Raw genomic sequence first — 70,517 nt, 5'->3', positions numbered from 1 at the left:
CCATCTCAGCAGTGCTCCTCACCCAGCGGCAGCCTCGCCGCCGGCCAAATCTTTGGGTTCTCCCCGCCTCCTCGATCGAGGCAAGACCACCTCCCGTAGATCAAGCGCTGCGCTTCTCGTTTCCGGGGGCGGGTGGCTGGAGGAGGGCGGAGTTCGCGTTGCGTCGTCAGGGAGCGGGAGGCGGCTGCTCCAGATGCAGGCGGTGGAGAACATGGGGGATTCCATTTTCGACCCACTGGAAGTACCCCCCTCACTCGTCGACGTCTAACCCATCCTGCGTGTGGCCAATGAGGTCGAGCACGACAACTTGCGCGTCGCCTTCCTCTGTAAGCCGAGTCCCCTTTCCTTTTCCGATCTTCCGATCCCCCATGGATTTGCTCTTGGCAATCACAGCTTATTTTGCATTTTTTTTATGTATTCTTCCAGGTCGCTTCTACGCGTTCGAGAAGGCGCATCGGTTCGACCCGACCTCCAGCGGCCGTGGAGTTCGTCAGTTCAAGATCTCGCTTCTGGAAAGGCTAGATAGGGTAGGTTCTAATTTTTGTTTCAGATGTATTTTTGAGGATACGAGCTTTCGGTTGACTTGTACCCCCCCTCCCCACCACCATGTAGGACAACACGGTTACATTGGAAGGGAGGAAGGAGAAGGGTGACGCGCTAGAGATGGAGCAGTTCTACCTTTATTACTGTGAGAATTTCATGAAGACGCTCCAGGATGCAGTCGGCAAGGCTGGCCGGTGAGAAGCAATTCTTGAGCCTATTTATGTTAAGTTAGCAACTGTTTATCATGTTGATGAGCAATCAAGTAGGCATGACGAGTACTTGATTGCTTTGGTCCTCCTTTCTGATGGCAATGTCTCTGCTGATCTGTTTGCTCAGTGATCTGCTCACCAAATTGCACCGGACCGAGGCTGTCTTGTTTGAGGTCCTGAAAGCCGTTAATGTGACCCAAACTGTTGGAGTTGATCAGGCGGTACACAATTGTGGATTACTGTTATTTTGGAGATGATGTTCTTTGTTTTCTTTCTTCATCGTGAAATAACATATACTTTTTAATTTTGTACACGTCACACAGGTTTTGGAAATGCACTGTAAAATTGAGGAAAATAGAGAACTGGTGCTGCTGCCTCCGCCTCTGTCTCCGTCTGAACAGGCTACATTGGATCGGTGGCGATGGTACGAATAATTTTTAGGCGTGGCGAAATTTATGAAGGAGAAAACCATGTACATATAATGCAAAAAAAATTAGGGTCGAACATATAACGCAACTACCCATTTCACTAGAATACTAAATATATCGTGCTTAACAAGTACAATTGAGATTCAAAACTAATCAATAAATAGGCAATAACTAAAATATCGGAGCTTATTCTGGTCGACGGGAAAAAAGATTCCTTCAAAATTCAATCGTACTTCTGAATTAACTTCCACTATTTTACTTCTCTTTTTGTTCGGTGTCATTTTGTGCCTACTTGCCCTTGCGTCCTCGCCTGGCCCAATTAAGTGACCGATGCCGCCGCTCTTTGCTCTTGCTCTGCTGCGATGCCTCTGTGCGCATGATCACGAGTTCACGAGAGTTTCTACATTTCAGTGTTTTGGAACCAGTGTGGATGAGTGGGCCAGCACAAGAGGAGATATCTGGCGGTGAAGGGTCGAATGATTCTTCAACATCAGACTACAACGGGATATCTGATGGTCAAGGGTTGAATGATGGTGAAGGGACGCATTGTAAAATTGAGGAAAAGAGAGAACTGTATGCTCCTGACATTATGCCGCCGCCTCCGTTTCCGCCTCCGCCTATTTCTTCATCTAAAATGGATTCATAGGACTATTTTTTTGGTCCAACTCCGACCCCTCGACCTCGAGAGAAGATATCTGACGGTGAAGGGGTCAATGATTCTAAAACATCTGACTACGAGTGCTTTATTGATGGTTTCATAGACAGGTATCCCGCACTCACATCCGTTTTATATTGCATATATATGATTTGTGAAAAGATGTAGTAACTCTACAAATGCATCCTAATGCCGGGTCAATTGCCAGTCACATTGTGCTTGATTAGCAGTTTCAGTTATGATCCATGTGTAAAATGTGTTAGAGCTCCCTTGCTAGTTTGACTTTCTTCTTCTTTTAGCTCTGAGCCTTGACTCTTTCCCTTTTTTATGGTCTGCTGTAATTATTTTTACATTAATACCATTAGACCTTCTCCCACAGTTTTTCCGTCAAAAAAGAACAGTTATGGTCAAAAGACTTCTCTCCCTAGCAGTTAAGTTATGTTCTGGCTTTCGCTTGAATCACATTTCTTACAAAATTATGCAATACTTTACCTTCTTTTTGGTCGAGCCATGTATTCTTGATAATAGACTCTCTAGAGTTCCTATATTCATCTGATTGGACAATTGCCTTAGTTCAAATACTTGGATTCAAATGGATCTTTGCTCTAGTTTGCAAACAAGCTACTCAAATTGTCTGATTCAGAAAGTGCTTGTACATTTTGATTAGGATGGACATAAAATGTGTGATACCTAATGTACTGGATCAAATATTACAAGACGGAAGTGCGGAGCCAATAAGTATACCATTAGCACTGTTACAGAACATCACCGAGAATTTTGCTGATGAGCGAAAAATTGGTCAAGGTGGATTTGGAGTCGTTTACAAGGTATACTTAACTATAAAAACCTTCAATTCTAATTTTTTTCTCATATTAGAGCTAATCTTGATCTAAGAGCTAATGGTTGTGCTAACAAGACAAGTTAACCAGGGAGTTCTTCAAAACGGGTATGTTGCTGTGAAGAAACTCTTAAACAGCCGGACAATTGATGATGGACTATTTTATCGTGAGACTAATTTTCTAATGAGTGTCAAGCACCAAAATATAGTACGGTTTCTCGGTTACTGTGCTAATACAGAGAATATAGCCATTAAAGTGGATGCATCAGGAAAATGCGGGAAGTATTTGTATCCAGAGATTAGAGAAAGATTGTTCTGTTTTGAATATATCAGTAAAGGAAGCCTTCACAATCATCTTACTGGTACAACAATGTGGCATATGATTCAGTTTTTTTCTTTATTTGGCCATCTTTCTGTTTTGCTTCTGCAAGTGTCGATTAATCATAAGAAATAGACTGGACAAAAAGAGCTGATCTATCAATTTTAGCGTGCATAAATCAAAGGTCGATGATTTCATCTTCCCTAATACTTATTTTAAACCTACAGATGAATTAAGAGGACTTGAATGGCATACACGTTATCAAATTATAAAGGGAATTTGTGATGGTCTACAATATCTTCACAAGGAAAAGGATATTGTTCATATGGATCTTAAACCAGAAAATATACTGATGGATGATCTCATGATACCAAAAGTTACAGACTTTGGTATATCAAAGCATCTTGATGGAATATCACAAGCTGTTACTAGAGGATGTACTATGTCACTGTAAGTTCAACATCTAGAGACCAATTGTTTCTGCAAAATATTTAGAGCCCATTGTCTTGTTTTTGTCCCTAACACATCCAACTGCACGATTTCATGCAGAGGATATTGTGCTCCGGAATACCTACACCGTGGCCAGTTGTCTTTCAAGACAGACATATTTAGTCTGGGTGTTATAATTATAGATCTTGTGACTGGACGTAAGGAGGATCCTGACATTAAAAATGTAAGAATCATTCAGATTTTCCATGTTTCCACCAACCCTGGATTTAGTTATTTTTAAATACTGAATTTTGCACAAGACCAACTGGCCCCTTCGGTTTTCTTTAGTAGGTCCTTCAGTTTGAAAATACAGTTTGTGATTACAAGTGGAGCAAATGGGCCCCTTCAGTTTTTTTTTAAGATAGGGCCCTTGAGTTTGCAACAGCCCTTTTGTCTTTGTTTGATTTTAATTATAAATTTGATATTTGAGAACCATTGTAGTTTCTGTGCTTTTCGCAAAGTAGTTTGATTGTAAGGTATGCATGTTAGGTACTTGGAAGATGGAGGTACAGGTGGAATAGATCAGCCCCTTGAGTTTTTACAAGTGGACCAAATAGGCCCCTTGAGTTTGTTTTAAGACAGGGCCATTGAGTTTGCTACTGTCCTTTTGTCCTTGTTTGATTCGAAGTATAAATTTGATATTTGAGATCCATTGTAGTTTATGGAGACAGGATTTTCAGCACCTGGGTGCCCCTACACCCTCTATGAACAGTAAATTAAAAAAACAAAAAATCTGAATCTTTGAGACGTCAAACATGATCAAACTTTTGATGATCTTACAAAGTTTTAGCTAAAAATAACATTCGAGGAGCCCTCACCTAAAAAAACAAAATCCTTGTTCAAAGTTTATGTACATTTTTTAGCAGTTTTTTTTTGGTGAGGGCTCCACAAAGGTTATTTGTTGCTGGAACTTTGCAAGGACATCAAATCTTTGATCCCTGAAAGTTTCAGATTTTTTTAATTTTTTTTACGAATTTACTGTTCATGAGGGTGTAGGGGCACCCGGGAGCTGTTACACCTTTCTCGTAGTTTATGTGCTTTTTGCAAGGTATGCATATTGTTGGGCTAATATTTTAGCATGATTTTAAATCATTTATATAAATATTAGGTGCTAAGAAGATGGAGGTACAGGTGGAACAGATCGGCCAAGTATCCACCATTGGGATACCAACAAGTTACTGAATGCATAGAAATTGCAGCACGCTGTGTGTCACATGACCCAAAAGAACGACCTCATATATGGGATATAATCAGCCAGCTCAATGAAATGGAGAGTAAAAATGGGCACGTCAACAATGCTAATGAATTTACAGTTGGCCTGGTAAGATAATAAGCTCATTTTCTCCCCCGATCCTATTTGCTTAGACTAGTATTTATGAGAGCCCCCAATCTTTTCTTGCAGATTAGCTCTTACCCTTGGGAGCTGCTTGACATTGATCCGCTGGAGCTGCATTTCCTGCGATAGGCAAGCAGATACCTTGTTCACTGCAACTAAGCAACCCGAGGGATGATTACATTGCCTTCTACGTCCAAACGTCAAGTGGGCAGTACCTCATAGAGCCAAACAAAGGAATTGTACCACCCCAATCTAAGAGTAATGTCATCATAACATTTCGAGCACAGAAGATGGCACCACATTGTATGATGTACAAGGATGAGTTCATTGTGCGGTGCACAATGGTGAATGAGGATCTCACAACTGAGAACGTCACTGAAGACATGTTCGATGAAGAGTCGAAAGTGGTTGATAATGTGAATTTGACGGTTGCATTTTAAAGCAGCGCTGAAGATATGTTTTCTTTCTAGGGATCCATGTCGGGCAAAAAGCTGGCCTGAACCATTTTCAACCAAATTACAGTTGTTTTAGCAATATACAGAAGAGAAGAAAGCCCGTAGGCAGGGGCTGAGAGGCAAAAATTACGAAAGGGGCAAAAAAAAAAAAGGCCGCAACTGCACAAGCCTAGCAGAGTTAGCTAGATGGGAAATGCCCCAGTCTCGAAGAAGAGATTACCGAACCACATTGGAACACCTTTTGACCAAAGAACCAAGTGATCAGCACATCTGAGGAAGACCTAAGGGATAACTACTGGTTTTGACCAAAGAACAAGTGATCAGCACATCTGAGGCAGATTGAAGAGATTGCTCTGCCATCTTGAGCAACATCTGAGTGTAAAGAGGGGCAGGCTCAGTGGTCAGTTGTCTCTGAGAGAGCGCAGAATGGGCAAGCATCCGAGAAGGCCTGCATAAGTTACAGGCTATCTGGGGGCAAATCATCAGCTTTGATCGTGTACAAACTCCCGCGGTCTGCCAACCGAAGGAACATGCGGCAGCGGTTTGTCGAGTATTTTCTCCAAGTTGATGTCGCCAAAGGAATGTCCTGCATAAGTTACAGGCTATCTGGAGGCAAATCATCAGCTTTGATCGATCTCAATTGAAAGGTGGGTATAGCATCAAAATTTTGAGCTCTCTTCTTTTTTGGCTGTGAGCATAAACTTACGATAGAGGACAGAACGGAGAGCCTGTGTATGTCTTTTGAAATTTGAATCATCAGTTAGCTTGGCTGATATTTTTGTTGCTGAGATTAACCCCCGAATCATCGTTAGCCAGGGGATGGCTTATATCCTTGATCAGACTATGATGTCAGCTCGCTGAGCCCTCACTTTATTCGTTTTCTTACGTCCGCAAGTTCCAGCGCCTCCGTGAGGACCTTCAGATATTTTTTTTGAAACGCAGGAACTTCAGATAATAATGGATGTGTGCGTGCAACCAAGGCTGTGTCTGGCAAGTTCAGACAGGGATAAATGCCTACCTCCCTGTTATCTTTTTTAACACTCTGGTTATTTATTTTACTTTTTATTTTTGCGGGGAACACACTGGTTATTATGCTAACAGGTCATGAAAATAACAGACAAACAATGTGGATCATGTACTAGGCCGCCCTGGTGAAATTGAAGTTGCTGCACGAGAAGCCATCGGCGGACAGGTGCCGGCTGAAGGTGAGCCTCTGCGTGTCCTCATCGAGCACCACCAGCCTGCTCTCCATCTGGAGCCCGCCGATCAACACCGCCGGCAGCGCGCCCTTGTCCCGGCCCTTCATCTCCATGAACGGGAAGCACGCTGTGCCGCGGCTCACTTGAGCCATGGAGTTCTCACCGAAAGCCGTCCAGTTCTGCCCGCCCTCCAGCATCACGTCCACCTCCGGCACCGAGTACCCCGTCTGCAATGACAGCAGCTTCGTGGAGTTGTAGCAGAGCTCGAAGGGCACCACCGTCGACGTGACCCTCCTCGCGCTCTGGCCCATGGCGCGGTCAAAGGCTGTGATCAAGGGGCGGTACACGTCTCGGCGGAGCTCCGTGTAGCGGACTGTTGTGGAGAAGCCAACGATGAGCGCACCGGCGCTCGCGAATGCCACACGCGCTCCGTCGACGGCGATGTCGTTGCTGGCCGACACGTAGTAGCCTGGGTCTCCGACGAACGGGCGGAGCGGGACCCTGTCGGAGAGGAACGTCATGATTGCCGGCCGGTCTGTCCGGGGAGCGAGGAAGAAGGGGCCGCCGTCGAAGATTGCGGCGCTTGCGCGGTCGCCGCCGCTCGGGAGGCAAAGCGCGAATGAGTTGGCGACCCGACGGCGCTGCACGAGGCGGCGACAGGGACGGAGACCGGGAACAGAGGGTTGCTGCCGTCGGTGGCGTTAGCGGAGAGCGTCACGCGCTTGGTCTGGCCGTGGCCGGCGCTGCACGGCGACGTGACGACCGGGGCAGAGAGGTCGAGGACGAGCGGGCGGCCGGCGTTGAGGGGGGCGTGGAGGGGTCGTTGGTGACGGGCGTGACCAGCCCGCCGTTCGCCGCCGCTGTGCACGCGCCGAGCGAGACGGCGACGAGGAGTTTGGGTTGCCACATTTCGGCCGGTTGTGCTATGCAGCTCGATCAACTTGCTGTGAACGAAAATACGTACGTGCGTTATATAAAAGGTGCAGCTAGTTTTGATAGTAACAGTAACAGTAGTAACTGTAACAGTACTAGTTTTGTAGTGATTATAATAATAATATCTGTAGTAGTAACTTAGCAAAGACAATGTGAGCAAAACTTAGATATGGGATCAGCGATGGATATTTGTGGATGCATTTATCATGTGAGAATCACAACCTAGAGCGATACAATAGATCCAATCATATGTATTCCGTGTATAGTTATACATGCTTGCAGTAAAAATATGCATGGCATCTTTTATCCTACCCTCCCATGGCTGTGACGTCCTAATGGAAACCTAAGCGTAATTAAGGCGTTCCTGTTAATAGAGAACTGGGACAAAGCATTAACACATAGTGAATAAATGAACTCCTTGAATTATAGTCATCTCCGGAGAGTATCTCAATTATTGTCACCTTGGGGTCTATAGTTTAAAACAATAACAAATGCATATAACTAGCAGATAAGATAAAAAAAACTCAAATATATATATGCAAATATAATAGGTTCAGATATGAAATCATGGCACTCGGACCCTAATAACAAGACTTAAGCATAGCAAAGTCATAGCAACTCAATTTCAGAACATAGTTGATATTAGGGATTAAACCCTTAAAAATTGACTCGGATACATGACAAATCTCATCCATTGCCCTCACAGCCCAACAAGCCTACGAAGGAATTACTCACACTCGATGGTGAGCGGCATGAAATTGTTGATGGAGAATGGTTGTTGATAATGATAGCGATGAATTCTCCTCTCCGGAGCTCTGAATGGACTCCAGATCAGCGCTCCTATTGAAGAACATGAGGTGGCGACGACTCCGTATCATAAAATGTGATGAAACTTTATCTCTAATTTTTTCTCGGAAAGATATAATATATGGAGTTGAAATTAGGTCAGACGGCCGTCTATGGGCCCCTAGAAGGCATTTGGGCATGCCCTGGGGTCCAAGTGCCTTGTGGCTTCCTGGTGGCCCCTCTCTGGCAGGTGTTTACTCCAGTATTTTTTATATATTCAAATAAAAAATCTCCGTCAAGTTTCATCCAATTCTTACCATTTTTATTTTTGAAAAAAAAATAACACCAACGTAGTTCTGCTGAAAACAATGTCAGTCCGGTTTAGTTTCACTCAAATCATACAAGTTAAAATCCAAAATAAGAGCAAACATGTTTGAAAAATAGATATGTTGAAGACGTATCAGTGGGCAATGGGAGGGCATGGGAGGACGCCACAGACTTCCACTGCATGTCCGCGCAGAGACAAACCCGACCCAATTTTGGGCCGGAAATAGGTCAAGCGGACAAGAAAATGCGGGCACCGACGTGTTGGGGCTTGTTTTCTATCCGCCTGAACCGAGACGGACACAAGTGGGTCGGTGTTGGAATTGGCATAAGAGCAAGTACAACAGAGTGACGTACAGGAGCTATAAAAGATGACACGTCAAATTTATGTCTAGTTTTTGATGGTACAGATTTATGTCTAGTTAAAGAAGAAAGAAGAAGAGGGGGAGGGGGAAGAGAAGCGGACTAGAAACTTACAACCGACTGTTACACAAGGTACAACACTCTTGCCGAGAAAAAGAGGTGAGCCATCTATTAATGGTATATCATACTGTAATGGTATAGCATATTCGTATAACTAATTATTGTTGTCTATACTATTAATCATGCTTTAAATATATTGAAGAGTTTTGATGCTTGGCAATAGAGTTGGTCCTTTGGTTCTAGAATGACGTGACAATTTATACACAAAGTTCTTTCATAGGCCGAGCTCCCCGGTACCTTCTATCTCGAGCATCGATTCGTTTCGAGATTTGTGCTGTTAGGAGGGGCAAAGCATCAGTTCGATGTGCAGTGCAGTTAGCAGGAGCTGTCCTATCCAGGTAAATAGTAAAAATAGGTACAGGTCTGCAGGCACTCAATGGAGCTGTCCTGCGCTGTCCACCTGTTTCTGGAGCTGTGTGTCGTAGCACTCGATGGCGGTCAGCGGCCACCTCCTTCCCCACGCATTAACCTCCTCCATCACGTCTTTGCAACCACCTATCGTCTCCTATCTGTAGCACAACAGGCTGCTTCCACCTCCTTCCAAATGCACAGCTCAGACATCCTTGCCGGTATTGCTCCTCATAGAAACAGCTCCAGATTGTGAGAGAAAAGGCAGATGAGAGAGAGAGAAAATGAGCAGAGAGAGAGAGAGAGGGGTGTTAAGAAGAAAAGGCAAGTGTTGTCCGTGAGAGACAAAAGAGAGGATAAAGAGATGCTGTTGAGGGAGGGATCTTTCTCTCAAAGAATCACACACACAGGTGAGAGAGAAAGGAAGAGGAACAAGAGAGATAGTGGCTGTGAGAGGCTTGAGAGAGGAAGGAAGAGGAAGAACCGAAGAAGAGAGATAGTGGCTGTGAGAGAGAAATAAAGAGGAAGGAGAGAGAGCCGGCAATATTCCTTCTCTCTATTTTGGCTTCTATGATGGGATCGGGTCACTGTACGCATGCTCAAAAGCTGCAATGCCTTGTCTCTGTCAGTATTTAAATATTGCAATCCAGAGATGGGCTGGGAAGCACGCGGCAGATGCCGACAAAATTGCTCAGCTTCAGATTTGCGTAACAAACAACTTAACCCAGCAAAACTGGTCAGCTTTTGAGCGAATCTCTAGGAACAGGACAATTTAGTGAACGGTGTAGATATGAGGTACCACAGAGCTCGAGCTACAAAAAATCATTCTCCAATTTATATAGCCCATATTTTTTTTGGAGAAAGTACATAGCCTGTTTTAGATTAGTATTTTTTTTTTGAAACAAGGCAAAAGATTTGCCATTTCATTGATTAAGAAAGGAGTTATCGAACAAGGGCCGCAAAGCGGCAAAATAAAATGTCTACTCTCACGGCATTACATCACTCATGTGCGTTGCACCCGCCACAGCCCAAAGAGACACCTCCTTTTTGATCTTACAGATTAGGACCATGGAAGGGATGGCCGTGTTTCGAAAGACCCTAGCGTTACGTTCTGTCCATATCTCCCATGAGATAAGCATCATCAAGGAGGCTAGCGCCTTAGGGGAGCCAAGGCGAATCTGAAGGTTGCCGTTCCACCAGTCTTTCACCGAAGTCCTCGTCTGCCATATCGTCGTAGAAATGTGGTGCATGCCAAGCCACGTAAGAATATTATTCCAAATGCGGGTGGTGAAGCGGCATTGGAAGAGGAGGTGGGCCGCTGACTCCTGGCATTGCTTACAAAGTGGGCAGAGGCCACAGTTTGGCCATCCGCGACGTATGAGACGATCCGATGTCCAAATCCTGTTTTGAAGGACTAACCAAGCAAAGAACTTGCACCGAGGGGTGGCCCAAACCCTCCACACAGAGTGAACGAGATCGGACGATGTGTGACCCTCAAATTGTGCCTTGTAAGCAGACGAAGCAGAGTACATCCCATCCTTGGTGAACTTCCAGGTGATAGAATCTTCTATGTCCTCATTCAGATCGATCATAGATATCTTCTCCCAGAGGTCAGCAAACTGTTGGACGTGTGCAAGCGATAGGCCATTGGAGGTGTCAATGAGGGAGATCCAGTTGTTGTTGGTGAGGGCTTGCTGGACGGAGGAATTCTTCTTGCGGGAGATGGCAAAAATATTCGGCGCTAAGTCACAAGGGCAGAGACCATGCAACCAAGGGGAGTGCCAGAATCTGGCCCTGTGCCCATTTCCCACAGTCACCACTATAGCAGCCGCAAAAAATTTGCGGTCATCCTCGGTGCATGGAGACCCCATGCCAACCCAAGGCTTGCTTTTGTCCACCCACTCAAACCATAGCCATCGAAGTCGAAGGGCCTTAGCGAATTTGCTCAAATCAAGCACACCCAAGCCACCAAACTGTTTAGGCTTGCAGACGAGGTCCCAGTTGATCTTGCATGACCCTCCCGAGACTTTGTCGGTCCCCTCCCAAAGGTAAGCACGCCGAAGTCGGTCAATTACTTTAAGGATCTCCACGGGGACGTCGAGAGACGTGAGGTGATAAATTGCAATGGCCGTGAGGACCGCCTTTACAAGCACCACACGCCCAGCAGTAGCGACGTGTCTTCCCTGCCATGGTGGGAGCTTGCACGCGACCTTGTCCACAAGGTGCTGGAGATGAATGCTCTTGAGACGCTTGACCGATAACGGAAGGCCAAGGTACCGCATCGGGAATGCCGTGCGGACCGCCAGGAAGGCCTCGAGAATGTCTTCCAAATTTATGTTGTCGCAGCGAATAGGAGCCACCAAACTTTTGGTACAGTTACTATGCAGGCCGGTCACCTCTCCAAAAGCAGCCAAGGAGGAAGCAAGAAATTGAACGTCACCCCTGGTGGGTTTGACGAAGATGGCAGCATCGTCTGCGTACAAGGACGTCCTGATGGTCGGAGCACTTCCGCAGATGGGTTGAAGATGTCCTTGTGCAGTGGCCTTGTTGAGGAGGTGGTGCAGGGGGTCGATTGCCAGGACAAAGAGCAGCGGAGATAGTGGATCTCCCTGCCGGAGGCCACAGCCGTGTTTCATCGGATCACCCACCACTCCATTGATAAGAACCCTCGAGGTGGCAGTGGAGAGTAGTGCCGAAACCCAATCGCAAAATCTGGACGGAAATCCCAAGTGCCTCAAGAGGTCCATAAGGAAGTCCCATCTAACTGAGTCAAAAGCCTTCTTGATGTCAAGCTTGAACAACAGGGTGGGTGTACGGTTTCTGTGGAGTTTCCTCGCCAAGTTTCTGACATACGTGAAATTATCATGAATGCTTCTCTTCTTTATGAAGGCGCTTTGCGCACTGGAGACAAGCTGGTCCATATGAGGAGCTAGGCGCGTAGCCAACACCTTTGTTAGGATCTTCGCAATGGCGTGAATGAGGCTAATGGGGCGAAAGTCCGAGATGCATTCCGCGCCATCTTTCTTTGGTATGAGAGCAATGTTGGCCGAGTTGAGCCAATGAAGATTGGATGTGTGCAAGTTTGAGAAGTGGGTCACAGCAATCATAATGTCATCCTTGATGATCTCCCAGCACTCTTTGAAGAAAGCTCCAGAGAAGCCATCGGGCCCTGGTGCTTTGTCACGGGGAAGGTCAAAAACAGCCTTCCTAACCTCCTCCTCCGTAAAGGCTGCCCCAAGATCTGAAAGGTCACGTGCGGGTACCGGAATGTTGTCCCAGTTGATATCTTGATGGCGTGGCGGGCCACGCTTGGAGACCTCGGCAAAGTGGTTTTGGATGACGGACTTTTTGTGATCATGGTCCACCACCCAGCCATTGTTGTGCTTCAGACGGTGAATGAAGTTCTTTCTTCTTCGGTGATTGACCCGCAGGTGGAAGAAACGAGTGTTGGCATCGCCCTCTTTGAGGTTGGTGATTCTTGAATTCTGCCTCTTTCGAGCACGCTCCATCACAGACAGTGCAATAATCTTTCTCTTGAGCCTCCTACGAATATCACGCTCCTCCACACTGAGAGGCCTAAGCTCTTGCGCCACATCTAGGCGGAGAATGACCTCCAAAGCCATGAACAGCTGCACCTTTGAGTGTGTAAAAATTGTCTTGCTCCATTTCCTTAGAGCTTGGCTGGTTTTCTTGAGCTTGTGAAATAGGATCTGATAGGGGTCAGAGTGGTTCACCCTTTGGTTCCAAGCGCCTTGGACGATCTCCTTGAATCTGGGCATTTTAGTCCAGAAGTTCTCAAAGCGGAAACACTTTGACTTAGGTGGTCCTTGGACATTTGCGAGAAGGAGAGGGCAATGGTCAGAAAGGGATGAAGAAAGGGCATGAAGTAGATGACTGCCAAAGTCGATGTCCCAATCTTCATTGCAGAAAAATGAATCGAGTTTGCATAAGGTTGGATCACTCTGCTCATTACTCCAAGTGTACTTCCTGTTTTGAAGGTGTATTTCTTTTAGCTCACAGGTATTGAGGGTGTTGCGGAAGCGTGTCATTCGGCTTCGATTACTGTTAGCGCGGTTCTTGTCTCTTGTGCGGTAAATCTGATTAAAGTCGCCGGCTAGCAGCCATCTAGTACCAGGAGTAGGCTTCTCAGAGATCAGCTCTTGGAAGAAAATGTCTTTGAGGTTGCTGCGAGTTGGTCCATAGACGGTAGTGAACTTGAAGGAAGTGTCAGTACGGGTAATGGTGATTGTAGCCGAGAGGAAGAAAGTTCCAGTGTTAATGTCCTTAACCTCGACGAGGTCTTCGTCCCATAGAAGCAGGATGCCACCACGAGTGCCAGTAGCAGGTCGTTGTGCGAAGCCTTTGAGCCTCTGACCTCCAAGAGAGGAAGCCATGAAGGGGTCGACATGTTCGAGTTTGGTCTCTTGTAGACATACTAGATGGCAAGGCATAGTAGCGACGGTTTCTCGTATAGTTGCGCGGCGATTGGGACAGTTTAAACCACGAACATTCCAGTTCAGAATACTCAGGTCTTGATCATGCATATTGGAACCTGGGATACATCAGTAGTGGAGTAACAAAGAGTGCCACATCTAGTAAGAACTGCCTTGGACGAATAGAGCAGATTCCATTGAGCATCTTCAGATAGTTGAAGTTGTGATAAAGCAAACGCAACATCAGGTAACAGCAGAAGGTACAGCAGCTACAGGACTCACACTTAATCGCCTTGCCAGGGCAACAAGAGGCAGCTATCTTCATCGACAGCAGGAAACAGGCATACACCCACACGGACAGGAAGCAACAGTAGGCCTTAACTAACATATAGAACTAAGCTACATCTTCAGTGACCAAAGCAAGCCAGTCACGCGGCCTCGCCGGCCACCTCTCCATTCGCAGACTCCAGCTCTGCTCTAGCCTCGCCTCCATGCTCCACCAATGCGTCCTCGACAGCCTTCGCAAGGTCACAGTCAAGGTTGAAGAGGGCTCGAAGGGCCGCTACTGTGGTGTCCGGAAGTTGCCCATTGAACATGGCAACAAATTCCCTGATGGCTTCTTCAGTAACCTCTTGCCCTTCATTGATGATGCCCATGCGTTGACAAAGAAGCCTTTCCGCCATCTGCGCCACCGGCAAAGTTCTCTTCTTTGCTTGGAGCCGAGGGCTGCGTCGGCTGAGGTTGAAGCCCGACACACCCGCGAGTGTCTTCCTCCTTGCCCTGGGCAGCCTCGGTGGTGTGGAGTTCGGTGCAGGCAGCAGGGGCGGAGCACAAGTGACAAAAAGCGGGGACTGCACAAGAAGTTCATCAGAACCAGCCACAGTTGGACTAATCGGTGGGCTTGACATCGGAATGAAAATCGGAGTTGTCGGCTCCGCTACCAGATCAGCCGGCGAGACATGAGGGGTTGAAGCAATCAGCATCAGAGGTGGTGTAGCAGCGCTGCAAGGATGTGCAGGAGGGGTCGATGGGTGCAGCTCGATGATGTCCTGCATCGTTGTGCGAGGGGAGGTATCCTGATACAGCGCGACAGGGCACACCACGGCCGGCCTCGCCTGGGCACCAAAGCAAGGTGCGAACCGGCTCAACCAGGAGGCGTCGCCAGGCGATGATGACACCTGCACCACCTCGCAGGAGGTGGGCGTAGACTTGGGCGGAGGCGAGCGACCGCGATTGTCCTCGCAGATGGGGCTGGCTGCTCCACCAGAGCGCGCCGAGCGCGTGCCCTGGTTGTTAGTCAGAAGGCGGGCACGCCTGCCCGAAGCCGGGATGACAGCGCCGTCAGGAAGGCGCTGGACCTGCTTCCAGTCGATCCTGCGCGCGTCGGCCGCCTCAGAGCACCTGCGTCTTCCATCCCGATCGTCCCGGCCGTCGCGACGGCCTCCCCTGTCTTCGCGGCGGCCGCCCCGGTCATCGCGGTGGCCGTCCCGGGAGCCATGGCGGCCCTCGTCCTCGCGGTGCACCGGAGCGCGCGAGCGGCTGCGGAATAGGCGATCCCGCCAGGAGGAGGAGCGATCCTCGCGACCTCGGCGTCCACGGTCATCATCGTCGTCGCGGCGGTCTCGGTCTTGGTCGTCTTCCCTTCTTCGCCCGGCAACCTCCAGGCGGTCGCGCATTCTTGATTCGCCGTCGATCACACCGTAGCGCCAGGAGAACGGGTGCGAGGAGCGAGGGCGATGTGGGATGACGCCGCTGGCATCTGGGGTGAAGTCTTCCACTGTCTCGAGGTGCACCAAGACGCGCCGCTTGAGGCCGCGTCGGCCTATCACAGCGCTCGGGCCCCTGCTGTAGCCCGCCGCTTGTTTGCCGGTGATGGTGAGCCGAAGGACCTTTGGGATGGCCGAGGGATTTGCCGACCACGCCCACAAGTTGAAGGAGGAGGAATCTTCTCTCTTCACGGTGGCCACATCGAAGTAGTGAAGGAAGGTATTAGGCCTGAGCACCTGCTCTGCAACCTCATCGCACCATGCGTTGAGAGGCAAATTCTCGATACAGAGATGCACATGGTAGTATGCCTCCACCGAGTCGGCATTTGCTTCGGGCCTCCAGTTGGCGGCGTGGATGTCGAGACCGTTGCGGTTGAAGCGGCCTGGAGACGCCGTGACTTGGTCTCGATGGTGAGGATGCGTGAAGAGCGCGAAGAAATCCTCCGGAAAGTGCGGGACCACCTTGATGTAGTTGCGGTCGATGAAGAACTCGCTGGCGATGGCGTCCCTGATCTCCGCGGCACTGACACGCGGACGGTTGCCTCCAAGCCACACAAAGGCACCTAGGGAGGCAAGGGAAGCAGCAGCATCCTCCATGGCCTGCGTGGAGGTGATGACGACATGCCCCTCCTCCGGGCGCAGGCTCGGGTCTCCGACTCGTGGCGGCATCGCTGCAGCAACAGCCAGACGCGGCGACACAGCTGCAGCCGGAACTGACTGTGGCGAAGCAGCGACGGCTGTAGATGGCAAGGGATCGCTTGGTGGGGATGGGGTGGAGGGTGGCGAGGCAGGGCAGTCACGAGCGCGGTGCCCGCAGCGTCGACAGGCCCGGCACTTTAGAGGATTCCGGCAGGCAGCTTTGCAGTGGCCTTTGTCCAGGCAGCGATAACAGATGCGGTGGCGATGTTTGACGAAATCTTTGCGCTTCGGAGGGGAATAAGAGGACGCTGCTCTCCACTGTCTTGAATTCTGGTAGCTGGGGAGCGCCCTCCACCAGTATTATCATTTCAAACGATTGTAAGGCCCTGGTTTATTGAATGAAATGCTTTTCCCCCGAAAAAAGAAAGAGAAGATAAGTACAAAGCCTATTGTTGGCTGTAGATAACCTTGCTCTCACTCTCATGTTGTGACGAACAAGAGGTCAAGTCCCGACGGTTGGAGCAAAAAACTTCTCTCCGGCTTCCGTTTCCCCGCCTTGGCAGTGCTCCTCCTACTGCCTCACCCAACCTCGCCGTCGGTCAAATCTTTGCTTTCTCCCCTCCTCCACGAGGCAAGACCACCTCCCGTAGATCAACCACCGCGCTCCGGTCTCGGGGGGAGGACCGGAGGAGGGCGGAGTTCGCGTTGCTGGCGGGGTCGTCAGGGGGCGGCTGCTCCGGATGCAGACGGTGGAGAACATGGGGGTTTCCATCTTCGACGCACAGGCAGTGCCCCGCTCGCTCGTCGAGCTCCTGCCTATCCTGCGTGCGGCCAAGGAGGTCGAGCCCGACAACTTGCGCGTCGCCTACCTCTGTGAGCCGAGTCCACTTTCCTCCTCCGATACTCCGATCCCACATTCATTTTCTCTTGGCAATCACAGCTTATTTTGCTTTTTTAAATGTATTCTTCCAGGTCTCTTCTACGCGTACGAGAAGGCGCATCGGCTCGACCCGACCTCCAGCGGCCCTGGAGTTCGTCACTTCAAGAACGCGCTTCTGGAAAGGCTACAGAGGGTAATTCCTGTTTTTTTTTCTTCTCGCCGATGTATTTCTGAGGATACGAGCTTTAGTTGACTTGTGGAAGTCTGCGTCCCCCTCCCCACCCTTATTTAGGACAACGAGTTGACATTGATAGCGAGGGAGGAGAAGAGTGATACGCTAGAGATGCAGCAGTTCTACCTTCATTACTATGAGAATTTCATCAAGACGCATGAGGATGCAGTCGGCAAGGGTGACCGGTGAGAGGCAATTCTTGAGCCTATTTATGTTAAGTTAGCAACTGTTTATCATGTTGATGAGCAATCACGTAGGAATGACGACTACTTGATTGCTTTGGTCCTCCTCTCTCATGACAATGTCTCTCCTGATCTGTTTGCTCAGTGATCTGCTCACCAAATCGCACCGGACCGAGGCTGTCTTGTTTGAGGTCCTGAAAGCCGTTAATGTGTCCCAACGTGTTGAAGTTGATCAGGAGGTACACAGTTGTGGATTTCTGTTATTTTGGAGATACTGTTCTTTGTTTTCTTTGTCCATTGTGAAATAACGTATTTTTTATTTTATTTTATATGTTACACAGATTTTGGAAACGCACCGTAAAATTGAGGAAAAGAGAGAACTATATGCTCCTGACATTTTGCCGCCACCTCCGCCTCTTTCTCCATCTAAAATGTCTTCATGGGACTATTTCTTTGGTCCAACTCCGACCCCTCAACCTCGAGAGAAGATATCTGACGGTCAAGGGTTGAATGATTCTTCAACACCACACGACATGGGGATATCTGACGGTTTCAGAGACAGGTATCCCCAAGGAAAAAAATTCAACAAAGTCTTTTCATTGGGTATCCCTCACTCACATCCGTCCTATATTGCGTGTGTGCGATTTTCCAAAAGACATAGTAACTCTGCAAATGCATCCTAATGCCAGGTCAATTTCCAGTCACATTGTGCTTGATTAGCAGTTTCAGTTATGATCCACGTGTAATATGTGTTAGAGTCCCCTTGCTAGTTTGGCTTTCTTCTTCTTTTGATTTTGAGCCTTGACTCTTTCCCTCTTTTTATGGTCTGCTGTAAATATTTTTATATTAATACCATTAGAGCTTCTCCTACAGTTTTGCCACACAAAAAGAACAGTCACAGTCACAAGACTTCTCTTCCTAGCAGTTGAGTTCTGTTCTGGCTTTGGCTTGAATCATTACTTGCAAAATTATGCAATACTTTACCTTCTTTTGAGTTGAGCCATGTATTCTTGATAATAGTTCCTATGTTCATCTTACTGCACGTTTATCTTAGTTCAAATACTTGGATTCAAATGGAAATTTGCTCTAATTTGCAAACAAACTACTCAAATTTGTCTGATTTAGAAAGTGCATGCATGTTTTGATTAGGATGGACATAAAATGTGCGATACCTAATATACTGGATCAAATAATAGACGACGGAAGCGCGGAGCCAATAAGTATACCACTAGCACTATTACAGGACATCACCGAGAATTTTGCTGATGAGCGAAAAATTGGTCAAGGTGGATTTGGAGTCGTTTACAAGGTAAATTTGACTATAAAAACCTTCAATTCTATATGTTTTCTCATATTAGAGCTATCTTAATCTAAGAGCTAATGGTTGTGCTAACAAGACTAGTTAATCAGGGATTTCTTCAAAACGGGTATGTTGCTGTGAAGAAACTCTTGAACAGCCAGACAATCGATGATGGACTATTTTATCGTGAGACTAATTTTCTAATGAATGTAAAGCACCAAAATATAGTACGGTTTCTAGGATATTGTGCTAATACAGAGAATATAGCCATTAAAGTGGACGGATCAGGAAAATGTGGGAAGTATATGTATCCTGAGATTAGAGAAAGATTGCTCTGTTTTGAGTATATCAGCAAAGGAAGCCTTCACAATCATCTTACTGGTACAACAATGTGGCATATTATTCAGTTTTTATCTTTATTTGGTCATCTTTCTTTTTTGCTTCTACAAGTGTCAATTAATTAATGATAAAAAACAGACTGGACAAAAAGAACTGATCTATCCATTTTAGCATGCATAAATCAATGGGCGGAGTTTTTTGTGTTTGAAAGGCGAGGCCGAAGATTTCATCTTCCCTAATACTTATATTATTTAAATCTGTAGATGAATTAAGAGGACTTGAATGGCATACACGTTATCAAATTATAAAGGGAATTTGTGATGGTCTACAATATCTTCACAAGGAAAAGGATGTTGTTCATATGGATCTTAAACCTCACAATATACTGATGGATGATCTCATGATACCAAAAATTACGGACTTTGGTATATCAAAACACCTTGATGGAATATCACAAGCTGTTACTGGAGGATTTCATGTGTCACTGTGAGTTACACATGTGGAGATCAATTGTTTGTGCAAGATATTTAGAGCCCACTGTCTTGTTTTTATCCCTAATACATCCAACTACCATGATTTCACGCAGAGGATATTGTGCTCCAGAATACCTACTCCGTGGTCAGGTGTCTTTCAAGTCAGACATATTTAGTCTGGGTGTTATAATTATAGATCTCGTGACTGGACGTAAGGAGGATCCTGATACTAAAAATGTAAGACTTGTTTTAACTAGGAATTTCAGATTTCCTTGTTACCACAACTCCGAACTTTAGCTATTATTAAATACTTAATTAATTTTACATAAGACCAATTGCCCCCCTCAGTTTTGTTAAAGTAGGTCCTTCAGTTCATAGTTCATACATACAGTTTGTGATTACAACTGGACCAAATAGGCCCCTTGAGTAAAAAAAAATTTATGTTAGGGCCATTGAGTTTGCTACCGTCCTTTTGTCCTTGTTTGATTTGAAGTATAAATTTGATATTTGAGAGTCATTGTAGTTTCTGTGCTTTTCGCAAGGTTTGGGCTAATATTTTAGCATCATTAGTAATCATTATATAAATGTTAGGTACTAAGAAGATGGAGGCACAGGTGGAATAGATCGGCCACTTATCCACCATCGGGATACCAACAAGTTACTGAATGCATAGAAATTGCAGCACGCTGTGTGTCACATGACCCGAAAAAACGACCTTATATATCGGATATAATCCGTCAGCTCGATGAATTGGATAGTACAAATGGGCACGTCAACGGTGCTGATGAACCTACATTTAGCCTGGTGAGATAATAAGCTCATTTGCTCCCTGGTCTATTTTCTTCGAGGAGTACTTATGAGAGTCCCCACTTTTTTCTTGCAGATAAGCCCTTACCCTTGGGAGCTGCTTGACATAGATCCGCTCGAGCTGCATTTCCCTTTTGAGGCAAATAAGCAGATACCATGTTTGCTTCAACTAAGTAACCCGGGGGATGATTACATTGCCTTCTACGTGCACACATCAAGTGGACAGTACCTCATAGAGCCAAGCAAAGGAATTGTACCGCCCCAATCCAAGAGCAATGTCATCATAACATTTCAAGCACAGAAGATGGCACCGCATCGCATGCGGAATAAGGATGAGTTCATTATGCGGTGCACAGTGGTAAACGGGGATCTCCTGACCGAGAGCATCACTGTAGACATGTTCGATGAAGAGTCGAAAGTGGTTGATGATGTGAGTTTGATGGTTGCATTTTAACACGGTGCACACGAGTGAATGAGGATCTCATGACCGAGAACATCATTGAAGACATATTCGCTGAGGAGTCGAAGTGCCCAATGATGTGACTTCAAAGGTTGCATTTTAACATGGTGTGCAGTTGTGAATGAGGATATCACGACCTCTGAGGACACGTTTGATGAAAAAGTTGAAAGTGGATGACGATGTGAGTTTGATGGTTGCATGGTAACGCGGAGCTGAATACGTGCTCTGAGATGTGTTAATGCGCACGTGCAGGAGTTACAGGCTATCTCGAGGCAAAGCAGCATCAGATTTTTGATCGATCTCAGCAGAAAGATGGTCTTGCAAACAAACTTTTTACAGCTCACATCGTTGCTATGTCAAGACTCGACAGAACCGAAACTATGTGTATGTATGTTGAAATTTTCGTTGTTATTTTTTTTGGGCGTGGTGAATCATCAATTAGATTGGCTAATACTCATATTTCGTCGTTGCTGATATCCGTCAGACATACACTCCGATCATCGTCAGACAGGGCAGGGCAGGGCAGGGCTTTATATTCGTGATCAGATGATGTCCTGGTGAAATTGAAGTTGCTGCAGGAGAACCCATCGGCTGACAGGTGCCGGCTGAAGCTGAGCTTCTGCTTGTCCTCGTCGACCACCACCAGCCTGCTCTCCATCTGGACCCGCCGATCACCACCGCCGGCACCGCACCCTTGTCCCGGCCCTTCATCTCCACGAACGCGAAGCACGCCGTGCCGCGGCTCACCCGCGCCATGGAGTTGTCGCCGAAAGCCGTCCAGTTCTGCCCGCCCTCCAGCATCACGTCCACCTCCGGCACCGAGTACCCCGTATGCGACGACAGCAGCTTCGTGGAGTCATAGCACAGCTCGAACGGCGCCACGCCGGCGATGTTGTACATAGCACTACTCGCTCATGGCATCCAAGGCCCCTGTCTCTAGATGAAGCTTCTTCTCCTCGATGGTGTCCCTTACCCCCTCGATTTAGTGCACCATCAATTCAACCGCCATTGCCGAAAATGATGGAGGAGATGGATTCATATCATGTTGCTGACTCACAAGAAATATATTGTCAAAGACCCACTAAGGCGTTGCCACTCCTTCTGCTACACTATGCTCTGGTCATGTTAGACAAGGAAGTCGAGGGGTAGGGGAGGGAGGATCGACTGTCGCCGTTGTGACTCGACGAAGAAGACCGAGTCAGAGGGGATGGAGGGTGATCGTTTCGTTGGTCCATTGGAGCCGCGTTGGTAATACAATTCGTTAATGGTGAGGTTTGGGTGGAATGAAAGTTGACTCTATTGACTTCATGCTTTTGGTCCTTAGGCGTGGGATCGTTGTAGGCCGCATATTTTTTTATACTGTGTTGGCAAGGTCTTTAATTGATGGCCTCTTGGCTTTGATACTATACTGAATTCATGTTCCGGCCAACTCATTCCAAACTACAAGCTGATGGAGAGAGACGGACAACATATTTCAACATACTTGAGTTGTTATCTATTTATATACATGGTATGTGTTTATGGCCGAGCTAACCAAACATGTTTTAAAAGAATCTGTTAACATTGTAATTTGATAACGAAGCAAAAGAGTCGAACAAAACACCTCCACACATAGTGTTAATTGTTTCATCCCAACAGTGATGGAGCATATGGATTCGGTTGTGTAATGTGCTTTCTGCTTAGCACTTGTTTCCTTGTTTTTAAAACTAGATGATGCCCTGCATTTCAATAAGGTTTTGGTTATAAGAAACATGAATATTTGAAATAATAAATTTTGAACTAATATAAGAATTAAATGTAAATAGCATAATATATGAAATTTTCATGCATGCATGTTTGCATGTTGAGGTGGGCATTTCTTATGCATGTTGAATGATGAGGTGGCATGCTTGCATGTTGAGAGAAATATGTGAGTGGGGACTAGCTATTTAGATATAGAAGATATATTTTTCATTTTATTTCATGTGTTTATTTTTAATTTTTTGAACACATATGTATTCTTTTTCATTCATAATGTAATTTTTTGTGCATGTCTAACATCTTTAAAATACATGATTAATATATGCTCTAATACTATTTGTTTTAACCTAAATCCTATAAAGTGCAGCTGCACTTTTTTGCAGTCCCGAGCGCACACCCCTCCGAGCCGTCCGATCTCCATCCTGAGTTGCGCTCGTGCCCAGGTGCTACCTGGTCGGGATCCCGTCGCCGCATCTCCGCCGCCGGCGAGAACCGAGTCGATCCCCGGCGCACCTCTACCACTCCTCCTTCTTCCCATTCCTCCCACTCTCGTTGCCTTTCTTTCTCTGAACGAGCCGCCCTGCAGGTTCTTCCCGTGGCCATCCATGGCGTGCCGCCGGAGGTCAACCCGCGCGCCAAGTCTCTGCCGGACCCTTGCCGCCTCCAGCCTCTCCCTCGACCACCGCCTGGACCCGCCGCCCGTCCCCTGCATAGCCCTCGCCGGATGTACGCCGTCGTTGGATCCAGACCAATCCAGGCCGTGAGCTGCGTCGAGCCCGTGTAAATTTTGAACAGGAGGCGGGTGGTTGCCTCCAGGGCCTCGGGAGGCAGCGAGAGCCACAAGCGACAGAGGAGACGGTCAAGGCGGGCGGTGGCGAGGCCGGACATGGTGCGCTAGGCGACAGAGTCAGCCATGGCGCGACGGCAGGGTCGATCAGGGGCTCAGGGCACGCGGTGCTGCAGAATTTTCAGTATTCGGATATCACCAGTACAGTACGTGATGACCACTGCTAGGAGTTCAGAGAACATACGTGCCTTTTTGATTCGTAGGATTTTGAAAATGTAAGAATAGAAAAAGTATAAGATTGAAGTGGCATGTCAACTTGAATCCTATAAAATTAGTAAGGAGTATTTGATGTTACATGAAAAACAAAGAAAATGTAAAAAGAGGTTGAAGTAGATGTTAGATTTCCCATAAAATATAGTATAAAAGATTACATAGGAAAACTTCCTATAGGATCTAATTATATGAATCAAAGGGCCAATATAGAAAAAAATTCTAAGGATTTCAATCCTCTAGAAATCCTCTAGAATTCCTTTAAATCAAAGGAGCCCGTGACATGTCGTTTCTAGGAGCCGATGCTGCCGTACTTATCCCTGAAGCTCCACGGCCTGAAGCTGATCGTGGGCGAAACTTGGCGTTGGCATCCTCAACAATACAGGCATACAATTTGTCCGCGCGACACGAATTAATCTCCAGTTTGGGTCAATTAGACAAGCTTGTGCAAACAAGAGTACTAGTTGGAATATGCATTTCGTACTTGGTGCAGGTGAACATCGTGAGGGTGAGCAGGCAGCTCATGTACTTTAGTTTTCAGTTTACAAATTTTTTTTCTGTAAAAAGATGTAGCGGGGAGCATCCAGACTGCCAGAGGCAGTAGTTCTCACTTTACAAACTTTTCTGATAAAAGTAGCAGCAACATAAACCAGTTTCAGAAAATGGTGGTATAAGAAGTTCTGCAAATTCTATGAAATTCTCATTCTGAATGTTAAAATTCACAATATTTGGTAAGTGATGTATAGAGAATTAATGTATGTGTAATGTACGCATGCTCGACTACATCAGCGTTCTCCCGTTGTAGGTTTTTTGTTTTCTTCGCACAAAATCTTACCCGACGCATGATAGGTATTATCTCGGTTCCAAATTAACTATCTTAGATTTGTCTAGATATAGATATATCTCACACTAAACATGTGTAGATACATTAGTATGTAGACAAAATCTCAGAAAAGTTATTCGGGACAGAGGGAGTAGTTGCTAGAGATGCTGGTGTGAGTTGCCCCGAGATCGACTCCTAGAGCCAAACGAAGCAGAGCGGTAGCTAGCGGGTGAAATGTTGCCCGTGCGTGAAGTCGTGGTGTTGGGCTAGTGTTTGGCAAGCCAACTGTGTAGGGGGTTGGCCGGTGTTTAGCCCGCCAACCACGTGCGAGTGTTTTGTTGATCGGGGGTTGGGACAAATCGAATGTTTTGTTGATCGGGGGTTGGGCCTTTGTGGCTTTGGGATGATGTAACTTGATAAGTTGATAAGTTGCTTGCCATTACCAATTAGTTGCCTATCGACGAGTCTCAGTTGCATGTCATCGATAATTAGTTTCCTATACTATTGTCAAAAGTTGATGTTGTTAAGGATTATCTACTTCTAAAGCTAAGGTGCTTTAGAAGAGATGCTAGGCAATTTTGTGGTCATCGTAGCCAACTCAAAAGACGTTGGGATGATAGGTGGCCATGATACACAGCCTAGCCGAAAGTTGCTTATTGTAGTACAAAAGTTATCTCTCCGTGGCACCAAAGTTGCCTGAGAAAGAAAAGTTCGTTGAACAAAACTTCATAGGTGACGCTAGGCAACTTTACGGTCATATAGCCAAATTTATAAGAGCATTGAGTTGACAAGTAGTCATTATAGGCAACCCGGCAACAAGGTGCTTCATGTAGAGCTAAAGTTGTTGGGTAGTCACGATAGGCAACTTACAGGTGATGCTAGGCAATTTTTGTACTAGCCGATAGGTGACCATAATACACATCCTAATCCGAAGTTGCTTGCTATAGTAAGTTTCCTCTCCATGGCACCAAAGTTGCCCGAGGAAAAAAAGTTCTTGAAAGCAAATTCATAGGTGACGCTAGGCAACTTGACATCATGATCACCAACTTTGTAAGAGCACTGAGTCTATAGGTAGTCAAGGTAGGCGACGACTTACAGGCGATGCTAGGCAATTTGGTAGTCAATGGAGCCAACTTAGAAGAACACCAGGATGCAGGTGACCATGATACGCATCCTACTAGAGTACAAAAGTTGCCTCTCCGTGACACCAAAGTTGACTGAGAACAAGGTGCTTCATGTAGCACCAAAGTTCATGGGTAGTCACCGTAGGCAACTTACAGGTGATGCTAGGCAACTTGACGGTCATGATAGTTAACTTTATAAGAGCATTGGGTTGATAGATAGTCATGATAGCCAACTCAGAAAGAACATTTAGATGATAAGTAACCATGATCCACAGCCTAACTGAAAGTTGCTTACTACAGTACAACAGTTGCCTCTCCGTGGCATCAAAGTTGCTTGAGAAAAAATCATCGAAAGAAATTTCATAGATGACTCGAGGCAATTTAACGGTCAGGATAGCCAATTTTATAAGAGCATTGAGTTGATAGGTAGTCATGGTAGGCAATATATAGGTGAAGCTACGCAATTTGATAGTCATCGTAGCCAACTCAAAAGAACATTGGGATGGCACGTGACCATGATACACATGCTAACCAAAAGTTGCTTACTGTATTACAAAAGTTGCTTCTCCGTGGCACCAAAGTTGCCGGAGAACAAGGTGCTTCATGTAGTACCAAAGTTAATGGGTGTCACGGTAGGAAATTTATAGATCATACTAGGGAACTTGACGGTCGTGATAGCCAACTTTATAGAAGCATTGAGTTGATAGATAGCCATGATAGCCAAGTCAAAATAACATTCATATGATAGGTGACCAAGACATACTCCTAACCAAAGTGGCTTGTTATAGTATCGAAGTTGCCTCTCCATGGCACCAAAGTTGCCTGAGAAAAACACATCGTGGAAAGCAACTTCATATGTGCGCTAGGCAACTTGACAATCATGATAGCCAACTTTATAAGAGCATTGAGTTGATAGGTAATCATCATATACAACCTGACAACAAGGTGCTTCATGTAGCACCAAAGTTGATAGGTGGTCATGGTAGGCAACTTACTGGTCATGCTACACAAGTTGGCAGTCATCGTAGCCAACTCAAAAGAACATTGGGATGATAGATGACTATGATACACGGCCTAACCGAAAATTGCTTACTCTAGTATAAAAGTTGCCTCTTCGTGGCACCGAAGTTGCCTGGGAAAAAAAGTTTCATCGAAACATACCCATATGGGATCTATTTTGATGTGCTCGGCGTTAGAAACCTAATGGTGAAAACAGATCTTAATTTTGACACTTGGTTCAAAAGTTATGACTTTTTGAAATTTTTAGACACACAAATAAATACATATGGGACAAAGATCTTTCCTTCCTTAAAAAGTGAATTTTGCATCATAGTATTAGAATAAAAGCTTACCTTTTTTGGCTGTGTGCTCCGAAACACTAGGAGGCACACGTGTGCACCCTAGTCATGTCCTTTAACCTTGTTTTAATTTCTATTTTTTCATACATGTTGCACATTTTTAATACATTAGAGACATTTTTTATATATGTTTAAATTTGTTCAATACATGCTTAATATTTTAAGTATATGTTTAGGTGTAAAAAAATCAACACATGTCTACAGTTTTGATACGCATTTCTATATTTTTTGTATACATCATAAACATTATTTATACATGTTAAAAAATAAGTTAGTAACATTTTTAATATATTTGTTTTGACATCTATATTTTTATATATATTGTATATTTTTCGTATAATTATATTTTTATATAGGTTTAACATTTTTCAAGTACATTTACATTTCTTAAAACAAATGGTTTGATGCCTACTTTTCTGATACACATTGTAAAATTTTCATATGCACCTACACAAATGTACACTTTTAACATTTATTAAATACATGATTAAAATAATTTCAAATACATGTTTGAATGACTGTTTTTGTCATACACATTATATGTGTTTTGATGTTCACCGGGAACAATTTTTTTTACACATCTAACATTTTGGCAAATACATACATGATTAATTTTTTTTTCGAGAATGACGGGGGGGCATTGTGCCCCACCGGTTGTTATATTACTCGAAGGACCTGGCAGTCATACAGTGTTTTTCATCGAAAAGATAAAAAACAACATGATAAGAAGCGAAAAAAAGAGAAACCCGCCATGAGGCAGTCTAGAGGACTGAGAGAAAGAAAAGTCGGATGGCCAGAAGTCGATCCTGAGACGGAGCGTCATAGCGCCTGCTCCAAATCAGGAGGTCGTCGGCCGTCCTCGCGAGGATATCACAGGCGGTGCAGCGAATGTTGTTGAAGGTGGCATTGTTCCTGGCCTTCCAGATCTGCCAGAGAAGCACGTAGAGCCCATCTTTCCACAACGCAGCCACGTCGACGGACGGCAAGGGAGAGGCGAGGATCGCATCCACCGAGGGGAAAGGGCCCAGACCGAGGCGAGTCCAGGTCGAAACCGCACGACCGCAGGCGGCGAAGATGTGAGAAGTGGACTCCTCGTTGGGGCAGGAGGCGCACATGCTGGAGGGGGTGCAACTCTTCGCATGCAGGTTCTTCCGGGTACTAAGGCGGTCCCAGACCAGAAGGCACGCGAAGATCTTGATCTTCCACGGGAGACGCGAACTCCAGATGTCGATGGAAGACTGGCAGAGCACCCCGTGGGGGGACATGACCCTGAACGCGGCGCGCGAGCTGAACTCCACGTCCTCCCCCCAGGCCATGAGTCGACGATCCGGAGCGTCCACAAGCCCAAGGTCACTGATGATCGCCTGCACAGCCGCAAGCTGGGAAGCGGCAACGGAGGAGAGGCGCCTCTGGAGGTGCAGACCGTCGGCGGACACTGCTGCCACCGAGGCGTTCGGGCGCGTCGAGTGAGAGTACAATGCCGCGTACTCAAAGCAGAGGGCGCGGCCGGGCCGCCAACGGTCGTGCCAGAACGAGGTGGCGCGCCCGTCGCGGAGATCCACGCGGGTGATAGACCTGTACGTCGGGAGGCCGCTGAGAATGATGGCCCCAAGGAAAGAAGGAGCCGAGCAGGGGTCGCCAACATCTCTCCTGGTGGTGCTGAGAAACCACCGTTTCCACGGCGGACAGTCGGGTTGATGAAGCTTGTGGACGAAGTTGAGGAGCAGACACATGTTCTGCCGACGGAGATCCCGGATCCCGAAGCCGCCTTCCTGCACATCTGCACACACTTTATCCCAAGCAATTAGACAACGCGCACCGGAGCAAGTATCCTTGCCGGTCCAAAAAAAGGCACGACGCCTACGATCAATCAACTCAATCACACCAGAGGGAAGCAAGTACGAGCACATGAAGTAGGTGGGGAGGTTGTTGAGAACGGCTTTACAAAGGACCATCCTACCCCCTAACGACAGGAGGAGGGCATGCCAACCAGAGAGGTAACGGTCAAAGGAGCGGATAAGAGGGTCGTAAGCGGAGATGGGAAGTTTCCAGGGGGAGAGGGGGAGACCCAGGTAGGGTTGAGGGAAGGAGGAGATGGGACAGCCGAGGGTAGTAGCCATGGCGGCTGACAGATCGTCGGGGCAGTGCATGGGAATAAACCCAGACTTGTGGAAGTTGATGGCCAGGCCGGTAGCAAGGGCGAAAGAGTCAAGGATGGTTTTGAGAGTCGCCGCCGACTGGGGGTCCGCACGGCAGAGGATAAGGGTGTCGTCGGTGTATTGGAGCACAGGGCAGGGGAGCGAGGGGTCAATCGGGTGAGCAAGCCTCCCATCCGAGGAAGCCGAGCGAATAAGGCGCTGGAGGACATCGGCGACAAGAATAAAAAGGTACGGCGAAAGCGCGTCCCCTTGACGGAGGCCATTGCGGCAAAGGATCCAGTTCCCAGGGATACTGTTGAGAAGGACGGCGGTGTGTCCTGTAGAAAGAATGTCTCGGATCCAACCGCACCACCGGGAGTTGAATCCACGGGCTGAGAGAATGGAAAGGAGGCTGGACCAGTTAACCGAGTCGAAAGCCTTCCGAAAGTCGATTTTGAACACAATCGTGGGGGCTTTCCGGACGTGGCAGGCACGAAGGAGGTCGGCCGCGTAAACAATGTTTTCTGAAATACGCCGACCCGGAAGAAAGCCGGTTTGGTCAGGATCGACGAGAGAGTGAATGTAACGCTGCAGCCGAGTGCACAAGGCCTTGGTGATCGCCTTCATGATGCAATTTTGAAGGGAAATGGGGCGAAAGTCTTGGGGGGGACGAGCCGCCTCAAACTTGGGGAGGAGGACCAGGAAGGCACGGTTAATGCGAGAAAGGTCGAGAGACCCGGAGTAGAAGTCATGGAAGACCGCCTCAACGTCTGTCGCGATAGTGGCCCAGAAGGAGACATAGAATAAAAAAGAAATAAAGATAAAACAAAAGATTAAAGAGAATAAAAGTTAAAAACAGAAAATATAAGCGGAAGAAAAGAAAAAAGCGGGAGTGCCGTCAGCACTACTGGGCCGGCCGACGAATCGGTTGCCTTCAGGCGAGGCAAGCTACTGCCTCGCGCAGTAGGCCGGACATAGCGGCGCTCCGCCACGAGGCCACTAGCTCCTTTTTTGAGGGATACGAGCCCACTAGCTAGCTGGGTGATGATGGTCGGTGGCGCAGCCCAAGCCCAATGTGGCCCATACCATCCAATCTTCTTGTTCGGTTCGTCGCCCCATTTTTTGCTCACGGCGGCCGCCACCGAGACCGTCGCCGCCGGTTATCCGAGCACCACGGCCACCTCGCCGTACAATCCCGCGGGCACGCCAGCTATGGCAGGCTATAGCGCGTCTCATTCGTTCCCGGAGATGGAGCGGCTCCTTCCCATTCCCGAGCGGCTGCTGGACGCAGCTAGCGCAGCCCATCGCCGGGCGCCGTTCTCCATCGATTCACCGGCGAGGCCGCTGTTTCTGCGCCGGGAGGAATCCCGCGGCGGGTATCGATTCACCGGCCCGGACTCCATCAGGTTGGCCTCCATCGATGTGTCACGCAGGTAGGGTTGGGGGCTCCCCTGCTGCTTTCTTCTCGTGCTGGCTGCTTCGTTGCAGGTACGCACCGTTCAACTGCGCGCTCATTCCATCCTTCTACTAGCTTTCTAGTTCCATAGTCTTGATTTGGCAACCGAATTTAAGAGCAATCTAGCTAGCTATCTAGTGTGCGGTGGTGTCTGTAAACTGTTATGTGTGCCACTGCCGACGGGATAGCTGACGAAAAGTCCCCACCCAAGAACTGCGATTCTGGTGGATTCAGTCATCGGTATTCCTACTTGCAGTAACGTGATGCTGCTGCAATTGATCTGCAACTCACAAGTCACAATCTGGTGCCACTGGGACAGTGAACCAAGCTCCCTCCTCCTCACAAATTCACTAGCAGACCAAATTAACAATGCTAGCTAGTAACTCCAAAACAAAAACGCATCCGTCGAATGGAGGGGAAAGAAAACCCAGCAAGAGTCACAATTGCAACCCGTCTCGCACGGATAGTACCAGTCTTGCTTGGCCGGAGCTTTCCGTTCTGACCAGTTATGTTGTTTTGATGGCTTAGCGAAGACCGGCATAAACCTTGAATTAACATGATTTCTGACAAATCCGCCACCACACCATTTCAGAGCCTCCTGTTCCTGTTTCTTCCTTGTTATGCTGTTCTGTTAAACTTCTGTCGCTTGGACTTGCACTTGCGGTTAAACGATGCTGCATGTGGTGGTGATTAATGATCTTACTACTGATGGTGTTGATGGTTGTTTGGTCATCTGTTGCTGCATGTACCAATCAGAGATATTTTACTTGAAGCTACATGCTGGTGCTGCAATTAACCTTCATTATGAGATGGTGATTGCTACTCACAAATCACAGTCTACTTTTATCCCGAAAGTGAAACGAGTTTCGTTCCCCTCCGCACATATGGTCTCTAATAAGAATTGAAAAATCAGCAATTGCATTCATTGGAAGACTTCAGGGAAGACCAGCAGATGTGACATTTGACAAATGACAAATCCCTTCACCGCACTATTTATGTGCCTCTTGTTTCTATAATTTGCCATGCTTATTCTCTCTATAAATTAAGGCTTGTAGCACTCCTGCCTTTCCAAGAAAAAGAAGAAGAAAAGAAATAGGCGCGGTGCTGCGTTTAGGCTTCACACCAATGGCTATGGTTCGGCGGATGCTACTGCTCTTTCTTGCAGTGCTCCCCGCACTAGCCACCTCCGGCGCACACGGTGATGGTAACCTCACTGTCCTATGCCATTCAGATGAAGCAGCAACCCTTCTCCAACTAAAGAAATCCTTCTTATTCTCTAAAGCCACCACCAGCCTTCCATCTTGGCAAGACGGCACCAACTGTTGTCGTTGGGAAGGTGTTGGCTGCGGTGGCTCCACTGGTCGTGTCACGAACCTCAACCTCAATGGTCGTGGCTTGATCAGCCCAGGTCTTGATCCTGTGATCTTTAATCTCGCCTCCCTCCGATTTCTCGACCTTAGCAGGAATGACTTTAGCGGAAAGTCCACGATAAGTGGATTTAGCGGCTATAGCATGCCCACTGTTGGACTTGAGAGACTTACTTTTCTCTCCCACCTCAACCTCTCCAAATCAGGATTTGAGGGTGAAATCCCTATTGCCATCGGCAAACTTGAGAATCTTGTCTCCTTGGATCTTTCTATTGACGTGGAAGATGACTTCCTACTGATCAACTCGTCATGGATATCTGATTTTCAAGGCCTAGTGGGGAACCTCCGCAATCTGAGAGAGCTCTACCTTGATGGTGTGGATATGTCTGGTAGCGGAGAAGGGTGGTGTTACACTCTAGTTAAATCTACTCCTTGTCTTCAGGTTCTTAGCTTGGGGGAGTGTTATCTCTACGGTCCGATCCACCAATCCCTTTTGAACCTCAGCTCTCTAACTGTGATCAATCTCCAAAGCAACAGTGATATCTTTGCTGGACGGTTTCCAGAGTTCTTCATGGATTTTGTCAATTTAACTGTGCTTCAAGTTTATGATAATAATCTTGAGGGATGGTTCCCTCCTAGGAGCTTCCAGTCGAAAAGACTAAGGTTCCTTGATTTGTCTGGCAATACAGCCCTTTCCGGGAGTTTGCCGAACTTTTATGATGCAAGGTCTTTACATTCTTTGATACTATATGAGACCAACTTTTCATTTTCTAAACCAAGCTCTTTCAGCAATTTCTTGTCATTGCAAGAGTTAGCTCTCGATGCAAAATATATTTCTGCTGAGTTTCGCTCTTCACTCAATATGCTTCCCTCTTTGAGCGTATTGTTGCTCAGTGGGTTTGGCTTTCAGGAGAGTTAGAATCAACATTTTCATGGATTGGGGACCTGAAGAACTTGGCAGGCTTGGTACTTTTGGAATGGGGCCTCTCTAGCACAAAATCGTCCTCCATTAGCAACTTCAACAACTTGAGAAGATTGAGTATTTTCACCTGCAACCTCACTATGCCAATACTATCTGCAGTTGGTAATCTCATGGACTTGCAAAGCTTGGTTATATATGGCTGTGGACTAAATGGCCCGATGCCATCTTCAATTGGCAACCTCACAAATTTAAGAACATTGGATATCTCTTATTGTGATTTTATAGGGCCAATTCCAATTTCAATTGGCAATCTCGTGAATTTGAGAAGCCTGAGCCTAGATTCTTTTCGCTTTTCTGGGCCAATGCCCTCTGAAATGGGCAACATCACGAATTTAAGAAGTCTGGACATCATTGATTGCGGTTTTCCGGGGCGAATGCCATCTACAATTGGCAATCTCGTGAAATTGAAGTTGCTGCAAGAGAACCCATCGGCGGACAGGTGCCGGCTGAAGCTGAGCTTCTGCTCATTCACGTCGACCACCACTAGCCTGCTCTCCATCTGGAGCCCGCCGATCACCACCGCCGGCACCGCGCCCCTTGTCCCGGCCCTTCATCTGGACGAACGCGAAGCACGCCGTGCCGCGGCTCACCCGCGCCATGGAATTGTCGCCGAAAGCCGTCCAGTTCTGCCCGCCCTCCAGCATCACGTCCACCTCCGGCACCGAGTACCCCGTCGGCGACGACAGCAGCTTCATGGAGTCGTAGCAGAGCTCGAACGGCGCCACCGCCGGCGTAACCCTCCTCGCGCTCCGGCCCATGGCGCGGTCGAAGGCCGCGATCAATGGGCGGTACACGTCGGCGGAGCTCCGTGTAGCGGACCGTGGTGGGGAAGCCGACGATGAGCGCACCGGCGCTCGCGAATGCCACACGCGCCCCGTCCACGGCCATGCCGTTGCTGGCCGACACGTAGTAGCCTGGGTCTCCGGCGAACGGGCGTCGGAGCGGGACCCCGTCGGAGAGGAACGTCGTGACTGCCGGCCGGTCAGCCCGGGGAGCAAGGAAGAAGGGACCGCCGCCGCCCGGGAGGCAGAGCGTGAACGAGTTGGCGACCCTCTGCGTGCTCGCGACCTGCGCCGGGAACGAGCGGGTGGAGCGCGCGAGCCCCGCGACGCGGACGGCCCCGCAGGAGGCGGCTACAGGGAAGGAAACCGGGAACAGCGGGTTGCTGCCGTCGGTGGCGTTGGCAGACAGCGTCAAGCGCGTGGTCTGGCCGTGGCCGGCGCTGCACGGCGACGTGACGACCGGGGAGGAGAGGTCGAGGACGAGCAGGCGGCCGGCGTTGAGGGGGGACGTGTAGAGGGACGTGGAGGGGTCCTTGGTGACGGGCGTGACCAGCGGCTTGCCGCGGCCGCTGTTCGCCGCCGCCGTGCACGCGCGGAGCGAGACGGTGACGAGGAGGACGAAGAGTGTGGGTTGCCACATTTCGGCCGGTTGTGGACTGGGCAGCTCGATCAACTTGCTGTGAACGGAAATACGTACGTGCGTTATATAAAAGGTGCAGCTAGCTCGATGTGGATGAGATCCATGCATGCATGATGCATTCATTGCGCAAGGCGATCGAGAGGCCAGGGCAGTGGCAACGCGCCATCCTAGTCCTAGATCGTGTTCAATTAGTCTGAGCAGTGACGCGCGCGCGCAATGGCGGATTGATTTCTTTGTTCGGGCATTATGGCACAACAACTCAATGGTCGGTGCATCGATCCATCGTGTGATCGGAGCCGTTCTGTGCACGGCATTGTCCCATGTGCGACGATCTACATATCCTACGTATCTAAAAAGTTCATCTTCACTATCTCATTTATCTTAACATGCAGTCTATCCACTGCATCATACATGTTTCACACACAGGGCCGGTCCTGACAATTCGGGGGCCCGGGGCGAAAGTAAAACCCGGGGCCCCTTTAATATAAACATAAATTTTTTATGTATTGTTCTTGGCTCTTGAACATCCTAATTACCTAATAGTATATGTATAAATATCTCCTAGAGCTAGCCCATTAATTATCATTAGGTAAATATACAAGCATAGCTTGGATTCTCCATTTAATTTGAACTCCAAAGCACGTCATATATGAATTTCTAGGCTACAAATCATGATCCATTTTACAAAATGAAGAAAATAAGCAAATCAGGATATTCAACATGAAGTTATCTACGTCTTTCATGTTTTAATAAGAAACTGGTCATATATGAATATAGACTAGTTCTTGCGAAATAGAAATTTGCTAAAAGTCGCAAAAACAATATCTGCTCAACTTTGAAAATACTTGTACAGCAACACCATTCTGGTGATACCTCAGCAACCACTAATCCAAACTGAGCAAATTGGGTTCGATTGGAATGCAATCAACAACAATTACAAAGTTAATTTTTGTGTCATCTTGAAATTAAGCACAGATAGTGCAGTTTTCAACACACTAATCCTATCCAATAATTGGATTATGAAAAACAATTCTCGGCATCGACTTCAATTAACAAACAACAAATTTAGGAACTAGGGACTACCAGAGAGGCTACCTTTGAGCTGTAGAACACGGATTTAAAAATCAACTGATAGATTCTGATCCAGTCTAAGCAGGCCTTGTCCGCTCTCGTCTCTTGGCTACTGCTGCGCATGAAGGTCGCCAGAGGCGAGACTAGACGGCGATCAGGTGATGGCAAGGGCGCTCGGCCTGAAGCGGAATTCGATCCCTCGATCGCCAAGGCCGCGCATGATACATCGCCCCTCCTCGATCTGATCTGATCTAATCGATCAGCCATAGTGCGTGCGTTTTTGTTTCCGGAGAAATAATGCGTACATTTTTTTTTGAGACAAAAATAATGCGTACATGCATGACTACCTAGCCCAGCAATCCACTTGGGCCATATATGAAGCTGTACATGCAAAAGGCCTGAAGCCATGCTACGACCCAGTCCGAGTCGCTTCATTTTTTGGGGAGAATCCCTGGGCTACTTGCATACCTGAGAGGGGGCCCGGGGCGACCGCCCCCCCTGCCCCCCCCTCATGGCCGGCCCTGTTCACACATGTCACCGCTCATTTAAATGCACACGCAAATCATTCACATCATTAAGCGAATTCAATCAATCAATTTTTCACTTTCCACCGTATGCACGCCCTCCACATCACCAAGAACTCATGCAATCATTGAACTTTTCGCTTTCTACCACATGCAAGCCTCCACATCATCAAAGAACATGAAAGTTGTCCACATTATTTATTATTTATTTTTCAACAATAAATAATTGAACTTGAATGTAACAAGACAATATAACATGCATCCACCCTCCATTTACATCCACGTTCAATGTGGTGCGATACTATTCTTATACATTCTAATTAGCTTAGCTAGAGATATACTGATGAACTACGCCTGCCTCAATTCATGGGTTGCAAGCTCGGAAAGTGTTCAAAAGTTTCTTCAGTTCACCTCCTTGGTACTTGTATGTAGTTGCCTACTTTATTTTCTTTTAGGAAAGTGGAAGCTGTTACAGAAGATAACAATTAGCAGGGACAAATTAGCAGGGACAAACCTGGTAGCAGGCCATTCGGCCACCATTAACTATCTGATGGTGCCTACTTGACTTGGAAGCGGTCAAACTATCAGTCTCTGCAGTTAACCATCTGATGGTACCTATATTGTGTGGCTATTCCACATAATATATTTGTGTGGCACAGGAAAATAATTCCAGTCTGAGCTTTCCTTCATCAATTGAATGTTATCATTCATCAACGATATTTTCACTTGCAGTTGCGTGCTGGTGCTGCAATTAACCTGCAACACTAGATGGTCAATTGGTCATGGTCGTTGGTCCTCTCTCCCAATCTAGTGCAACTCTGACAGTGAAACAATATATGGCTAAAGAAAAAGTTAAATATATGGCTGTGAGGTCACTTCAGGTCCCTGTCTAGCTAGTGGAAAAATCTGCAAGAGTCACAATTACGCGCAACCCGCCTTGCATGCAGTAAAGGCTCCTGCTTGACTGGAGCTTTCCCTGGCCCGATGCAATAAGTGAACGATTTCAGGAAGACCGGACTAAAACTCGAGTTAATATCCATTCCAAGCTACGTCATCGCACCAATTATTTTGGATCATTGCACTGATTGTTGGCTTATTGAAGTACCACTATATATACTTATGCCTATTTGAATGCCTGGGCACTTGCTGTTGGTTCAGAACCGTGTTAGGCTAATGGCTTCCATTCACTGGGCGCTGCTACTCTTTCTTGTACAACTTCCCATACTGGCCACCTCCAGCGCCCACAGTGATGGTAACCTCACACTGTGGTGCCATCCAGACCAGGCTGCAGCGCTTCTCCAACTAAAGCAATCCTTCTTTGCTGCCGCAACCACCGCGGCTCTCCTTCCGTCATGGCAAAATGGCACCAATTGCTGTCTCTGGGAGGGCATTATCTGTGATGCTTCTTCTGGTCTTGTGACAGTACTAGACCTCAGTGGGCATGGCCTGGTGAGTCATGGCTTGGACCCTGCGCTCTTCAGCCTCAAATCCCTCCGACGTCTCGATCTTAGCATGAATTCTTTAGGAGATTACAGCTACAACATCACCACTGCTGAGTTTGAGAGGCTCGCTCTGCTAACCCATCTCAATCTCTCCAATGCGGACTTGTATGGGCGGATACCTATTGGCATGAGCAAACTCGTTAACCTTGTCTCCTTGGATCTTTCAAGTCACACAGTTTCCGATTATGATGATCCTACCTCTGCAGCTGACAGTTTTAATGATCTGCAGTGGGAGCCCAATTTTGAGATCCTGGTAGCGAACCTCAACAATATAAGAGAGCTCTACCTTGATGGAGTGCAGATAATGTCTAGCAGCGGTGAAGATTGGGGCAAAGCTCTTGCAAAATATGTTCCTCATCTTCAGGTACTTAGCTTGCAGGGATGCAGGCTGAATGGTCCTATTCATCATTCCCTCTCAAGCCTCCATTCTCTTGTTGCGATCAACCTTGGATCCAATGATGTTGGTCCGATTCCAGAGTTCTTCGCAGATTTTCCCAATCTAAGTGAGCTTCAACTTTCGTATATGAATCTTCAGGGGTGGTTCCCTGAAAGATTTTTTCAACTCAAAAATTTAAGGGTCCTAGATTTGTCCTCAAACCCGAATCTCTCGGGGCATTTGCCAAACTTTCCCCATGCAAGTTTTCTACATACTTTGAGGCTAGAGGGGACTAACTTCTCCTATTCTAAACCAAGTTCTTCTGGTGATTTCAAGCTGTTGAGGGAGTTAACTCTTGACGGGAAATTTCTATCGATGGATTTTCTCTCTTCATTCGGTGTACTTGGGTCTTTATGCCGGTTGACAGTTGATTTGATGGACTCACAAAATGGTTTGGGACCGATTTTGTCATGGATGGAAGGCCTCAGGAACTTGATGAGCTTGGAACTCTATAGCTGCGACTTCTCTTGGATAATGCCTTCCTCCATTAGGAACCTGAAGGCGTTGAGAAGCTTGAAGATGTCCGATTGCAACCTCCCTAGGCCCATACTGTCTGAAATTGGCAATCTCATTAATTTGCAAAACTTGGAAATATCTGGTATGTCCGACTGCAAATTGCATGGTTCAGTTACATCCTCAATAGGCAACCTCACAAATTTAAGAAGGTTGTACATGAAGAATTGTGATTATTGTGGAGCAATTCCAGCTGCAATTGGCTATCTTGGAAACTTAAGAAGATTGGCGATCTACAGTTGTGACTTTACTGGGGCATTACCATCTGCAGTTGGCAACCTCACTAATTTGAAAAGCATGGTTATTGAAAGTAGTCAGCTTTCTGGGCCAATACCTTATGCAGTTGGGCAACTCAAGGAATTGACACGTCTAACTATTTTAGGGGGGAGCATTTCTGGGAGGATACCAAGTTCACTTCTCAATTTAACTCGACTGGCAGAACTGGATCTCTATTATAATCATGTGAGCGGTAAGATTATATTATGCATATTCGAATTATCACATTTTTTTGACATTCTCAACAAGACACCAAATGCTGAAACAACATAAGGATAGACACAAGGAAATGAATGACTAAAAAAACTACTCCCTCCGTTCACTTTTGTAAGGCGTTTTAGACATTTAGGACAACACCCAAAATAGTTCAATTTCAGCTGTCCTTACAAAAGTGAACAGAGGGAGTATATATTTGGGTGGAAGTAGTGGGCAGTGTGTCATAGTGGTAACAAAGGGAACAGTTTTTGTAAGTTTATGCCTCAAAACCAGGATACCTCATGGCCCAACACAGATTTTTAATGAGTTATTGACCATCGGGTTTGGTGGATGGATAGTCAAGATGGTACAATGGCAGATGGCCAGACCAATTTTAAATTTGAATGATACGGTTTCATTGATAAACATAAGCTTGCCATCTTTCTTATTATTGTGTTCAGGAGCTCTCAGTTGTGTGTACCCCATGTTTGAACTTTACAAGGGAGAATAATAACCTTCACTCATTCTGCAGGTCATATTCCGACACCTCTTTTCTCTCTTCCAAAATTACGCTACTTGAATCTTGGTTGGAACCAATTTTCTGGTCCTATAGAAGAGTTTGACGCGGCATCTTCATGCTTACAGTTAGTAATTTTGAGCGGAAATGAACTGGCTGGGCAGTTTCCCAACTCGTTCTTTCAACTTACAGATTTGGTTTGTCTAGAAATCAATGAGAACAACTTTGTAGGTTCACTGGATCTTTCATCTTTCTGGAGGTTAAGAAAGCTCTCTTCTTTGGATCTTTCACACAATAAGCTCTCTGTTACGAATGAAGAAGGAACCACCTCTTTTTCCACCTATCTCTCTGGACTTAAAACCTTAGGAGTTGCCTGTTGCAATATAACCAAAATTCCTAGAATTTTGACACGTCTTCATGACATGTCTTACCTGGACCTTTCTTGCAACAAAATCACAGGGGATATACCGAAGTTGATATGGGAGAGGTGGAGCAGTAGCCTTTTACATTTAAATCTTTCACACAACATGTTCATTGGTATGGAACTTACTTCACATGTTCTTCCTTTCAGTTGTCCCTTGGAAGTTCTTGATCTTAGTTCCAATAGGCTTCAGGGACATATTCCTATGCCAAACTCATCAGCAAATTATTTGGATTATTCACATAATTATTTTTCTTCTCTCCTTCCAAACTTCACTCTGTGTCTCAGTGAAACCATGTATCTCAGGATGTCCAACAATAGTATAAATGGGCATTTACCAAATTCAGTTTGCAATTCCAGCATGTTGGGTGTCCTTGACCTATCATATAACAACTTCAGTGGGCCGATTCCATCCTGTCTGATAGAAAATGCTCGACTGAGCGTGTTAAACTTGCGGGAGAATCAGTTTGAAGGGATGTTGCCATCCAATATCACAGCTGCCTGTACTTTTCAGACACTGGATTTACATGGCAATAAGATTGAAGGCCAACTTCAGAGGGCACTTTCTAACTGCATTCACTTGGAGGTTCTTGATGTTGGAAACAATCTAATAGTTGACACTTTCCCGTCTTGGCTGAGCGGGCTTCCGAATCTTCGTGTCCTCGTCTTGAGATCTAATCAGTTCTACGGTTCCATTGGTGGTCTTGTTCGGGATCATCAATCCAAGGCGTACTACTCTAGTTTGCAGATTATTGATCTAGCCTCAAACAATTTCTACGGCAATTTGAGTTCTGAATGGTTTGGGCGGTTAACATCATTGATGTCCAACTTAAACAGTTCAGGAGATACTATCGTTGCTCAAAACATATCAGCAGCTCCCAGGGGATTCTATCAAGATTCTATTGAGATAACATACAAAGGGTCAGTTGTTACATTTGAAAGGATCTTGACTACCTTTACAGCAATTGACTTCTCAAACAATAGGCTGGAAGGTACTATTCCTGAATCAGTTGGACAACTTATTTCACTACATGTGCTGAACATGTCTCACAATGCTTTCAAGGGGAAAATTCCAGCGCAGCTTGGCCACCTGACTGATCTGGAGTCGCTGGACCTTTCTTGCAACCAACTCTCAGGGGAGATTCCGCAAGAACTAGCAGATCTCACCTTCTTGGCCATCCTAAATTTTTCTGACAACCAGTTGGTGGGGAAGATACCGCAGTCACGCCAGTTCCTCACATTTGACAAAAATTCATTCGATGGGAATTTGGGACTGTGTGGACCGCCATTCTCCAACCCCTGTGGCCTTTCACTTGCTCCTCCAGGCATGGCACGCGTGGAGAAGTCATCTGATGTGGACGTCATCCTGTTTCTCTTTGTCGGGCTGGGCTTCGGTGTTGGATTTGCAGCTTCCATTCTGATGAGATGGGGTCGAATCAGCAAATGGTTTATTAAATCTGCAAGAGCTTTGTATGCGTGATCTGATCTGGGAGACTGTTCCCTGGTGCAAGCTTGCTGTCCTGGAAGAGAGCTTATTCCTCTGCAGCAGTCGTTGCTTCCGAAGTACTGTAAGTAGGCTTTTTATCTACTAGTATACTTTTTGTGCTGTGCTTTCATCTATTAAGCCCCTGCTACACATTATCTCCCATGGTGTATGCTATACAATATTGATTGGGTTAGATTAGATGGCTAGATGGTTGAACATCTTGTAATCTATCTCTGGTATCTGTTTCTTGTTATTTCTAGTTTAAGTGTGATCATGTATATGTTTAGCCTGGAGATGAATCTTGTAACCATTATGTTATCTTGTTTGGATATAAATAAACGCCACTCGGCCTGACAAGGGTTATACGCTTCATCAAGACTTATGTTTTTTCTCATAAAGTTGCACTAGCTTCTTGTGACTAAGTACCATTTCTGGAAGATAACTGTGCTGCTGTAATTTGTTTGGGCGCAGAGTGACAGATGAATCTGATCATCATATTGCAGAATTAGTTTCTCTACCTCTCTTTTACAGGAATATTGAGTGTTTGCGTATGTCCTGCCTAACCATGTCATTTTTCTCATTGTTATTTCCTCCCACGAGGCCATGTACAATTATTGTTTCACTGAAAATTTTGCATTTTTTATACTTATTATTTTAGTACACATGATATTTTTTTGTTACTCTATTTTTTTTCCGGAGATGTTACTCTAGTAATTTTGTTCTTCTGCATGAAGACATGTGTTTATCTTTTCAATAGTTTTTACAAACCCTTTGACCGTTGAGAATTCATTTTCAATACACAGTGAATTCTGTGTTCCCCCCTATTTTTTTGTTACTCTATCTTTTTCCGGAGATGTTACTCTAGTAATTTTGTTCTTCTGCATGAAGACATGTCTTTATCTTTTCAATAGTTTTTACAAACCCTTTGACCGTTGAGAATGCATTTTCAATACACAGTGAATTCTGTGTTCCCCCCTATTTTCCAGTAAATTTGGAACCGAAAAACAACCAAAAAGAAACACTGGGCTGGAGCTGGACCAGCCGTATGGCGTTGCAGAAACGAGGTCTCAGGTCTCGGTGGTCCATAGGACAGTAGATTCCAAATAATATCTACTAGCTATTATGGACGTATCTGATGGAACCCATGGCCCCTGCCCTACGGGAAAATATGCAAGGATCACAGTTCCACGCAACCCGTCTCACACGTTTGATGGAAGTCGTCGGGGGCTTTCCTTTTTTTTTTTTGGCCCATTGTGTTAGTTGGATTACTTGAGCGAAGACCGGCATAAAACTTGAATTGATACAACTTGTGACAAATCCGTCACTACAATTTCTGAACCTCTTGTTTCTATTTTTCTTTGGTATTCTCTCTATAAAGCCTAACTGCACTCCTGCTTGTTTTCTCAAAAGGAAGAGAAACAACTACTTAGAACCAACCAAATGGCTTCAATTTTTTGGGTGCCACTACTCTTTCTCGCAATGTTTTCGGCACTAGCCGCCTCCGACACCCATGGCGACGATAACCTCACTCTCCGATGCCATCAGTACCAGGCCGCAAGCCTCCTCCAGCTAAAGCGATCCTTCTCCTTCTTCAGCTACCCCAGCGCCCTCGACTCATGGCAGGATGGCACTGACTGCTGTCTTTGGGAAGGTGTTGGCTGCAGCAACTCCTTTGGCTATGTCACTGCCCTAGAGCTTAGCGGCCGTGGCTTGTACAGTCAAGGCCTTGACCCTGCAATCTTCAACCTCACCTCGCTCCAACTACTCGACCTTAGCATGAACAATTTTGGCCAGTGCAATCTTCTGGCAACTGGGTTTGAGAGGCTCTCCTTGCTCACACACCTCAACCTCTCCAATTCGGGCTTCCAAGGCCAGATACCTATTGGCATCGGCAAACTTGCCAACCTTATCTCCTTGGATCTTTCTGTTCTCTACTATGCCGCTTCTGACGATTCTCTTAATGGCTATGGCACCAGCATGCCCGGCGTTACTAGTTGGCTATGGCTGCAGGAACCCAACTTTCAGATCCTAGTTGGCAACCTCAACAATTTGAGAGAGCTCTACCTCGATGGAGTGGATATGTCTACCAGCGCAGATGATTGGTGCGATGCATTTGCTAATTCTCTTCCGAATCTCCGAGTTCTTAGTTTGAGATATTGTAATCTTGTTGGTCCTATTTGCCCGTCCTTGTCGACCCTGCACTCCCTAGCTGTGATCAGTCTCCAAGATAACTTTGATACGTCTGCCACTCCCCCTCGGGAGATGCTCATGTATTCTTACAATTTAAGTTTTCTTCAGCTTGCTTGGACAAATATGCAACGCTGGTTCCATTGTACATTTGTACTCCCCCCGTAAAAAAATATAAGAGCGTTTAGATCACTATTTTAGTAATCTAAACGCTTTGATATTTGTTTACAGAGGGAGTACGTAGAATCTTCCAATAAAAAAACTAAGGCCCTTGATTTGTTTGGGATATGGTCTCTCAAGTTATGTGCCAATATTTTCCATCTAATTAGAGTGAACTGCATGTTTTCCTGGAAGGGTGCTATCCCTGCGGTACGGAGATGTAATATGACTTCTACATATATTACTTTCATTCTGAAGTTCACATATGTTCCGTGTTGTAGAACGCATATATACAGTTGTATCATGTCTTAAGCCTTACGTCAGCTTATCTGTAGGAGTATATGATGTTGTTTGGCCTACATGGCTGTATGTACTAGCTCTGGAACATAAGCATGATGATGTAATTCATTACTTGTTTCAGGTACTATTGCGACATGAATGCAATCAGTCATATTGCAGAGTTGTTATTCCTCTGTCCTTCGTATCATTGCATAAATGAAACCAACATAGCCGATGCAGAGTTGTGAATTATGTGCTTGTCGGAAGGCTTGCCAACCTGAATGTTGTCCGGCGCACAGGCAGTGTGTGCTGGGGCAATAGCATGTGATCCAACTACCTCGGGTTGCTGCTGCTCTCGAGTGGAAGCGAACTGTCGGCTGGAGGATGGTGTGGATGATGAACAGTTTCACAAACCCTCTGCCTTGCGCTGACAGTCATGTTGGACCAGCGACAGAAACTGCGCCATGAGGGAGAACAAGATGAATCCACATTTGCCTGCCGAAGCCGAAGCGCTCGAAAATAGTGATCGTTTCTAGTGTCCAGCATGGGCTCCGTGATAGCCACCTCTTTGTTTCGGATTGGTGTCATGTGTAGGAACCAGTGAACAACATGTGTGGGAGATTGGTGTTCGGTTCCATTAATTACATTGGAGGTGTGTGTAATTTATGAAACCTGAACCTTACCCTAATTGCTGCCATGGTGATGTCTATTTACAGTTCGTGACGATTGTAGGAAGCATGCTTGCTGATGTTTTCATGATAAGTGGAACCAGGGAAGCCCAGGTGCTGATCCGAGATGTTGTCAGGAAAGATCGTGTGAAGGCCATTCGAGTTGATTCTGTTCGCCCTCGTCACTGCGCAAGTACTCTTCTAATAATTAATTAATTAATTATCACAAAATGGGCTGCTGCTTTTCTTTTTCTCGTGCTGATTTCTTGTGGATACCCTATTGTTCAACCTGGGTGTTACTGCTTTCTAGTAGCTTTTTATTAATAATCCCAAGTGGTCAAATTAAAGAATCTGCCGAATTATTCTTCAGTTCCACCTTCGCTTAAGCCTTTGTTCGTTTGTTGGACAAGTTGGTTCCAAGATAGCTGTGGCAATTCTACGGAAGGGTAGGAAAAATATACGAGCTTACATTCAAATGTGTCCGCGAACTCGTAAGTGTCACTGTGTTCAAATGCCAATCGTTCGACCCCAAAAAGGGTCTGAGACATATGCCTTCTGTTGGTTTAGTTGAAGTTAAACCATCAACCGTCTATGCCGGAGCTGATTTCTTTATCGCCGCTACACAGGCCACGCAAGTATATTATCTGCCTTACCCGGCGGCTGCCCCCGGCCTCCCTGCTCGCCCGCTGCACCGGCGCCCAAGACGCCCCCGGTGAGTTTTTTTCTTTCATTTTTTGCATTTTGTTACTGTTTATTTTGTGCATAGATGGATATGTGATGAAGGATATGTGCGTGTATAGATTGATGGTCAAGTTTGTGATAGATGGATGCATTGATGGATGTTGGTCAAGTTTGTGAATATGGACACTTAGTTTAAAATATGGATTGATGGATATTGGTCAAGTTTGTGAATATGTGCATGTATGGATTGATGGATATTGGTCAAGTTTTGCATTTTGTAGACATCTCTACTACTTAAAAAGAACGTAAGGATTCCATTTCACCTTTCTTCCCACCACCCCTTCGTCCAACCTTCCATGTGCACGATAATCAATCACCTTAATTTACTTACCTTCTGAACCAATTCCACTTTAATTTACTTACCAAACTTCTAATCAAAATGTGTAAGGTAATTCACGGGCAAAATTTGATAAACATTTATTTACATAATCGCATTAGTATTGACAGGTAAATCACAAGCTGACGTACTAGAACATTTATACCCCGTTGCAGCATTGTTCTAGTTTAGTTTAAAATATGGATGAATGGATGTTGGTCAAGTTTGTGATAGATGGATGCATTGATGGATATTAGCAAGTTTTGTGTTTGGTCAAGTTAGTGTTAGGTCATTGATAGATGGAAGCAATTCGAGACACTTGGTTTATAAAATACTTAATGAAGCTTTTTTTTTTTGCAATTTGAGATGTTGTTTCATGTTGGTTCACAATATAGTGTCAATGCTTTATGTGATATGTGATGAGCTAAAAAATTTTCACTCGATGGAATTAATAGGATTTGTGGTGTTCTATCTTTATGGAGTGATCGTCGACGTTGGAGGTGTTGGTCCACGGTTGTCCCTCCTCTGATTGACTACATCCTCTACATCTGAGGGTGAGCAACAATTCCAGCACCTCGTTCGCTTTTTTTCCATGTCACTAGATTAAATTTTCACATCAAGTCGCGTAACCTAGGCGTCTCCCGTCCGAAAGGGTTGCATCGATAAATATGCATTCAATTTCATATTTATCACCGCAACTCTTTCGTATTGTCCAGCGTTTTCCATTGACAGCCCAAGGATATGTAGATTGGGTACGTTGTCCATGCTCTACCCCGTTCCGAGACAGGATTTTGGCGGCGCCTCCCCGTTGTTCTCCGGATGCACATTCTCTCGGCATTTTTCCGAGACGTGTATTTGGAGAACAACGGGGAGGCGCTGCCGAAATTTTGTCTCGGAATGGGATAGAGTATGGACAACGTACTCTATCTACACATTCTTGGGTGGGATTAGGACCCATCTTTACCTATTAAAGATGTAGGTGGATTAAATGTCGTTTCTCGTCAACCTTGTAAAAAATAAAATATTGATGCGAGTAATTTAAATGAATCCTTAATTTTGTTGTGTGGCTTCCAATAAAGCAGAGATGGCAGATAATCAGTGGATGTATAGTGGGTTTTCCTGTCGGAATCAAGTAACAACAGAGTGGGTCGAGAAAACTAATGTGTTTTTTAAAGAGATATTCCGTAGTCCATTGAGGATGGTACCAGAATGCCCCTGTGCCAAATGTAAGAGACGTATGCACAAAGATAAGAGTGAGATGACTAAGCACCTTCGCACGCATGGATTTATGCCAAACTTTAATATGCCAATAAACTTTGCCCTGCGGGACCGTGGTAGAGAGGAGGTGATACGACAACACGTCCCTGGTTATGAGGACGATGGGGTTAGAGACATGCTACATGATGTCTTTGCTGCACAGCCTACACCTCCATCACATTCAGCGAATGAACCAGAGGAGCCGGAGGAAACCGCAAAGGCCTTCCTGGATATCTTGGCGTCGTGAAAGAAACCTCTTTATGAGGATGCCACGCTCTCTGTGCTGGATGCCACCTCGCAACTGATGGCAGTCAAAGGCCGAGTACGGTTGTAGCCGAGGTTGCTTTGAAGCATTTCTGGGAGTATGGGCTAACAGCCTCCCTGAGGGCCATGAACTACCGAAAACCATGTATGCTATGAAGAAAACCATGAAGGCGCTCTCCACGGATTATGAGAAAATACTTGTTTGTCCAAAGAATTGCCTTTTGTTTAGGCATGAGTATGCGAATGACAACTACTGTAGGAAGTGCGGTTCCTCTCGGTATATTGAGGTGGTCAATGAACAGGGTCAGAAGAAGCAGGTAAAAATCCCTGCGAAGGTTCTTCGGTATCTTCATTTCATAGAAAGAATGCAGCTCCTTTTCATCACCGAGGAGTTTGCCAAAATGATGAAGTGGCACAAGGAAGGGAAAAGGTACAATCCAAATAAAATTGTACATCCATCAGAAGGTGAAGCATGGAAGTCATTCGATATAGAATACCCTGAGGAAGCAGCGGAGGTTGGGAATGTCAGAATTGCTATATCAGGTGATGGGTTCAATCCATATGGTATGTCGTCTAATCCATACAGCTGCTCGTCTGTGTTTGTTATTCCTCTCAATCTCCCGCCCGACGCCATAATGCAACGCAAGACCATGTTCATGTCGCTTATAATTCCGGGGCCTGAATATCCGAGGAAGAATTTGAGTGTGTTTATGCAGCCGTTGGTGGATGATTTGCACCATTCTTGGTACTTCCCGAGGTTGACGTACGACCGACATCTCCAGAAAAATTTCTTGATGAAAGTTTGGCTACAGTATTGCATGCATGACTTTCCCGGCCATGCCTTATTCTGCGGATGCTGTACAAGTGGGAAGATGCCTTGCCCAATGTGCATGCAGGCCTTGCGTTTCATTTGGCTGAAGTAGGGTGGCAAGTATGTTTCCTTTGACCTGCATCGAGAGTTCCTCCCTCCAGACCATCCTAATAGGGAAGACAAGAAGAACTTCACAAAAGGCCTAGTCGTCCATGAAGTAAACGAGATTCCAACGTTTTCTAGTGCGGATGTGCTTGCTCAGCTGAAAGCTCTTAAGCCTGCCGACGAAGGAAAAGCCAAAGCCAAAGCCAAAGCCAAAGACAAAGGCAAAGCTATAGGCGAAGGCGAGGGCGAGGGCGAGGGCCAAGGAAAAGGCAAAGGGAAAGCAAAAGGTTTTGAAGGATATGGTGAGATGAAAAACTAGACTCATATTACCCCCCTTCACGCAGCTTCCCTATTTCTAGGACCTCAAACTTCCATACAACATCGACGTGATGCACACCGAGAAGAATGTCGCGGAGGCCCTTTTTTGCACGATCGTCAACATTCCTGATAAGACAAAGGATAATGTTAATGCTAGAGTCGATCAACAGAATATTTGTGGCAGACCACGTCTACACATGCAGCCTCCAACAGACGGTCGAAAATCTTGGTTCAAACTAGATGCTGACTTTGTACTTAAAAAGGATCATAAGATGGAGGCATTCAAGTGGCTGAAATAGGTCGTGAAGTTCACTGATGGTTATGCGCCGAATATACGTGAGGGGGTCAATCTTTTAACGGGTAAAGTGACCGGGCTCAAGAGTCATGACTATCATGTATGGATTGAGCGGTTATGCCGGTGATGGTTCAGGGCTATGTTCCCGAGCTCGTCTGGCGTGTGCTTGCGGAGCTAAGCCATTTCTTCCGGACGCTTTGTGCTAAAGAAGTATGTCCCAAGATGATAAAAGAAATGCATAAGAAGGCGCCAGAGTTGATATGCAAACTAGATAAGATCTTCCCGCTAGGCTTCTTTACTCCGATGACACATCTCATTTTGCACCTCGAGAACGAGGTATTGTTGGGGGGCCCTGTGCAGAATCGTTGGCAGTACGACCCTGAGAGACAGAACAAGCATCTAAGACAGAAATGTGGAAACAAAGCTAAGATTGAAGCTTCCATAGCCGAGGCAGTTATCCTAGAGGAGGTGGCAGACCTCAGGATAGCGTACTATCCGGACCATGTTCCCACGCTGCACAATAAGGTGTCTCAGTACAATATAGAAGAACCCAAGTATAAACCCAAACTGCCTCTATTCAGCAGGCAAGGTGGCAGGGCTAGATGCTCGACACCTTGTATCATGCCACAAGATGAGTGGGAGGATGTCATGTTCTATATCTTGCACAACATCAAGGAAGTTGAGGATGAGCCTTTGCACCATTCTTTTAGTCAATTTGTTATGTTAACTTTGCCTAGTTTTAATACCACTTTTCTTATTTTAGTCGATTTGTTGATGAAGAGTGGACGGGAATGCTGCCTCCTACTGAAGCGGAGGCATTTGCTCTTCTCCGAAAGGGTGCCGATGGAAGGAAAAAAAATTGTTGCGTGGTTCATGGAGAAAGTAAATTTTCACACTTCCCTATTACCTAGCTAGTTCACCCTACAATTCCAACTAAACTCATGCACCCTATAATTTCAATTAAACTTGTAGGGAAAAGATCTGAACACATCAATGGATGAAGAATTGAGATGGGTTTCCATGGGTTTTAACAGTCGGGTCATGACATGCGAAAAGTATGATGTGAATGGGTATCGCTTCCATACAAAGGAGCACCAGAACAGTCGGCCTGATCCCAAAACTATAAATATCGGAGTCTCCACTGAAGGAGATAATAAAGTAGATTACTACGGAAGGGTAGTGTTGGGGATATAGCTACTAGTGTAACCCGCCCAGGAGGGGCCGAGTTACGCTATGACGATTTATTATATGAAACCCAATATCAAGCTTGAAGATGACGGTTCAATAAAGGGTCTAAAGCCCGCAGGCGACTTAAGGCCCGTAGTGATAAACCGCCGTAATGGCATGTGTCGGTGTCAAAACCGGCGGATCTCGGGTAGGGGGTCCCGAACTGTGCGTCTAGGCGGATGGTAACAGGAGACAAGGAACACGATGTTTTTACCCAGGTTTGGGCCCTCTCGATGGAGGTAAAACCCTACTCCTGCTTGATTAATATTGATGATATGGGTAGTACAAGAGTAGATCTACCACGAGATCAAGGAGGCTAAACCCTAGAAACTAGCCTATGGTATGATTGTTGTTCTGCTGTTGTTGTCCTACGGACAAAAACCCTCCGGTTTATATAGACACCGGAGAGGGTTAGGGTTACACAGAGTCGGTTACAATGGTAGGAGATCTACATATCCGCGTCGCCAAACTTGCCTTCCGCGCCAAGGAAAGTCCCTTCCGGACACGGGGCGAAGTCTTCAATCTTGTATCTTCATAGTCCAGGAGTCCGGTCGAAGATATAGTCCGGCTATCCGGACGCCCCCTAATCCAGGACTCCCTCAGTAGCCCCTGAACCAAGCTTCAATGACGACGAGTCCGGCGCGCAGATTGTCTTCGGCATTGCAAGGCGGGTTCCTCCTCCAAGTACTTCATAGAAGATTTTGACCACAAAGGATAGTGTCCGGCTCTGCAAAATAAGTTTCCACATATTGCCGTAGAGAGAATAATATTTACACAAATCTAATCCGCTGACGTATTCCGTAGCGTGACATCACATTGCGGCCAAGCCTTTATTCGAATCGTTTTTCTCCCCCACCTCAGTGCGTTTCGCGAGGCGGTTCCTTGGCACGTCTTGTCAAAGCAGAGATCGTGTCCCCTCATTTCACGGGATTCTCATTAATACGGACGTGGGTAACCCAACCACGCCATTGATTACGGCGCTTGGGAGATAAGCGAGTTTTATCAGGCTGGTGGGGACGCATAGCCGCATCCGCCCATATAAGGGGACAAGGATCCACCTTTTCACCTATGCCTTCTTCCTCCTTTGCTTATCCATCTTCCGCGCACTTGAGCTCCAGCGCCCAAGTCCGCACTTCCCACCTCGACCTTCTCCAGCCATGTCCGGAGCGGGAGGCAAGTGGATGGTCTCCTCCGTCACGGAGGGACACATCAAAAAACTGAGGAAGGCCGAATACTTGTCTAACGACATCGCGCACCGGCTTCCTGAAGAGGGGCAGCTCCTCCCCACCCCAAGGCCCCATGAGAGGGTAGTGTTCCTTTCCCACTTCCTCCGCGGACTGGGCTTTCCTCTCCACCCATTCGTCCGGGGGCTCATGTTCTACTATGGCCTGGATTTCCACGATCTGGCCCCGAACTTCATCCTCAACATCTTGGCGTTTATCGTTGTGTGCGAGGCTTTCCTCTGCATCCGCCCCCATTTTGGCCTATGGCTCAAGACTTTCAATGTCAAGCCAAAGGTGGTGCGCGGCAACTGGGCAAGATGGCCAACGTCCTATGGCTCGAGGGCTCTTTTGTGGAGACCCTGAAGGGGTGGCAATCGGGGTGGTTTTACATCACCGAGCCGCACGACCCTGAGTGGGTCACAGCCCCCGAGTTCCGGTCCGGACCCCCTACGCGGCTCACGTCCTGGAAAGAGACGGGCCTATCATGGGGCAACAAAGGAGAGGTGACTGGACTGCAAACATGCATCCAAACCCTGGTGAACAAGCAACTCAAGCTTGTCAATGTAGTCCAAGTTATGCTCATCCGCTGGATCCTCCCGTGTCAACAACGGGCTTTCAACCTATGGGAGTTCGACCCGGCGCAGCACCGAACTCTGAGCAGGCTCTTCGACACGACGTACAAAGATGTCTGGAAGGTGCTATTCAAGGGCGCCGAGGCTCCCGCATCCGCTTCCGAGGACCGCGGATTCAGCACGCAGTGTTACGCTAGTGCGGTAAGCTATTTTTACCTTTTATAGGGTATTAGTTTTCCATAGTTTGACTCTATGCGGGATCTAAGCCCCCTTACCTTTGACAGGATTGGCAGGCGAAGTCCGGACAGATCAACTGTCCGGCTCCTTTGCCCGAAGACCCAGCCGATGCTCGCTTGGCGAAGCTGCTGATTCCGGCACCCTATGTGGTGCCGGAGAAGAAGGCCAAGAAGAAGGCCACAGGGACTCGAAAGAGCGCCCGATGCCTGGACGAATCCGAGACGCGCTCCTCCCGTGAAGACGACGAGGAGGAAGAAGAAACCTCTCCCCCTCCAGCGGGGGGAGGAAAGAAAAGGAAGGCCGCCTCGACCGGGGAGGCCGAAGGGTCCAAGAAGGGGAAGACCCTTCCTCCGGACTACTCCACCGACGCCGACAATGGCGAAGAGGAGTGGACGCACAGGGCCAAGCGCCCGGCGAAATCGTAAGTATCCGGATACTAGAGTAATTCATAGTATTCCTTTATTGCACAGCCTTTCCTTATGTCGAATATGATTGTGCAGTCCGCCCAAGGCCGGGCTCGATGAGTCGTCGAGCGGCTCCCTGGATTCGTTGGATGTGAATTCACTTCCGACGGCTACCTCCCCCCGCCCTACGGACGACGCCGAAGTGTTGTCCCAATAGGTTCCAAGTCAGGAGGAGGTGATCCCGGAGGCGCCGCAAGGCAACCTCCCGGATTCCAGGAGTAAAGGGGATAGATCCCCCAAGGGCTCCGAGTCTGGCTTTGAGCCGGACTCCGTGCCGGAACCTTCAACGGTTCCGGACTCCTGTAGGCAGCCTCCTTCCAAGAGGAGCAAGCCTACCGAGCCGGTGGCCTCCGTCCAACTGGAGGTACCGGACAATTTGCTGGAGGTGCTTAACGGCGCCTCCATCGACGAGGAGCACCGCACTGTTATGAGTGTGGTGATCCAGAAGGTTCAGTCCGCCAAGAGCAGACTGACTGAAGCCTGCGCCAGCCTTTTAACAGGCTTTGAGGTAAGTAAAGAATATGTAAAAATATTACCGCATAGACAGTAGCCCCTGATGCTCTGTTTGGCGTTCGGAAAGAAAAGCCGAATAGAGGATCCAATGAAATTCGTAGGAGTCTAACAAAAAATGAGTCAATATGCGTATGCAAGCTTCGCTGCTAGCGTCCGCCGCACTGACTGCGGAGGTGGGTACGGTGAAGCAGTACCTCGAGCATTCCGAGTGAGAGCTCGGCCTTGCCAAGAGGCAGCTCGAGGAGAAGGAAGGTAAGAGATACCTTATTGAAATATATAAAAAGTGCAATTGCAAAAAATGTCAGGATTAACGTGGCTATTGTAGGGGCCACGTCTGAGGTGGCGACCCTTAAGCAAGCGCTGTCCGAGGCTGAGAAGAGGGCGACCATGGAGCGCACCGAGCGGGAGAGGTATGAGGCCCAGGTTGGCGAGGTACGGTAAGAGCTCCAGGCTCTCATGAAAAAACATGAGAGTTTGGAGCTTGACTCAAAGACGCGAGCGTCCAAGATCGCGGCGGCCATTGAAAATGCCAAGTCTGCCAAGGCCTAATCCTAGAAGGTCCTCCAGGAGGTGGATGCAATGAAAAAGATAGCGGCGGGTAAGGCATTCTTTATGCAAAGCAAACATGTAAAAGTGAGTTACTTGTTACTTACCCGAATCCGGAGCTCTCCAGGAGCATTCGCAGATTTGCCCCGTAGCGTGTCCGATGCCGCTGCATTCTACCGAGCCGAGGAGGGCAGCTCGACGGAGAAGGTGTTCTGGTCTCAGTATGCTGAGGCCGGACACCCTGTGCCCCTGAGCGACCAGCTGAAGCAACTGGTCGAGCTCCACAAGGTGGCCGAGCAGGCCATGAAGGGCCTCATAGTTCGTCTGTGGCCTGGAGAGGCTCTGCCTGGGAGCTACTTCGGGCTGGTGCGGCGGCTGGTGGAGGCCTGTCCAAGGCTCGAAGTCATCAAGTGCTCCGTCTGCATCGAAGGTGCCCGTAGGGCCCTTGCCCGCGCTAAGGTGCACTGGGGCAAGTTGGATGCTGAGAAGCTTGTGAAGGACGGGCCACCGCCGGGGAAAGAGCATCGCAAGCCCGAGATGTATTATGAGGGCGTTCTGAAGGGTGCCCGCCTTATGGCGGATGAATGTTCCAGGGATGTAATTTTTGAGTAAACTCGCTCGTTTTGTCCTGTGCGCTGAAAACTTGTTCATATGCGCTAAGCAATGCTTTTTGAATTTAAAATATTACCTTCTGTGCGGCCGTTTATCAAATTTGAGAGATGGCGAGTCGTCGGCTTTTGCCCCCATGCCACTAGTGCTGGGGTGTTCGAGATAAACCTAAGCGCTCTTTTTCCCATGTTTGGGTCCTTCGAGGGAGGCGCTCAGCACAACGAACAAGGCAATCGGACTATAATGCTTGAACACTCTCACTTAGCTATAGAATTCTATAATTTTAAATTTCGGCGAAGCCCCTAGTATTCGGAAGACCGAGTTCGGGGCGCTATCCACGCCTTGGCCGGACAAAGCCGACTCCTCGCTCTAAGCATCATAAGTCTTTAGGGACTCGAAGAACCTCTCGAACAGCGACCAGCTCTCGCTTCATCATGACAGTCAGTTTTAGCTTTCTCTACTAAGGTGCTTAGCCCAGCTCAACTGGGGCACAATCGCAGTAGTTCTCCTAGTGCTACCTTAGCCGATATAGCGGAACGTAAGGCACCAAAACATAGGAGCCGGGCAAACCCAACTATTGACCCAAGACATGATTCGGAGCCGATGCATATAATGCTATAAGTTCGGGGTGCCGCACTTGTTAAAGTGTTCGGACTTCTCACACCATATTGAGGGGTACTGAAGCCCCTGGCGTATTGGCCGTACCAAAGTGTACGGTTGCAACATGTCGTTAATGAACATATATTTGTAAAAAGAGTAATGCAAAAATAGACAAAAGCTATGCATTGTTTATTAAAAAGGCTACAATCAAGGCAGAACGATACAAATAACGCGATAAGCAAAAGGTTGGACTATTTAACATGTCTTTTCCAGGGGCAGGCTGCGGAATGGTATGTGAAACAGGTATACTGCTCGTGATAGAGACCACCTGGGAGTTCCATAATGCGGCGTAGCTTTTCTGCTTCCCAGGTTCTTGCATCATTTGTGCGGCAATTATAGTGCCGGACAGGCCTTCCGAAGAATGGAGTCCTGAAAGTAAGAGAAAATTAAAAAAAAATCGGCAGTCCCTAGTATGGTTTAAGCCGTGTTTCGGGCGTGCCGTGATGGTGCCCCTCCCCCTATGCCCATGGTATTTGAAGAGCATAGTTATGTACGCGAAGCACTGGTTTCGCATTTTCGCGAGGGTTGGGGTTGGGGCCGCATTGCTACGCCTGCTCGGAACGTGCCATACGGTCTTGTTGTAGGTTACTCCGGGCGCGCTTGACGGTGTCCGGACGTTTAATGGCCAGACTGGAGAATTGCCTTGAGAGGCTGCTTTGTACTTCCGCTGCGAGGGCCGCCGTATGCTCCTCTGTTCGGAGGGAGCGTTCGGTGTTTCCATTGACCGTAATTACCCCTCGAGGGCCTGGCATCTTGAGCTTAAGGTATGCGTAGTGCGGTACCGCATTGAACTTGGCGAATGCGGTTCGCCCGAGCAGTGCGTGATAGCCACTGCGGAACGGGACTATGTCGAAGATTAACTCCTCGCTTCGGAAATTATCCAGAGATCCGAAGACCACTTCAAGTGTAACTGAGCCTGTACAGTTGGCCTCTACACCTGGTATGACGCCTTTAAAGGTCATTTTGGTGGGCTTAATCCTCGAGGGATCTATGCCCATTTTCCGCACTGTGTCCTGGTAAAGCAGGTTCAGGCTGCTGCCCCCGTCCATAAGGACTCTAGTGAGATGAAATCCGTCAATAATTGGGTCTAGAACCAATGCGGCGAATCCTCCATGACGGATGCTAGTGGGGTGGTTCCTTCGATCAAAGGTGATCGGGCAGGAGGACCACGGGTTGAACTTTGGGGCGACTGGCCCCATCGCGTATACGTCCCTTAACGCGCGCTTCTGCTCCCTCTTGGGGATGTGGGTTGCGTATATCATGTTCACCGTCCGCACTTGTGGGGGAGAACCCTTCTGTCCACTGTTGTTCGGTGGCCGGGGCTCCTCGTCGTCATTGCTATGCAGCCCCTTGTCTTTATTTTCGGCATTTAACTTTCCTGCCTGCTTGAACACCCAACAATCCCTGTTGGTGTGATTGGCTGGCTTTTCGGGGGTGCCATGTATCTGGCACAAGCGGTCGAGTATTCGGTCCAAACTGGGCGGGCCCTGAGTATTTCTTTTGAATGGCTTTTTCCGCTGACCGGATTTATAGCCTCTGAATCCGGCATTAACTGCCGTATCCTCAGCATTGTCGCCGTTAATGCGGCGCTTTTGCTTGTTGTGACGCGACCTGCCACTGTTGTCCTTGGTATCCGAATTACCAGGGTTCTTGGCCATATTGTTGCTACGAGCAAGCTAGCTGTCTTCTCCCGCACAAAAGCGGGTCATGAGTGTCGTGAGGGCTGCCATAAATTTTGGCTTTTCCTGTCCAAGGTGCCGGGCAAGCCACTCGTCACGGATATTGTGTTTGAAGGCTGCTAGGGCCTCTGCGTGAGGACAGTCAACTATTCTATTTTTCTTTGTTAGGAACCGTGTCCAAAATTGCCTGGCCGATTCCTCTGGCTGCTGAATTATGTAGCTTAGGTCATCGGCGTCTGATGGTCGCACATAAGTGCCCTGGAAATTGTCGAGGAATGCGGCTTCCAGGTCCACCCAACAACCGATTGATTCTGCTGGCAAGCTGTTAAGCCAATGCCGAGCTGATCCCTTAAGTTTGAGTGGGAGGTATTTGATGGCGTGTAGATCATCGCCGCGGGCCATGTGGATATGAAGGAGATAATCCTCGATCCATACCGCAGGATCTGTTGTGCCATCGTATGATTCGATGTTCACGGGTTTGAAAACCTCAGGGATTTGATGATCCATTACTTCATCTGTGAAGCATAGTGGGTGTGCGGCGCTTCTGTATTGGGCTATATCACGACATAGCTCAAACGAGCTTTGTCTATTGTGTTCGGCCCGGCCGGATTTACTATATCCGGAGTGATGATCACCGTCACGTGCCGTGGGGCGCCCGCGCGATCCGTAGATCGATCTTGTTTGCCTTGCCTTGTCCTCCAATATATCTCGCAGGTCTGGCACGTTTTCCCGTGCCTTGGTATGTTTTGAGCGGCGCCGGGGTGCGGCTTGAGTGGAGGGCCGAGAGGCCTCTCTATCGCGGCCACGAGGTGGCCGGTCGGCCGTATCATGCGCTGGTGATGTAGGTTTAGGTGCTTCCTCCTCTAATCGGGGTAGCAACCTGCACTTTGGGTAGCTCTTGGAGGGGCGTTCGAGTTCATACTCTTCGGCCGCAAGGATTTCAGTCCATCCGTCGGCTAGCAAATCTTGATCAGCTCTAAGCTGTTGCTGTTTTTCTTGAGGCTGCTTGCCGTGGCCATAAGCCTGCCTTTGAAACGCTCTTGTTCGACGGGATCCTCCGGCACGACGAATTCGTCGTCGTCGAGGCTTGCCTCGTCTTCGGAGGGAGGCATATAATTATCGTCCTCGACCTCTCTGTCTGCCACTCTCTCATGAGGGCTGGCTTCTCCATCCTCCTGTGCTGAATCTTGCTGGAGGGGGTTTCCTTCGGCACTATCCGGAGTGTTATTATCTCCCGTGCCGGAATCATCGTTTTTGCTTTGGCGGGATTTAGAGCGGCGCCGCTGACGCTGGCGCTTAGGCTGTTTCTTGGAGGGGTCATCCTCCGCTGTTCCATCGCCATCTCCTTCTTTTGGGGTGTCCACCATGTATATGTCATACGACGAGGTGGCTTTCCAGTGCCCTATAGGCGCTGGTTCTTGATCGTCTCCTGCATCGGTGTCCATACCATCGATGTCTTCGGAGTCGAAGTCGAGCATGTCGGTTAAGTCATCGACAGTGGCTACAAAGTGGGTGGTGGGTGGGCTTTGAATTTCTTCATCATCCGTATCCCAACCTTGCTGACCGTAGTCCGACCAGGGCTCTCCTGATAAAGAGAGAGACTTTAGTGACTTCAGAATATCACCAAAGGGCGAGTGCTGAAAGATGTCCGCGGCGGTGGACTCCATGATCGGCGCCCAATCGGATTCGATCGGCAGGGGCGCGGAGGGCACGGAGTCCGGAGAGGAGTCCGGCTCCTTGGAGTCACGAGCCTCACGGAGGGCAGGGCTGGTGTTCAGCTCGATCGCCGTAGAAATTGCAGCCCCTGAGGCGGTGTCCAACCACCCATCCTCGATCGGCGCAGTTGGCTCCGAATTAAGGGTCGGAGTCGATGCGAGTGCGGCCTCCAGGGCATAGTTCGGCGGCAGAGCTAGATCATGCCCATCGTGACTGCGCGGAACGCTCGGCTGTGGCTCGAATCCGTCGAAGATCAAGTCCCCGCAATGTCAGCCGTGTAGTTTAAACTTCCAAATCTGACATGATGGCCAGGGGCGTACCTTTCGATCTGCTCCAGATGGCCAAGCGAATTGGCCCGCAGTGCGAAGCTGCCGAAGACGAAGATCTGTCAGGGGAGAAAGGTCTCACCCTGGACTGCATCGCTATTGATGATCGGAGGAGCCATCGGGCCTAAAAGTGACGACACAGAGGAACTCTCAATGAAAGCACCAATGCCGGTGTCAAAACCGGCGGATCTCGGGTAGGGGGTCCCGAACTATGCGTCTAGGCGGATGGTAACAAGAGACAAGGGACACGATGTTTTTACCCAGGTTCGGGCCCTCTCGATGGAGGTAAAACCCTACTCCTGCTTGATTAATTGATGATATGGGTAGTACAAGAGTAGATCTACCACGAGATCAAGGAGGCTAAACCCTAGAAGCTAGCCTATGGTATGATTGTTGTTCTGCTGTTGTTGTCGTACGAACTAAAACCCTCCGGTTTATATAGACACCGGAGAGGGTTAGGGTTACACAGAGTCGGTTACAATTGTAGGAGATCTACATATCCGCGTCGCCAAGCTTGCCTTCCACGCCAAGGAAAGTCCCTTTCGGACACGGGACGAAGTCTTCAATCTTGTATCTTCATAGTCCAGGAGTCCGGTCGAAGATATAGTCCGGCTATCCGGACACCCCCTAATCCAGGACTCCCTCAGCATGACTTGTGTTGTAAGGCAAGATTAACTAGTCACTGAGCCGGACACTGTTTATGAGCCGGCCGGGACTCTGTAGGCCGCGGGGTGTCAACCCGTGTATATAAGGGGACGACCCGCCGGTGGCTTAGGGCAAGTAACATCAAATCGAGAGCCAGGCATAGCAGATTTGCTCCCTGGTCATCGAAACCCTAGCAATTCCACCTCAACTGGATTAGGTTTTCACCTTCACCGCAAGGGGCTAAACCAGTATAAACCCTCATGTCCTTTGTCCCACTTTAACCCTTTAAGCTTCCTAGTTGCGATGGCTCCACGACTAAGTCTTTCACGAGGACATCTGCCGTGACAATTCCACGACAGTTGGCGCCCACCGTTGGGCCAGCGCACGGTGAATTTGAGTTCTTGAAGGGCAGCTTCGAAGGGCTCAAGGGATACATTGTGGGCCGGATGACCAAGAGTCGTCGTGGCAAGATCTACATCGACGACGTCGGCTGGGGTCCCAATGCCGGCTCAATTGAGTACGGGTATCGGGTCCCCTTCAGTGGAATCCACGTCTTCATCGGCCGGATTTGCGAGCCGGGCCCTGAGCCGGACATCTGCACCGACATCGTCGAGACAGCTCAGCGTGCGAGACCCGCCCGGGCTCAGCCCGCCGTGAAGCGTGCCTTCGCAGGTTGCATCCATGGAGGAGAACTTTCTGAAGGATTCGTGGACGGCGGTGAGACGACCATCTACTCCGATGGTGAGTCGTCCATTGGTGAGATGGATTCGTTATACCAATTGCAAGATGGCGGGCTTGGGGGCTGTTCCGATGGCAGTAGTATTCCAGACCCCTTTGAGCCGCCGAGCAGAGTAGGGATCTTCATGGCTGGCACTCAACCCGGTCAAAACTCTACGGCTGCGGCAACAATAACTTCCGGGTCAGGAGCGGCCGGGGCAGGAGGCCCTGTGCGCCCGCCGGCTCAGGTGTTGATTGATCTCATGGACAAGTTGACGGCCCTGTTAACCGCCACAGTTATTCCGGCGAGTCAAGCTAAGTATGATGCAGAGGTAGCACAGGTACGTGAGGAGATAGCCCGAGCCAAAGAAGCCCTAGCAGCTGAGGACACCAAATTGGCCGCGGAGCAGGCGACTTTGGATGCTTGGGCTCAACAGATCCAGTCAGAGGCTTTCCAGCTTACGATGAGCCTGAACGCATCTAACGAGGTGATGAGGAGGAGGCACCAGAAGGCTCAATCCCGTTTGCCTCCGGTTTATGATCCTCAGAATCTCTTCTGCATGCCCGGAGCCAGCCCAAGTAACCCGTCGGAGGCAAACCAGTTTGTAACATCCGAAGCAGGGGGACCGGTTTAGCCCCGGGTGATGGAACCTCCTCACGTGAATACGGCCCCGCCTCTCTACGTACCAACACCGCCAGGTCATTTTCCAACCCCTTGGAGAACCTGATCGCTGCATTGGCACGTTTGGCGGCTCTCCCGGTGGATGGCGACTCTCCAACAGCAATTGAGACACGAAGGGTCAGTGAACTTCTTCAGACGGCTCTGGCTCAGCAGGAGGCTTATTCCTATAGTCGAGATAGGATTCATTCGACTCCTCGCCCAAGCCGGAGCCCAAGTTACAGCAGACATATGGATTCAGAGGCCTTGCCAAGCAACGCCCAACGCCGCAATCAGCCGGGTGGGCATAATCTAGTATAGGACAGGATACGTCGAGAGGATGAGCGGGCGGCTCAGCAGGCGGCTCAGCAGGAGGCTCACCAAACCTTCCCGGAGTATCCAATGACTTCTATTGAGGCAGGTGTGGCCACAAGAACCGGCGGCGTTCCTTGTTTGGTGCCGGCTTTGCGCAATGAGCGTTTGCCCAAGGATTTCAAGGGACCCCAAAAGGTGCCAAATTACACAGCTGATTTACAGCCCGGGGCGTGGATTGAAAGTTATGAGATGGCCATGGAGCTGTTGGAGGTCAGTGATGCAGCGATGGCCAAGTACTTCACCATGATGCTGGACGGAACGGCCCGCACCTGGCTGAAAGGGCTGCCGCCTAATTCCCATTGGTTCATGGGCAGAGTTAAAAGCCCGGTTTATCCAGAACTTCAAAGATACCTGCAAGCAGCCCTTGTCAATTGTGGACTTGACTAATTGTAAGCAAGAGGAAGGTGAGTCCAACACTCATTGGGTGCGCCGGGTCAAGGAGATAATGCATTCGTCTGACAAGATGGACGCCGGCTCTGCGGTTTTAATGTTGGAGAAAAATTGCCGATTTGAGCCTCTGAAACAGAAGCTGGGGCGGCTCACACATGATTGTAATGATATGGGCCAGCTGATGGCGGCTCTAGTCAAATACGCCGATTCTGATAGTGCCAAGTATCCCGCGTCTGACGAAAAGAAGACAGGGAAGGGAAAGAAGAACGACAATGGAAAGGGTCGGCAGCATAACCCGGCGAATCAAGGAGGCAATAAGCATAAGGCCGACGGTAACCCGGAGTTTGTGGCTAACACCAATTCACAAGGTAACAATCAACGATGCAAGAGGAGGCCGCCCCCTCTGTCCGGTGGGTCAGGTCCTACTCTTGAGCAACTGCTCAATGAACCCTGTCCAAGACACGACACTCGGGAAAGGCCAACCACTCACCTGTGGAAAGATTGCGCGATCATGAAGGCTTTCAAGAATTCCAACATGTTCGACGGCAACCATGGGCCTGGTGGCGGTTTAGGTGGAGGCGGTTTTCATGGCCCGGGTGGCGGCTCAAGTTCTGGCTTTCAAGGAAATAAAGGTGGTTATAATCAACAGTCTGGTCAGGGAGGTCAGCAGCAGCATCAATCGGGTTATCAGAGCAATCCGAAGCAGCTGAATAGTGGACTATATCATGTGTTCACCACTAGCTTATGCAAACAAGACCAGAAGCTTCATAAAAGGGCTGTGAATGCTGTTGAGCCAGCGATTCCCCGTTATTTAAGGTTGAGGGAGTCCTGGATTAGGGGGCATTCGGACAACCGAACTATATCCTTTGGCCGGACTGTTGGACTATGAAGATACAAGATTGAAGACTTTGTCCCGTGTCCGGATGGGACTCTCCTTGGTGTGGAAGGCAAGCTTGGCAATACGGATATGTAGATCTCCTTCCTTGTAACCAACTCTGTGTAACCCTAGCCCCCTCCGGTGTCTATATAAACCGGAGGGTTTAGTCCGTAGGACGACAACAATCATACCATAGGCTATCTTATAGGGTTTAGCCTCTACAATCTCGTGGTAGATCAACTCTTGTAATACTCATATCATCAAGATCAATCAAGGAGGAAGTTTGGTATTACCTCCATCGAGAGGGCCGAACCTGGGTAAACATCGTGTCCCCCGCCTCCTGTTACCATCCACCTTAGATGCGCAGTTCGGGACCCCCTACCCGAGATCTGCCGGTTTTGACACCGACATTGGTGCTTTCATTGAGAGTTCCACTGTTCCGTCACCATAAGGAAGGATGCCTCATCTCATTGTCAAGGACAACGTCACCTCTGGGAAGCCCTGGCTGTCGGCCAAACTCTCCGGCTAGGCGGCTTCATCGTGACCGCCCGCTCAGCTGCTGCACCGATGATGACTTCTCGGGTCATCGAAAATAGCCTCCACGTCGGCTCGGAACTTGCCGAGCAGATGGATCCAATGGAGCTCTCTTCCCTAAACAAGCTCCTGGATCGCATAGCCGCTTTGGGAGTCGCTACGGACTATGATCGGATTGGGCTTAAACCTGACCAAAGGGAGATTAACTCTCCGCCGGTCACCCATCAGATAGCGGTGGTGGAGGAACAATGCGGCATTTCTTCCTCTATCTTGAGGACAAACTATGTCCAGATTCCCGAGCTCTCCGAGTCGGATACCCGTTTACGGAAGGACATCGCCCAAGCCTTGAACCTAGAATTAGGCAGCGGGCCAGACCTATTGGGCAACATCCCGGAGTCCGAACTTCCAGGATCGGAAACTCCTCTGCCCCTGGGTCTCAGATCGTGTCAGGGTTCGGACTCAAATCCACCCACCCACCCAGATATAAACGATCTTTCCTACATTAGGCAAGAGCCCCAAGAAACAGTACATCATTATTGGGCCAGATTCCTCCTTGTAATGAACAAGGTCAAGGACTGTCGCGAGGAAGATTCAATCTCATTCTTCTGCAATAATTGCACGGACAAGGGAATCCTTAACGCCATAAGTCGCCGTGACATAGCACGCTTCGCTGACTTGGCGGCCATAGTACGGAAGTACTATGCGATGGAAAGTGCCTGGAAAACCGAAACAAAATTCTGGGATGACCCGGCTCTGACTAAACACCCAGCCGAATTAAAAGAGCGCACTCTCATAAGTCGCCCAATTCAATTACAAAGAAGCAAAAGCGCACTACAGGGCGTGGAACCGTATTGGAGGGATGGCTTAATGGGCCCTGCAAAATCCACAGTACAGCGGATACCATACCAACACACAGCCTGAGAGCATGTTGGTACTCCGGCAGGTGGCCAAAAGCGGTGAGGATCTCCTCATTCAAAACACCATAGAGCACCATCCCGTGGATAACAATACAGTATTGATAGTCTTAGAGACATTCACCTCAAATAATAGGCACAAGCGAGCACTCCGTAGCCTTGCCGAAGTCTGCCACGTGGCAGCAATAAATCCATGGAGCGACACGGCTATCACCTTCAATGCCAGTGACGAACCTAAATTCCAAACAACCTGAGCACCAGCCGCATTGGTCCTTAGTCCAATTGTGGACGGCTTTCGGCTCATTAAAGTGCTCATGGACGGCGGCATCGGATTAAACCTCATTTATGAGGAAACTCTTCAAAAAATGGAAATAGACAGGAACCACATTGAGCAAAGCAGCACGACCTTCAGAGGAATCATCCCCAGTCGGGAGGCATGCTGCGCTGGGAAAATCACACTAGATGTGGTATTCGGCACTCTAGAGAATTATAGGTCCGAATAAATTACATTCCAAGTGGCCCCGTTCAGTAGCGGATACCACGCCCTTTTAGGGCGGGAGGCATTCACAATCTTCCAAGCCATACCCCATTACGGGTACATGAAGCTCAAAATGCTCGGGCCCAATGGAATCATCACTCTAGCTAGTGATCCGGACATAGTGCTCCGCGCCGAAAACAAAACAGCCGCACTGGCCCTCGAGGCATTATCCGAAGCCCTCGCGGCACAGGAATTAACTGCGCTACGCTCCACAGTGGGCAGGGATGATGTGATACTCGACGAAAGATCCAAATCCACTTCTTTTAAACCAGCGGATGAAATAGTCAAATTCCAAGTCCACCCAACGGACCCTACAAAAACAGCATCCATCGGGGCACAGCTAAACCCCGTTGTAGACGTCGCACTACGGGAGTTCCTGCGCGAGAATTGGGACATATTCGCTTGGCACCCTTCAGACATGCCAGGAATCCCACGCTGGCTGGCCGAGCATAGCCTTAACATTCTAAAGGGATTTAAGCCGGTCAAGCAGACTCTTCGGCGTTTCTCTGAACCCAAGCGACAAGCCATGGGAGAGGAGCTAGCCAAGTTACTGGAGGCCGGATTCATTAGAGATATAAAACATCCGGACTAGCTAGCAAACCTGGTGATGGTACCGAAGAAGGACAAGTCCTGGCGCCTATGCGTCGACTTTAAAGACCTTAATAAGTCTTGCCCAAAGGATCCCTTCCCTCTCCCTCGCATCGATCAAATTATCGACGCTACCACAGGACACGATTCATTGTGCTTCCTCGATGCATACTCCGGTTACCACCAAATTAAGATGGCGGAGTCCGATCAAGCTTCAACGGCATTTATCACTCCATACGGCCCCTTCTGTTTTAATACAATGCCCTTCGGGCTCAAAAATGCCGGCGCAACGTATCAACGCATGATTCGGACATGTCTGGAATAGCAGATCGGCAAAACAGTGGAGGCATACGTAGATGATGTGGTCGTCAAAACCAGACACGTCGAATCATTAATAGAAGACTTGAGGCTCACGTTCGACAACCTCCAAACATATGACATCAAGCTCAATCCGGAAAAATACGTTTTTGGCCTGCCCGCCGGAAAGCTCCTGGGCTTCATAGTCTCCAGTAGAGGAATTAAAGCAAATCCGGCAAAAATCCGAGCTCTGTCGCAGTTGGCTATCCCAACCGACCTCAAGCAAATCCAGAAGTTAACTGGATGCGTGGCGGTCTTAAGCCGCTTTATCTCCCGACTAGGGGAGAAGGCACTCCCCCTTTATCGCCTTCTCCGGCGAACCGAACACTTCGTGTGGACGGACGCAGCCACGGCCAGATTGGAAGAAATAAAAGCCATCCTGGCCACCAACCCAATCTTGGCCGCTCCAAATGTTGGCGAACCAATGCTGTTATATATAGCGGCAACTCACCAAGTTGTAAGCGCAGTGCTCATCATTGAACGAGAGACGGACGGAACTAAATTCCTGCTTAAAAAACCGGTATACTATGTGTCCATCGTCCTCACTCCATGCAAATCACGGTACCCTCTTTATCAAAAGATAGCATATGCGGTATTCATGGCATCCCGGAAACTAAGACACTTCTTTCAAGAGTGTTCAATCACAGTGGCCTCGGAAGTACCACCCAACGACATAATAAACAACCGCGACGCCACGGGCCGGATTGCCAAATGGGCCATTGAGCTCCTCCGTTCGACATAACATATAAACCTTGGCGAGCCATTAAGTCGCAAGTATTGGTCGATTTTGTCGCCGAATGGACAGAAGCCGAACTCCCTAAAGAGTACGGCGCATACTCCAACTGGATCATGCACTTCGACGGCTCTAAAATGATGGATGGTCTGGGGGCCGGCGTCGTCCTGACGTCCCCCACTAGAGATACAGTCCAATACATACTCCAAATACTATACACAGACTCCAACAACGCAGCCGAATACGAGGCCCTGTTACATGGTCTTCGGATGGGAATTTCCATGGGCATTGAATGCCTGGAGGTGCGTGGGGACTCGAACCTTGCAATATCCCAAATAAATGGAGACTTCAATGCCAAGGATCCGAAAATTACGGCTTATCGCAACGCCGTCCTCAAGATGTCAGCTCGGTTCGAGGGGCTCGAATTCCACCATGTGGCCCGGGAAAGCAATCAGGCGGCGGATATCCTCGCCCGTGTCGGCGCCAAGCGCGACCCTGTCCCACCTAACATCTTCTTGAAAAGGCTGTTTAAGCCATCCGTGGTATGGGAAGGGGACACCGGTAACAATAGTCCGGACCTGGTCACAACGCCAGATACCGAACACTCTGACACAATCGGAGGCTCTGCACCGAAATAAAACCTTCAGCCCACGTAATAATGGCCGTCATCGCCCCGTGGACAGAACCATTCCTGGCCTACCTAACCAGGCATGAACTTCTCGAGGACCAAAATGAGGCACGCTGCATAGTGCGGCGATCTAAAGCCTACAAGGTCCACGAGGGAGAGCTTTACAAGAAAAGCACTACCGGAGTCCTTCAAAGGTGCATCTCCGAAGAGGAAGGGCAGAAGCTTTTGGCAGAAATCCATCCTGGACTCGGCGGCCACCACGCCGCAGCCCGGGCCCTTGTAAGCAAGGCCTTCCGTACAGGTTTCTATTGGCCAACGGCCCGGGCAGATGCACAGGACTTGGTCCAACGCTGCGTCGGTTGCCAGCTTTTTGCAAACCAAAGCCATATGCCGCCCACTGCTCTCCAAACAATCCCCATTACCTAGCCCTTTGCGGTCTGGGGGCTTGATATGGTCGGACCCCTTAAAGGGGGAACCCATAAGAAAAAATACTTACTGGTCAGGGTGGATAAATTCACCAAATGGATAGAAGCCAAACCCGTTAAAACGACCGAATCCGGATCGGTGATAGACTTCATATCTCGGGTTGTACACCGTTATGGCGTCCCCCACAGCATCATCACTGACAACGACATGAACTTTACAGCCGACGAGGTAAAACTTTGGTGCAGCAACATGGGCATCAAGCTCGATTATGCTTCTGTCTATCACCCGCAAACTAATGGTCAAGTCGAGCGAGCAAATGGTCTTATCATGAGCGGCATCAAACCCAGATTAGTGCGGTCCTTAAAGGAGTCTATCACACACTGGGTAGAGGAGCTCGACTCCGTCTTATGGGGGCCGCGGACCATGCCGAATCGCACTACCGGATACACACCATTCTTTATGGTGTACGCCGCAGAGGCGGTTTTGCCCTGTGACATGATTCATGACTCACCTCGAGTGCGCATGTATGAAGAAAAAGAGGTCGAGCTTGATCGGCAGGACAATTTGGACGCCCTGGAGGAGGAGCGCGATGTGGCAAAAGCCCGTTCCGCATTCTATCAGAAACAGGCTCGAAGGTACCAAAGCAGAGAAGTACGGGACAAAACTTATAACATTGGCGAACTAGTTCTACGCCTGCCGGAGAAGAAAAAGAACAAGCTAAAGCCCAAATGGGAAGGTCCCTTCATTATTGACCAAGATCTGACCGGCGGACCGTGCCGTCCGCGGGATGCATCGGACAATCGACTTGAGCCAAACCCATGGAACGCAGCCAGACTCCGAAGATTCTACGCCTAGTGCCGGACTCTATGTTCGTCTCCTTACCCCTGTCCATTTTTCACATATACATTATCTGTCTTTTCTCTCTTTCTTTCTTCTTTTTCCTTCTCCTCAAGGCCTTAAAAGGCCAACTTGTGTCTTGACTACACAATATTAACGCGCTAGCCGCGCTCATTATACCTGGGGGCTTCTTATACAGAAGCTTAATATAACTATTTTTCTGGGCTTCATGCCCCGCACATGTGTTATTGTTCCGCATGTACCTTTTTTTGCCATTATATGCATCGATATGACTTAAGTTTTGGCCAAGCTGGGTTGCCTGGCTCTTGTATTTATGCCCTACGTTCCCGTTAATTCGGCTAGGGCATAAGGGGAGCACCTCTGCGATTGTTACTGTCGGGTCAGCCGGATGTGTACCTCAGACTGGGTGAAGCCGAAAGCTAGCGTTCTTAAAGGAATATTTGGTCGGTGAACAAAAGATGACTTTTATTTATTTTGATACATGCCCCCAGATGTTTTTTGCCTGCGTCTCTTCTCGTAGTCCGGACATGCACATTAGGGCATGCGTACCCAGGGAAAGGAACCCTTAACAGAACTATTCTTCCTGGAAGATGTTTCTTACTATCCATGTGATATAACATAGCTAGCTGGGTACTTGTTTGTTCAAGCACTTATGACCCCTACGCCTGGTTTCCACGCATACCCCGGTTTTTACATAACTGAGCGGGTATTCGGATACACTCCGGACTATTGGGTCCCGAGGTCGAAGCGAAAAGGTCCGCCATGACAAATGATTTACAATCCGGCTAGAGACATTATACATGTCACTTAAATTACATAGTCACTTAGACTGACTAAATTCTTCTTCTATCCCATCCAACAGGCTGTCTAGCCTACAATCCTATTGGGAATACTTTGCGGCTAATTCCACTTGGTCATACACCAAACTGACGGGGATCTCTTTCCCATCGGGCCCCATGTGTCTGACCTCGGCCATGTGGTTTGGGTCAGCCTTGGTATACCGCGTCTTCACCATGGCCCAGGCTTCTCTGGCACCTTGACGGCAGGCCGATATCTTCCATAATCGGAAGCGCCGCCGCGCTCCCTTGAGCTTCTCTGCAAGCTCCACAATGCCTCCTGGCAGGGAGACGGATGGCAACAAGGCCTGGGCAATACCCTGCATCACCTGCCGAACTTGTTCGTGCAGTTGTGAGAGCTCTGGTAGAAGATCACCTGCAGACCCGGGCATCTCCTCCGCGGGACAACCCGTCAGCACACCTGCAGATATAACTCTGTTAGCCGGCGTCTTCGCTGAACTCCTTCAAAAGTTCGTTCAAGCACTTACTGAAAATGCCGCGTCGAAGCCGCTTATTCTCCTTCACGGAGTCCGCAAGCTGGGCTCAAACATCCTTCAGTTCCATTCCCAGCTGGGTATTGGTGTCTTGGAGATCGTTTTTCTCCCGCCTAACTTGTGTAAGCACGCGCTCGCCAACCTTTAGCTGCCGTATGGCATGTTGCTCATCCGGATTCACTCCGGAGTCATCTGCAATATCTATTGTTAGATTTGCATGCATGCCGCATACTATATGGTACCTATCACTCTTCGAAACAAGTGTTACCGGAGGGGGCCTTCTCGGACTCCTTCAATGCGGCAACTACAGCCTGTAGCTGGGCCTTGCACTCTTTCAGCTCTTGAGACAATTGGGTATTCTTCTCTGAAAGAACCTGCACAAATAATGATCCTTAAATCAGTTGTGCCAACTGTTTCAAGTCTCATGGGCTACTGATATATATAATCATCAAATTTTCTTACCCGTATATCCTTTACATACTGGTCCGTGGCTCGGGCAAGACCATTTTGAGCAGCACGGATGTACGCGTTTCCCGAGTTGAAGGTATCAAACGCCTCTTGGGAGAAACAAGAGTCATGGAGTACGGCCCGGCGACGCCTGTGATTCATGGCGCTCTCCACTTCGGAATTTGTAGCGGATATTTTATCCGCATCCTCTATAGGAGGAGCATCCGGCGCGTGCCTCGTGTTAGCTTCCGCCTCTGTGTCAAGCCCTGGAGCCCGACTGGTAGAGGCGTGATCGGCAACCTCCCCGGATATAGTCCGGCGAGCGTTTTTCCTTCTAGGAAACATGGGTGTTATTATGTTTTAAAATACGACAACCACGGAGCGAGGTTTTCTATCATACCTCTGCGCTGGCGTCTCCGTCCGGACCGCCTTCCTTTTTAGCCTGCCCGGCTTTAGCGCTCCTTGTTGGCGAGTCACCGCGGGTTCGACATGGCGTCCCGAGGGCCTTCCCTGTAAAACACCATACAGGTACGGTAGGTGAAGTGCATAAAAGGGGATCCTTCTCGGAAGTCAGGACTCTGGTTTTACTTACATGCGAGGCGGGGAGTAGCCCAGGATAGTCAGCTATAATGGACACCATGGCATCATCACAGCTTAATTGATAAAATATCCTGTCGATCAGCTCCACAAATATGTCTGGATCCTCTTCAAGGCTAGGGTCGAGGGCCCGGTCAGGATCCTCCGGTTGTGGAGGTGGGCTGTTGACCTCCCTTACAGCTTTTCGCAGTTCCTGCCATGAAACGGCAAGGTAAAAACGTATGACGATGAATGCGGGAAGGATGGGAGTAAAGAATGACAACTCACCCAACTTGGAGGGTTGTACATGGAGAATCCATCCCGTGGCTTAACGCGGATGAACTCCTCTTCCTCTCCCTTATACAAATCGGACAGAATTTTTGCTCGAGCAGCAACTGAGTCCGGTCCCTTACGCCCGCAACGAGTGGCGTAATCTTCCTCGTCGAAGTGCCACATGGGGTGGCCTCGATATTGAAGTGGCTGCACCCCT

The 70,517-nt window shown here is 48.0% G+C and overlaps 4 protein-coding genes and 4 pseudogenes across 7 annotated transcripts; 5 read left to right on the top strand and 3 right to left on the bottom strand.

The window, feature by feature from the left end:
• The window catches only part of LOC119271781, a 27,101-nt pseudogene extending 20,961 nt beyond the window's left edge, over positions 1-6,140 (top strand).
• A 7,653-nt stretch (positions 6,141-13,793) lies between these two features.
• Positions 13,794-16,532, bottom strand: LOC119266770. Its single transcript, XM_037548051.1, has 2 exons — positions 14,720-16,532; positions 13,794-14,629 (listed from the first exon to the last, which is right to left on the bottom strand). The coding sequence occupies exons 1-2, from the start codon at positions 16,211-16,213 to the stop codon at positions 14,207-14,209; spliced, it is 1,917 nt and encodes a 638-aa protein (XP_037403948.1). The 5' UTR covers positions 16,214-16,532; the 3' UTR covers positions 13,794-14,206.
• Positions 16,533-16,680: 148 nt separating this feature from the next.
• LOC119266769 (dual specificity protein kinase shkB-like) lies at positions 16,681-22,236 on the top strand. Of its 3 annotated transcripts, none has more exons than XR_005132121.1 (12): positions 16,681-17,056; positions 17,156-17,256; positions 17,356-17,480; positions 17,623-17,716; positions 17,819-18,039; positions 18,627-18,786; positions 18,888-19,158; positions 19,380-19,602; positions 19,703-19,826; positions 20,181-20,393; positions 20,473-21,240; positions 21,341-22,236. XR_005132121.1 is itself a non-coding variant. In XM_037548050.1 (11 exons), exons 1-11 carry the CDS (start codon positions 16,924-16,926, stop codon positions 20,848-20,850), a joined length of 2,043 nt encoding a protein of 680 aa, XP_037403947.1. In that variant the 5' UTR covers positions 16,681-16,923; the 3' UTR covers positions 20,851-21,325. The 3 variants fall into 3 exon arrangements, 1 of the variants encoding a protein (XP_037403947.1); XR_005132122.1 differs by having other exon boundaries at positions 20,473-21,244; XM_037548050.1 differs by lacking the exon at positions 21,341-22,236 and having other exon boundaries at positions 20,473-21,325.
• On the bottom strand, positions 21,311-21,756 carry LOC119271780 (annotated as a pseudogene).
• Positions 22,237-31,417: 9,181 nt separating the features above from the next.
• On the top strand, positions 31,418-33,242 carry LOC119266772 (receptor-like protein 7). The gene has a single exon (XM_037548052.1). It carries the CDS (start codon positions 31,678-31,680, stop codon positions 32,836-32,838), a length of 1,161 nt encoding a protein of 386 aa, XP_037403949.1. The 5' UTR covers positions 31,418-31,677; the 3' UTR covers positions 32,839-33,242.
• LOC119271779 lies at positions 33,110-34,557 on the bottom strand (annotated as a pseudogene).
• Positions 34,558-36,908: 2,351 nt separating this feature from the next.
• LOC119266768 (receptor-like protein 7) lies at positions 36,909-44,515 on the top strand. 2 transcript variants are annotated; one of them, XR_005132120.1, is made up of 3 exons: positions 36,909-38,838; positions 39,373-41,346; positions 44,032-44,515. XR_005132120.1 is itself a non-coding variant. In XM_037548049.1 (2 exons), the coding sequence occupies exons 1-2, from the start codon at positions 37,050-37,052 to the stop codon at positions 41,256-41,258; spliced, it is 3,675 nt and encodes a 1,224-aa protein (XP_037403946.1). In that variant the 5' UTR covers positions 36,910-37,049; the 3' UTR covers positions 41,259-41,640. The 2 variants fall into 2 exon arrangements, 1 of the variants encoding a protein (XP_037403946.1); XM_037548049.1 differs by lacking the exon at positions 44,032-44,515 and having other exon boundaries at positions 36,910-38,838; positions 39,373-41,640.
• Positions 42,705-43,732, top strand: LOC119266773 (annotated as a pseudogene).
• Positions 44,516-70,517: the final 26,002 nt, after the last annotated feature.

This window comes from Triticum dicoccoides, chromosome 3A (assembly GCF_002162155.2).
Source record: "Triticum dicoccoides isolate Atlit2015 ecotype Zavitan chromosome 3A, WEW_v2.0, whole genome shotgun sequence".
Lineage (NCBI taxonomy): Eukaryota > Viridiplantae > Streptophyta > Magnoliopsida > Poales > Poaceae > Triticum > Triticum dicoccoides.
Note: the sequence above shows the minus strand (reverse complement) of the source record. Positions and strands in the feature narration are given on the sequence as shown.

Excerpts from the sequence above, each read along its gene's own strand:
- LOC119266770 (XM_037548051.1), bottom strand. The coding sequence starts at position 16,213 with ATGCCGCCACGAGTCGGAGACCCGAGCCTGCGCCCGGAGGAGGGGCAT. Across the intron at positions 14,630-14,719 it reads ATGTCTCGCCGGCTGATCTG|TCCCCGCTTTTTGTCACTTG; the intron begins GTAGCGGAGCCG and ends CTTCTTGTGCAG.
- LOC119266769 (XM_037548050.1), top strand. The coding sequence starts at position 16,924 with ATGCAGACGGTGGAGAACATGGGGGTTTCCATCTTCGACGCACAGGCA. Across the intron at positions 18,787-18,887 it reads GATTTGGAGTCGTTTACAAG|GGATTTCTTCAAAACGGGTA; the intron begins GTAAATTTGACT and ends CTAGTTAATCAG. Across the intron at positions 20,394-20,472 it reads ATGAACCTACATTTAGCCTG|ATAAGCCCTTACCCTTGGGA; the intron begins GTGAGATAATAA and ends TTTTTCTTGCAG.
- LOC119266772 (XM_037548052.1), top strand. The coding sequence starts at position 31,678 with ATGGCTATGGTTCGGCGGATGCTACTGCTCTTTCTTGCAGTGCTCCCC.
- LOC119266768 (XM_037548049.1), top strand. The coding sequence starts at position 37,050 with ATGCCTGGGCACTTGCTGTTGGTTCAGAACCGTGTTAGGCTAATGGCT. Across the intron at positions 38,839-39,372 it reads CTATTATAATCATGTGAGCG|GTCATATTCCGACACCTCTT; the intron begins GTAAGATTATAT and ends CTCATTCTGCAG.